The 72,089-nt window shown below is 37.2% G+C and overlaps 1 protein-coding gene across 4 annotated transcripts; it reads right to left on the minus strand.

The window, feature by feature from the left end:
- Positions 1-17,315: 17,315 nt before the first annotated feature.
- Positions 17,316-54,427, minus strand: LOC135630984 (alpha-N-acetylglucosaminidase-like). Of its 4 annotated transcripts, XM_065138332.1 has the most exons (14): positions 54,117-54,427; positions 53,642-54,029; positions 53,360-53,472; positions 51,646-51,722; positions 50,315-50,741; positions 43,356-43,441; positions 43,099-43,193; positions 22,877-22,924; positions 21,909-22,064; positions 21,026-21,124; positions 19,208-19,452; positions 18,010-18,247; positions 17,833-17,911; positions 17,316-17,734 (listed from the first exon to the last, which is right to left on the minus strand). In XM_065138332.1, exons 10-14 carry the CDS (start codon positions 21,110-21,112, stop codon positions 17,427-17,429), a joined length of 957 nt encoding a protein of 318 aa, XP_064994404.1. In that variant the 5' UTR covers positions 21,113-21,124; positions 21,909-22,064; positions 22,877-22,924; positions 43,099-43,193; positions 43,356-43,441; positions 50,315-50,741; positions 51,646-51,722; positions 53,360-53,472; positions 53,642-54,029; positions 54,117-54,427; the 3' UTR covers positions 17,316-17,426. The 4 variants fall into 4 exon arrangements, with proteins under 4 accessions (XP_064994404.1, XP_064994403.1, XP_064994405.1 ...); XM_065138331.1 differs by lacking the exon at positions 53,642-54,029; XM_065138333.1 differs by lacking the exons at positions 53,360-53,472; positions 53,642-54,029.
- Positions 54,428-72,089: the final 17,662 nt, after the last annotated feature.

Below are 72,089 nucleotides of genomic sequence, written 5' to 3' on the forward strand. Positions count from 1 at the left end.
ATGATCAATTTTTTGAATTTTCGAAAAGGTGTATAGAACACCAATCCAACATCGACTTATGATTATAAGTTTGTTTCTAAAACCAAACTTATACAACAAATTTCCTTTGGACTAATATATTGGGAATGGTTATTATTTTGAATTTTCAAGATGGTGCGCAAAAACTGTTCGAACCTCGACTTTGCGCAAACTTTATGACCGTTTCTTTTTTTGCAAAAACTGGCTTATATAACTTCTATAGGTCTAATATCTTGGGCATGATCAATGTTTTGAATTTTTGAGATAGTGCTCAAAAAACCGACCAAACCTCGACTTTGCGTAAATTTTATAATCGTCATGTTATTTTGTGAAACCAAGCTCACACAACTTCCATAATGCTAAGATGTAGGGATTGGTCAAAATTTTGAATGTTTAAGATGGTGCTCAGAAATCCAAATGAACCTTGACTTTGTGCAAATATTATGACTGACATAATTTTTTCTGAAACCATGCACAAACGACTTCGCCAGGGCAAATAAGTTGATAATGATCAATTTTTTAAATTTTCAAGAATGCGCAAACAACTGATCAAACCCCGACGTTGCATAAACTTTATGATGGCCATGTTTTCGTGTGAAACTAAGCTTATATAACTTTCCGAAAGTTAATATTTGGGAAATTGTCAAAATTGTAAATTTTTGAGAAGGTCCACAAAAGACAATCGAATCCCAGCTTTGGGGAACCTTTACGATCGTTATTTCTTTTTGTGAACCTAAGCTTATACAACTTCCCTTGGGCAATAGTAAATTTTTTAAATTTTCGAGATAGTGCAAAAAAAGTCAATCGAGCCTCGACTTTGCAGAAGCTTTATGACCATTATATATTTTTCCTGAATCCATGCATATACAATTTCCCTACGGCTAAAAACCTAGAGATTGATAGTTCTCTACCAGAGAAAAGGTAGGGAGGCGCCCCTTGCGATAGGAGGCGAGAAGAGACTGAGGGCAAGGGCACCTCACGGGCAGCACACACTCCCGTGCCTTTAATGGCGAGTGCGAGGGTGACTTAGGGCAGGGACAACGGTTGCTTCTCCCTAGGGCTACCTATATGGCTTGTACAAATTTTCTTGAGATAATATGTTGGGAATGGTCAACATTATGCCTAAATTTTCTTGGGCTAATATGTTAGGAATGGTTAATAAAATTTTGAGACGATGCATAATAAACCAATTGAACCTCGACTTTGCGCAATCTTTATGACCGTCAAGTTTTTTTGTGAAACCATTCTCATAGGACTTCGCTAGGGCAAATATTTTGGGAATGATCAATTTTTTGAATTTTTTAGATGGTGCAAAAAGAACCTATCAAACCTTGACTTTGTGCAAAATTTATGACCGCCACGTTTTTTAATGAAGCCTAGCAAATACGAATTCCCGAAGTCAAATTTATTGGTAATTATCAATATTTTAAATTTTTTATAGGGAGCACAAAAAACCGATCAAACCTTAACTCTTTACAAACTTGATGATCGTCTTTTAGCAAAACCTAGCTTAAACAACTTCTCTAGAGCTAATATGTTTGGAATGGTCAATATTTCAAATATTTGAGACGGTGCACAAAAAACTGATCAAACCTCAACTTTGCATAAACTTTACAACCGTCATATTTTTAAAAAAAATTAAGCTTAAACAAATTTCATGGAGCTAATATGTTGGGAATAGTCAATATTTTGAATTTACGAGATGGTGTGCAAAAAACCAATTGATCTTCGATTTTTCGTAAAGTTTATTACTGTCACATCTTTTTTCGAAACTATGTTTATATTGACTACCCTAGGGCAAACTTCCTTTGGGCTAATATGTTTATCACTACAAGTTTGTTTCTGAAACCAAGCTTATAAAACAAACTTCCTTTTGGCTAATATGTTGAGAATGGTTCTTATTTTGAATTTTCAAGATGGTACGCAAAAACTGTTCGAACCTCAACTTTGCGCAAACTTTATGACCGTTTCTTTTTTTGCGAAAACTGGCTTATACAAATTCCATAGGTCTAATATGTTGGGCATGATCAATGTTTTGAATTTTTGAGATAGTGCTAAAAAAACTGACCAAACCTCGACTTTGCGTAAATTTTATGAGCGCCATTTTTCTTGCGAAACCTAGCTCACACAACTTCCATAATACTAAGATACAGGGAATGGTCAAAATTTTGAATGTTAAAGATGGTGCTAAGAAAACCAATTTAACCTTAACTTTGTGCAAAAATTATGATTGAGATAATTTTTTTGTGAAACCATGCACAAACGACTTCGCTAGGGAAAATAAGTTAATAATGATCAATTTTTTTAATTTTCAAGAATGTGCAAACAACTGATCAAACCCTGACGTTGCACAAACTTTATGACGGCCATGTTTTCGTGCGAAACTAAGTTTATACAACTTTTCGTAAGCTAATATTTCAGAAATTGTCCATATTGTAAATTTTTTAGAGGGTCAACAAAAAACAATCGAATCTCAACTTTGGGCAATCTTAATGATCGTCATTTTTTTTTTTTGAACTTAAGCTTATACAACTTCCCATGTGCAAAAGTGTTGAGAATAGTAAATATTTTAAATTTTCGAGATAGTGCACAAAAAACCAATCGAGCCTCGACTTTGCAGAAGCTTTATGACCATCATATTTTTTTCCAGAATCCAGAAATATACAATTTCCCTAAGGCTAAAATCCCAGTGATGGATAGTTCTCTACCTGAGAAGAGGTAGGGAGGCGACCCTTGCAATAGGAGGCGAGAAGAGACTGAGGGCAAGGGCACCTCGCGGGCATCACACACTTCCGTGCCTTTAATGGTGTGTGTGATGGTGATTTAAGGCAGGGGCGACGGTTGCTTCTCCCTCGAGCTACCTACTCGGCTTGTACAAATTTTCTTGGGCTAATATGTTGGGAATAGTCAACATTATGCCCAAATTTTCTTGGGCTAATATGTTAAGAATAGTCAATAAAATTTCGAGACAATGCATAAAAAACCGATTGAATCTCGACTTTGCGCAATCTTTATGACCGTCAAGTTTTTCTATGAAACCAGTCTCATAGGACATCACTACGGAAATATTTTGGGAATGATCAAATTTTTAAATTTTTGAGATGGTGCAAAAAGAACCTATCAAACCTTGACTTTATGCAAAATTTATGACCGCCACGTTTTTTGACGAAGTTAAGCATACACGACTTCCCAAAGGCAAATTTATTAGTAATTGTCAATATTTTAAATTTTTGAGAGGGGGCACAAAAAATCGATCGAACCTTAACTCTTTGCAACCTTGATGACCGTCATGTCTTTTGGCAAAACCCAGCTTAAACAACTTCCCTAGAGCTAATATGTTTGGAATGGTCAATATTTTGAATATTTGAAACGGTACATAAAAAACTGATCGAAACTCGATTTTGCGTAAACTTTATAACCGTCATATTTTTTTGAAAAACTAAGCTTAAACAACTTCTATGGAGCTAATATGTTGGGAATGGTTAATATTTTGAATTTTTGATAATGGTGTGCAAAAAACTAATTTAACTTCGATTTTTCTCAAAGTTTATGACTGTCACGTCTTTTTCCGAAACTATGCTTATATTGACTACCCTAGGGCAAATATGTTGGGAGTGATCAATTTTTTAAATTTTTGAGATGGTGCGTAAAACATCGATCGAACCTTGACATTGCAAACCAATCCAACATCGACTTTATGAAAAATTTATGATTGTAAGTTTGTTTCTGAAACCAAGCTTATACAACAAACTTCCTTTAGGCTAATATGTTGGGAATGGTTATTATTTTGAATTTTCAAGATGGTGCGCAAAAACTGTTCGAACCTCGACTTTGCGCAAACTTTATGACCGTTTCTTTTTTTGCGAAAACTGGCTTATACAACTTCCATAGGTCTAATATGTTAGGCATGATCAATGTTTTAAATTTTTGAGATAGTGCTAAAAAAACCGACCAAACCTCGACTTTACGCAAATTTCATGATCGTCATGTTTTTTTGTGAAACCAGGCTCACACAACTTCCATAATGCTAAGATGTAGGGAATGGTCAAAATTTTGAATGTTTAAGATGGTGCTCAGAAAACCAATTAAACCTTGACTTTGTGTAAATATTATGACTTACATAATTTTTTGTGAAACCATGCACAAACGGCTTCGCCAGGGCAAATGAGTTGATAATGATCAATTTTTTGAATTTTCAAGAATGCGCAAACATCTGATCAAACCCCGACGTTGCACAAATTTTATGACGATCATGTTTTCGTGCGAAACTAAGCTTATGCAACTTTCCGAAAGCTAATATTTGGGAAATTGTTAAAATTATAAATTTTTGAGAGGGTCCACAAAACACAATCGAATCTCGACCTTAGGGAACCTTTATGATCGTCATTTTTTTTGTGACCCTAAGCTTATACAACTTCCCTTGGGCAATAGTAAATATTTTAAATTTTTGAGATAGTGCACAAAAACCCAATCGAGCCTCGACTTTACAGAAGCTTTATGACCATCAGATGTTTTTCCAAAATCCATGCATATACAATTTTCCTACGGCTAAAATCCCAGAGATTGATAGTTCTCTACCAGAGAAGAGGTAAGGAAGCGACCCTTGCGATAGGAGGCGAGAAGAGACTGAGGGCAAGGGCACCTCACGGGCAGCACACACTCCCGTGCCTTTAATGGCGAGTGCGTGGGTGACTTAGGGCAAGGGCGACGGTTGCTTCTCCCTAGGGCTACCTACTTGGCTTGTACAAATTTTCTTGAGATAATATGTTGGGAATGGTCAACATTATGTCCGAATTTTCTTGGGCTAATATGTTAGGAATGGTCAATAAAATTTTGAGACGGTTCATAATAAACCGATTGAACCTCGACTTTGCGCAATCTTTATGACTGTCAAGTTTTTCTGTGAAGCCATTCTCATAGGACTTTACTAGGGCAAATATTTTGGGAATGATCAATTTTTTGAATTTTTTAGATGGTCCAAAAAGAACCTATCAAACCTTGACTTTGTGCAAAATTTATGACCACCACGTTTTTTAACAAAGCCCAGCATATACGACTTCCTGAAGGCAAATTTTTTGGGAATTGTCAATATTTTAAATTTTTGAAATGGTGCACAAAAAACCGATCAAACCTTAACTCTTTGCAAACTTGATGACCGTCACGTCTTTTGGCAAAACCTAGCTTAAACAACTTCTCTAGAGCTAATATGTTTGGAATGGTCAATATTTTGAATATTTGAGACGGTGCGTAAAGAACTGATCAAACCTCGACTTTGCGTAATCTTTATAACCGTCACATTTTTTTGAAAAACTAAGCTTAAACAACTTCCATGGAGCTACTATGTTGGCAATAGTCAATATTTTGAATTTTCGAGATGGTGCGTAAAAAACCAATTAAACTTCGATTTTTCGCAAAGTTTATGACTGTCACATCTTTTTCCGAAACTATGCTTATATTGACTACCCTAGGGCAAATATGTTGTAAGTGATCAATTTTTTGAATTTTTGAGATGGTACGTAAAAAATCAATCGTACCTCGACATTGCAAAAACATTTAACTATCACGTTTTTTTTCTAAAACTATGCTCGTACGACATCTCATGGACAAATATGTTTGGAATGATCAATTTTTTGAATTTTCGAGATGGTGCGTAGAAAACCAATCCAACTTCGACTTTATGCAAAATTTATGGCTATAAGTTTGTTTCTGAAACTAAGCTTATACAACTAACTTCCTTTGGGCTAATATGTTGGGAATAGTTATTATTTTGAATTTTCAAGATGGTACGCAAAAACTGTTCGAACCTCGACTTTGCACAAACTTTATGATTGTTTCTTCTTTGCGAAAACTGGCTTATACAACTTCCACAGGTATAATATGTTGGGCATGATCAATGTTTTGAATTTTTGAGATAATGCTCAAAAAATCGATCAAACCTCGACTTTGCGCAAATATTATAATCGTTTAACGAAACCAGGCTCACACAACTTCCATAATGCTAAGATGCTGGGAAAGATCAAAATTTTGAATGTTTGAGAAGGTGCGCAGAAAACCGATTGAACCTAGACTTTGTGCAAATATTATAACTGACATAATATTTTGTGAAACCATGCACAAACCACTTCGCCCGGGCAAATAAGTTGATAATGATCAATTTTTTGAATATTCAAGAATGCGCAAACAACTTATCAAACCCCGACGTTGCACAAACTTTATGACGGCCATGTTTTCGTGCGAAACTAAGCTTATACAACTTTCTGAAAGCTAATATTTGATAAATTATCAATATTGTAATTTTTGAGAGGGTGAACAAAAAATAATCGAATCTCGGCTTTGGGCAATCTTAATGATCGTCATTTTTTTTTTGTGAACCTAAGCTTATACAACTTCCTTTGTGGAAAAGTGTTGGGAAAGGTAAATATTTAAATTTTCGAGATAGTGCACAAAAAACCAATCGAGCCTCAGACTTTGCAGAAGCTTTATGACAATCATATTTTCTTCCAGAATCCAGGCATATACAATTTCCCTAGGGCTAAAATCCTAATGATTGATAGTTCTGTACCAGAGAAGAGGTAGGGAGGCAACCCTTGCGATAGGAGGCGAGAAGAGACTGAGGGCAAGGGCACCTCACGGGCAACACACACTCTCGTGCCTTTAATGGCGAGTGCGAGGGTGACTTAGGGCAGGGGCGACGGTGTCTTCTCCCTAGAGCTACCTACTTAGCTTGTACAAATTTTTTTGAGCTAATATGTTGGGAATGGTCAACATTATGTCCAAATATTCTTGGGCTAATATGTTAGGAATGGTCAATAAAATTTTGAGACGGTGCATAAAAAACTGATTGAATCTCGACTTTGCGCAATCTTTATGACCGTCAAGTTTTTCTGTGAAACCATTCTCATAGGACTTCACTGGGGCAAATATTTTAGGAATGATCAATTTTTTAAATTTTTGAGATGGTCCAAAAAGAACCTATCAAACCTTGACTTTGTGTAAAATTTATGACTACCAAGTTTTTTAACGAAGCCCAGCATATACGACTTCCCGAAGACAAATTTATTGGGAATTATCAATATTTTAAATTTTTTAAAGGGAGCACAAAAAACCGATCGAACCTTAACTCTTTGCAAACTTGATGACCGTCATGTCTTTTGACAAAACCCAGCTTAAACAACTTCTCTAGAGCTAATATGTTTGGAATGGTCAATATTTCGAATATTTGAGACGGTGCGCAAAAAACTGATCGAACCTCGATTTTGCGTAAACTTTATAACCGTCATATTTTTTTGAAAAACTAAGCTTAAACAACTTCCATGGAGCTAATATGTTAGGAATGGTTAATATTTTGAGTTTTCGAGATAGTGTGCAAAAAACCAATTGAACTTCGATTTTTCTCAAAGTTTATGAATGTCACGTCTTTTTTCAAAACTATGCTTATATCGACTACCCTAGGGCAAATATGTTGGGAGTGATCAATTTTTTATATTTTTGAGATGGTGCGCAAAAAATCGATCGAACCTCGACATTGGAAAAACTTTTAACTATCACGTTTTTTTTCTAAAACTATACTCATACGACATCTCATGGACAAATATGTTTGGAATGATCAATTTTTTGAATTTTCGAGACGGTGCGTAGAAAACCAATCCAACATCGACTTTATGCAAAATTTATGAATGTAAGTTTGTTTCTTAAACCAAGCTTATACAACAAACTTCCTTTGGGCTAATATGTTGGGAATGGTTATTATTTTGAATTTTCAAGATGGTGCACAAAAACTGTTCGAACCTCGACTTTGCGCAAACTTTATGACCGTTTCTTTTTTTGCGAAAACTGGCTTATACAACTTCCATAGGTCTAATATGTTAGGCATGATTAATGTTTTGAATTTTTGAGATAGTGCTCAGAAAACCGACCAAACCTCGATTTTATTCAAAATTTATGACTGTAAGTTTGTTTCTGAAACCAAGCTTATACAACTTCTTTAGTGCTAATATGTTGGGAATGGTTAATATTTTGAATTTTCAAGATTGTGTGCAAAATCTGTTTGAACCTCAACTTTGCGCACACTTTATGACCGTTACTTTTTTTTGCGAAAACTTGCTTATACAACTTCCATAAGTCTAATATGTTGGGCATGAAAAACATATTAGACTTATGGAAGTTTAATGGCTTTGACTTCATGTTCTCCCCCACTTGACCTCGTAATGCATTCAATAAATGCATTGCTCCCATTCGAGGACCTTGCGACTCCTCATCGTCGCTACTAGATTCTGAATTACTTGAACTGAGGGTGACAGCTTTGCCCTTTTCCGATTTGGGGGGGATGGATGAAAGCTATTAAAGCATTGAGTGCATGTTTCTGTAAGCACTCCCTCACCATATGCGGCCCTCCACACAAGAAGCATCCGCCAATCTTCGGGGCCTTGCCTTTTGAGCTTAGCCCTTTGTAGGAACTCTTCTTTCTTTGTTCGCCTTTGGGCTCCTTCCATGAGAATATTTTAAAGGGCAATTTCCTGAAGATTGTTTCCTTTTTCCCAGGTCCTCAAAGGTAACAAAGTTGGTGAGCCTTTCTGCGACAGCAATTGCCCCGATCACATCGGTGACATTCCTTCAATGCAGTTCTTGTTGACCATAAGGCTTTAAACCATCAAGGAAGCTGAACAGCCCATCCTTTTCGGATATGTCCTGTATATTCAGCATTAGTGCAGAAAATTGCTTCACGTAGTCTCGATTGGAAGTAATTTGGCAAAGTTGTCTTAGTTTCCTCCTTGCGACGAACTCTGTGTTTTTAAGTAGAAACTGAGTTCTCAACTCCCGCTTTAAGTCCTCCCATGTGTCCACCCGACACCGACCTTGTTAGATCTCCTCCCAACGGATTTTCCACCAAAGTTTTGCATCCCCGTTCAAATACATGGTTGTTATTGAAACTTTGGTATCTTCAGAATCAGGCCTTGTAGCTCGAAAGTACTGTTCATGTCAAACAAGAAATTCTCGAGCTCTTTTGCATCCATAGTACCTCCATATCAATGAGGCTCAAGTGCCCTCAGATTTTGTGGCGGTGCAACACGGGTGTTGCTCCCTCCCGCATTTAGTGCCCTAGTGAGTGCTGTCACTTTAGAAGTGAGTTCCGCCACGACTTCGTGCAAATATTGCACGGAGTCTTTAGTATCATCCGTTAGTCGATCGACTATAGCCTCAACCTTGTCGATTCGGGATTCAGCTTCTTCTTGCGAGCTCTCTACCCCAAGAAGCCTTCGCTGGCCTTGGTAGAGTTCCTCCAAACTCAATTCAAGAACATCCAAGCGGGTTTCCACCATTGTGAGTCTCTCCTTATGGCTCTTCTTCCCGGTTGGCGCTCCAGATTGTGCCTCATCCGCTCGCGGAGAGTAGCCAATTTCTCACTAATCATGTTCGCTGCCACGATCCTCCAAAGTGGCTCCAACAGCATGAGAGAGAGTATGCACTTGTAGCCCACCTGCGGCTGCTTGGGGCAAGGGTCCGGCTTGCCCCGTCTTGCTTGATTCACCACGATGCTTTGCCATGGAGAAATTGTGAAGTTCCTTCGCTGCTTGCTCGAATTGCTTGCCAGCTCTGATACCACAATGTCACAGACTTAGCTGGAATTGCCTAAGTCATGAGGCACCCTTGCGACCAAGTCGCGAACTTAGCTTGAGTTACCTAAGTCGCGACACACCCTTGTGCCAACTTCTCGAACTTAGCTGGGATTGCCTAAGCCATGAGGCGCCCTCACGACATATGCGTCCGCAAAGGTTCAGCCTAGTTGCAACCTCATACAGGTCCCGAAGGACCTATAAAATAGAAAATTGATTAGATTGAAAATGAACGACGGACAAGTCCCAACGCCTCGCGAAGAGGGAAGCTTTACAAGCAATTCAGCAAGCACCTTGAGTGCAAGAAAGATAAGAGTGGAAGGAGAAAACAAGGACTTTAGAAGGTAGAACGAACAATTGCAAGTCCACAAACAACTGTTCATCGAGTGCCGGGCACGAAAGCAAGTTCCCGTCAAGTTAACGTGCGAACTTGTGAAGATTTTTTAATGCCCAAAAATATACCGAATCCCCATCCAACCCTATGCCACCCGAGGGGTTCCAAGGTGCTAAGACGGCTGACGTTTTTTAGCACTACAGCGGGCTGCAGAAAACAGCCCACGACACACGAAAACAGAGCCATTTTGGGGCTTTTTGGCCTGGCGTGGTGAGCGGTCGCACTATAGCGCTGCAACCTATTCGAACATGTATTTTTTTACAAGAAAAACACACAAAACCAAGGCAAAATAGGCTGTCATGTCTCTGTACAAGCATGCAAAAGCGACGAACGGTTCGTTAAATGAAGTTGTTGCGAGTGCACGATGATCATTCGTGACACAACGGTCGAACTAACTATTGGAACTGATTTGACCCAAATGTTGATTGGTACCATTGAAATCCAACTGTTACCAACCCGCATTGATCAGTAATGGTGATCATATTAGGTGATACATGAGGCATACCATCAGGTACACCCACCTTATAGTGTACCATCCAAAAATGGTTGGTCAGTGTATCAATCAACAAGCAAACCAATACATACCACTCATCTTGTACCCTTTCAACTGGTATGTCAAACCATCTCACCAGTGCTCATCTTGTACCATCCGAAAATGGTTGGTCCACGTACCAATCAGCAGTATATACCGCTCATCTAGTACACTTTTAGGCAGTATATCAAACCATGCTCACCAATGCTTTACTGTTAGGTAAAAGGATAAAGAAGGAATGGTAGAAAGAAAAAAGTTTTACAACTTAAATCAAGATGGTATCCAAACATAAAGGCTTGTTTGGCCTTTATTTTCATATAAATGTGTAATAGTACTAGCCAAAATTCTTGAGGTTGCTTCAGCCCATCACTAGCACATAAGAGGATTTCTAAAAGCTGAATCAAATAGTGATCAAATGCAACTTTACCTGATATTTCAAATGAAAAAGATTGTCCAAAGCATAAATTATTTTATTGAAAGTTATCGACACACTGACTTGTTTTCTTCATGAGCTCAGACCAAGAGGCTCTGTTGAGACATCCTAATGGTTAGTACGTTATAGCACAATTGATAGATCTCTGATTTGACATCCTAATGGTTAGTGCATTGTTGCACAATTGATGGATCTCCGGTTCGACTCTACGTATACGCATCTTGAAAGTCATTTAATATAATGTAAATTTTAAATTTCTTCCTAATTTTTTTATAAAAAATAACAAAATTAAGATAAGACAAATCAATAAACTCTATATCATAAACAACTTACTTATTAAACAAATATTAGAATTTATTCACTAACTATTCTGTTAAAATAGTCAATAGTGGCAATATCATCATTGAACCATTGAATCATTAATATATTCGTATAATTTAAATATCCATTCACCAAGGCACATCTCAACACCATCAATATAGTCACGATTTTATTATATCCATCATTACTAGTTATTTCCAATTTCCAATAACCAATCCTTAGTTAGTAAAAAAACCAATTTAAGGATTGTTCCTATTGCACTTTGTGTTAGTCAAATAGAGAGTTTGAATTATGTCCTCTTCCCTCGTCTTATTGTTGTTCATTCCCAGGTGTCAACATTACACCATTGATGACTCCGATAATCAACTTATGTTGCCAATCCCACTAGCATGTAAGAAGGCATAAGTAATATGAACAAGTGAAAACAATGTTATATTTGTTGTGGCAATTCTCAAAATATACCTTTAAATCTATTTCCCTTGTCCTTATGTAATTTTGTAAATTTGTGGGATACCCCAAGGAAACTTGTGGGTATTATTTCTATCATCTCGAGGACCAACAGATCTTTGTAACTAAGAGAGCAGTGTTCCTTGAGAAGGAACATATTCTTGGCGGAGATAGTGGGAGAATGATAGAGTTAAGCGAGGTTGGAGAACCAAGCTCAAGCATCACTCTACAGCCCGAGTCTGTTCAGGTACATAATATACAAGTTTCAACTTTATGCAGGTCTGATAGAGTATCTCATCCTCCTGAGAGATATGTGGGACATATTAGAGGAGAGGATGTTGAGGATATTGATCCTCAGACCTACGAGGAGGCTATTATGAGTATAGACTCCGGGAAGTGGCAAGAAGTCATGAATTCTAAGATGGATTCTATGTACTCCAATAAGGTTTGGAACCTAGTTGATGCGCCCGAAGGTATTGTGCCCATCGGTTGCAAGTGGATCTTTAAGAAAAAGATCGGAGTAGATGGAAAGGTAGAGACCTATAAAGCAAGGCTAGTGGCTAAGGGGTATCGTCAAAGGCAATGTGTTGACTACGATGAAACCTTCTCACCCATAGCAATGCTAAAATCCATCAGAATTCTATTGGCTATTGCAGCACACTATGATTATGAGATCTGGCAGATGGATGTGAAAACCACATTCCTCAATGGGAACCTCGAGGAGGAGGTGTATATGATGCAACATGAGGGATTCGTGTCCAAGAACTGCCCAGATAAGGTGTGTAGGTTGCTTATATCAATTTTATAGACTAAAGCAAGCTTCCCGAAGTTGGAACATAAGATTTGATGAGGCAATCAGATCTTATGACTTCGTTGAGAACGAAGATGAGCCTTGTGTGTACAGGAAGGTAAGTGGGAACGCTATCACCTTTTTGGTGTTCTATGTGGATGACATCCTGATCATTGGGAATGCCGTAGGAATGCTATCCATAGTAAAGACTTGGTTATCTAGACACTTCTCCATGAAGGACTTAGGGGAAGCATCCTATACCTTGGGGATTAGAATCTATAGAGATAGATCCAAGAGGATGCTTGGCTTGTCCTAGTCCAGGTACATAGAAACTATTGTCAAATGGTTTGGCATGAAAAATTTCAAGAGTGGTCTCATACCGATAAGACATGGGATATCGCTTTCTACGAGTATGTCCCTAAAGACTCCAGAAGAAAGGGCGAACATGGATATGACACCTTATGCCTTAGCAATAGGGTCTATTATGTATGTCATGCTATGTACTAGGCCTGATATAGCACATGCTCTGAGTGTCATGAGCAGATATCAAGCGGATCCAGGCTTGGAGCACTATAAAGCAATAAAGTGGATCCTTAAGTACTTGAGAATAACTAAGGATCTTTTACTAGTATATAGAGGTAATAGCCTTAAGGTTGAAGGCTACACGGACTCAAGTTTTCAATCTAATGTCGATGATAGCAAGTCGAATTCAGGGTATGTTTACACCTTGAATGGAGGAGCAGTGTGCTGGGAGAGTTCCAAGCAAGATACCACTACTGACTTGACCACAGAGGCGGAGTACATTGCTGCATCAAATGCAGCAAAGGAGGGAGTCTGGGTGAAGAAGTTCATCACATATTTGGGAGTCATGCCGAGTAGCGAGAAGTCGATCTCTTTATATTGTGACAACAACGGGGCGATTACTCAAATAAGGGAACCCGGGTCTCATCAGAAGTGTTATGAGGAGGTTCCAACTTATCAGAGAGATCGTAACCCGAGGAGATGTAGCAGTGGAAAGAGTTCCATCCGAAGACAACATTGCAGATCCACTAACAAAGTCGTTGTCTCAGATTGTCTTTGAGCGTCATAGGGGTCTGATGGGGATCAGACACATAGGTGATTGGCTTTAGGTCAAGTGGGAGATTGCTAGTCATAGGTGATTAGCAAGCCAATCACGTGAGTGATGACACGTGTGACTTGATACAGAACCTTTTTGCTTATTATATTTTGACGTATATCACTTTATAACTATTGTATATATGCATATATATATTGTGATGTCCTTGGATTTGTGTAATGGGAATAGGATCGTGATGAGATCACGATAATGAGATCGATTTACCTTTAAACACATATCCTAAATAATCCCGGTCATAGGTTACTCGAGAGGGACATCGTGATAACCGGACAGACTGGTGTGCTGTATACCCGTCAATATGATGGATGCAACTGGTCTCATAGCTGCTCATGTAGGGACACTAGGGATACAGTACAGGTGCTCATTGGAGAATGAGTTCACTAATTGATCCGCTTACGGAATGCTAGATGGTTGATGATGCCTTATTGTCAAATAGTGATTCCGTAGTCCTAGTGGTGTATCTGGTCCTTAGACTTGAGATACCAAGGATGTCCTGTATGAGTGTTTCACTCTTTGATACCAGACTTATAGATTTGGATGTCCCAGATCTAGTACAACTGATCATTGGGAGTGGTAATCGACCTTACGAGGGCTATTTAGTGTCGATAGAGGATCATCCACTCTCGGCGTCATGAGAGGAATATCCCATGTGTTCTTGCTCAGACAAATCCCTAGCTAGAGTCATTCGGGTTGAGAGAGAAAGAGTTCTCCGGGAGAATCCGATTAGAGCGAGACTCGAGTAGAAACCATATGGGTCTGACAGCACCATGCTCGATATACTGTCTCTGGGATATTAGATGGATGAGGGACTATAGGTACACGGTAATTGAGGACAGACAAGTCCAATGGATTGGATTCCCCTGTATCGTTTGGGGACTACGGCGTAGAGTGGCCTAGTATGTCCGTAGTCGATGAGTCAAGTGAATTATTACAGAGATAATAATTCACTGAGTTAGAAGGAGTTCTGACAGGTATGACTCACGGTCAACTCGATATTGGGCCTAGAGGATCACACACATATGGTAGGCATTGTGATGAGTAGAGGTTCGGATATGAGATATCCGACGGAGCCCTAGTCTTATTGGATGCAGATCCAATACCCACTAGGGGAGGACCCATTAGGGTTTGACAGGAGACCTCTATAAATAGGAGGGATTCAGAGCCTCATACGCTAGAGCCTTTGCTTGTCTTTCCTATTCTCCTCCCCCTCTCCACCTCAGAGTAGGCCTAGAGTTTTGAGGAGCGTCGTCGCAGCCCTGCTGTGTGGATCACCGCTAGAGAGGAGGACGCTCGACCTCCTTCACCCTCTCCTAAAGATCTGCAAGGAAACAAGGATAACCAGCTTTAAGTTTTTTCTTATAAAAAACAATTTGGTTTCATAAAACCAGGAATACGATCTCCTAGGAAAACCAATTTGGTTTATATCCAAATTGAAACCAAATTGTCCTTTGTGAGACGTCTACTCTGGTTTACGATCGCAGCCCTACTTTCCTTCGTCAAACAAGGAATACGATCTCCCTAGGTAACACAATCTACTCTATACGCAGTTTTAAGTTTCACGGATTTTGTGCACTAATCTTCGCACGATGACGAATATCTCTTTGGGAATCAGGGATTTTGTTTTCTTGTTCTTCCGATGTGCATGTGATGTCGCCCCCAAGATTTCTCAACATGAATCAAGATTATTTTATATTTAAAAGGAGATTTATTGAAATGATTCATGGACTTTTGGGTTCATGACTTGATTTCTCGTTTATGTGATGGTTAAAATATTTGTACCTTTGAATTCTTCTCTTCTTTCATTTTTTTCTTTAATGACAAAATGGGGGAGAAAAATTGCTAGCTTGTACATTTCAAAGAGAAAAACTTGCTAGGAAGCAAAATTGCTATCTTGTACATCTCATGAGAGGCAATACTCATGATGCATGAATATCTCAAAAAGTTGCTAGCTTGCATGTTGTAAAATGATGTAAAATTTTACCGGCTTACACTTTGCAAAGGAAGTAAAAAATTACACTTATGATTCTGTTGGTTCGATAATTTACCCTTCAATGGTTCGAGTTTATGATCGAAGTATTTTCTACGTTACTTATCTTAAAAGTATATTAGTTTATAAACTCATCAATTGATTTTATCATCAAAATCTGTAATTCAATAAGGAAGACCGAACTACTATAAATCAATTTTCATTTCTTCTCTTGCTTGTGACTTTTGTTTATGATTGCTTACTTATTATTATTCACTTTACTTACAAACCTTACTTGCAATCAATATTTGGTTAGTTATGTTTTCGATACAGATTTTACGATCAAGCCTTAAAATCGGTTAAAAATTTCTATAGCACTAATTCACCACTCCCCCCACAAGTGCCATTGAGATCCTAACACCTATTTCACTGTCAACTACTGGAAGGCCTAAAAATCTTCCTACCCCTCTATCGTAGCCTCAAGAGGAGGTCTTGATAATGAAGATCCCAGCAAAGTAGTACCCAGGCCAGCAATAATCGATTCTATCAAGAGATTACTTTATTTAGTAGTACTTTATCTTCATCTCCAACATCCAAAGACACAAAAGCAACTTTGATGTCCAAAGACGCAAAAGCAACCTTGATAGAGGACATTCCTTTTGTAGCCCCTATTAAAGATGATGTTGGATTGTTGAGAGGAAAGAAAAGAAGAACAGATAGCAAACTTTCTGTTATGATCTATCTACATATGTCGAACGAGAACTTTCGAGTGATTATCGCTTGAAAACTCTTTGCTTTAGTTTTTTTTTTATTTTAGGTGTTTTTAAGTTCATAGCAAGAGTGGATTAATTTTTCATTCTAAGTTATTTTTATTGCAAAATAAGTTTAACTTCTCTATCTAAAATTTTCATTCAAGAGATGGTATGAATCATCAAACCTAAACTTCATATGAATTAAGGAAGATAACTTAAGCTTTTCCCTGTTACTGCTACCTGTTTGTGTTAATTAGGGCTGCTTAGTCCATCTATGATCGTTAATTATGACAAGATAGTGAGAGGAAACTAAGAAGCTAACATGATTCAGGGCATGTTTCATGTAATATTATAGAAACCATCGTGACCTACTTTTCTAGTCTCTAGGGGTTCCTTATCACCACTCTTCATCTAACAATATATTGAACATATTATATTTTAATTTCTTTTTGGCTCGAAAGATTAAGTTTGAGGTGCTACAAAACTACAATCACTAGCTAAATAAGTTCATCAAGATTTCTGCCAGGAACTAGACGATGCTTAAATAAATTTCAAGCTTGAGAAGGCACTACCTTGGAAGCCGATTTGAACTTAAAAGCTTCTAAGCACTTTTGAGTGAATCAAGCAAAGCGATTTTTACGTGTAAATCGTAATATTTATGCCCAGAAGTCACAAGCATGCTTTAAAAACTGAATTAAAAGTACTGTAGCTTGATAGTGCCCATGACAATTCTGGTAAGTTTGGTCTATGTCGGTTCAGGTGTCAGGAAACTCAAAAGAAATTAAAATTATTGCAGTAGTTAACAATAGCATTTATCATAAAAAATGATGAACTTCTTGTTTGGTACTAAAAGTTCCCATTAACATATTTTGAAATGTCCATAGTCCATAAACAGTGAGAACACCAAACATATTAAGTGCTCATAAGTACTAAGTTGACTCTAGTGTTACAGAGTAATAAGAAACTCAAATTGTGGCATCAGGAGATTGTGTGTCAAAAATAATCATCAGGAGATTGTGTGTCAAAAATAAAAGATCACAAAATTAGCAGCTTCTTCATAGTTTGAACCCATATAAAGTGATTGCAAGTTATCAGTACAAAAATACTTGTCATATAGCCATCGAGATATATTTAGAGCATCACCAAAAGCTTTCACTGGAAACAAATTTCTACTGTTTTGCCACTTGTTGGTAAGGCCTATCCAGTCCCTCCTCCAGTCTTCTAATGGGAAACTCTCCCCCTTCACCAAGCTGTCTATCATGTACTCGAAATATATAGATGCTCTTGGCCCATAGTAGTCTAGTAGAAGACCACTCCAGTACTTGTTTCCTGCACAAATGAGATTGTCGCAAGAGTATTACATTAAAACAGACTGATGACACCAAAGTAAAGGGGATAAAGAAAATTGTTTCTGCATTTGTATGTACCATAATGACGAAGCAAACTAGCTTCAGTCTCAATGTTATCAAACCACATGGTTACTTGAGTCCTTGCATTCCATTCAAACTGCACCATAGAAGCATGACAATGGTAGAATCCTACAAAAATAGGCATACAAGTATTCAAATTTGAGGAGGGCAAACAGGTGACAACAAGAATCTTACCTGTTGCTCCTGTTCTGGGTATCTTGAAAGGCGCTTGGCACTTTCCAACCAGGGTCCAAGTAGAAATCCATCATGGCATGACAAAAGCATGTCCAAATCTTTCACAAGGTCAAGAAAGTGCTGACTATATATGTTCACTTGTTTTAAATTACTGAGTTGGTACCCTTCTATAATCTTCAAGAATACTTTGTTTGCATACTTTGCTAATGCCTGACGGGTGAGATCCACGAGATCATACCTGGAATAATAGGAAACTAAAATTCATATAAGATCCATTATCAAAATATAGTTGTATGTTAAAAGCTCCTAATATTGACATGATTTACAAAAAATTATTATTGATGGGAATAAATATTTGAACTGTATAATATTGTTTGTAGCTGACTTTATGATAATATTAAACTGTATAATATTTTTATGTGGAAGAAAGGGAGAAAAAATGGATAAGGATGCAGATAATTTACAATATTTATCATTTTATATAATTATCCGTTAAGTTTATCACATCAGAACAACAAGAATTGATAGAAAGAGTCATACCCATTGAAGCAACAAAAATTTACATGTATCATAACAAACACAAGCCAATTCTAGCAACATGCAAAACCTCATTCTCTAGCAACATGTACAAGATCTTGTTTTAGAAACAAAGACATCTTAGTCACTTAGTAATTGGAAAAATAGAAAAAATAAGAGATAAAAAGACAAAAAGAGGGGGAATAAGAAGGAAAGGAAAATATACAGACTTCATCCAAAAGTTTCACTGAGCAATTGACTCATCATAATTTTGCAGTTACAGAACCACAACCGTCTACCAATGTACATTGCTTAAACCTGTCAAATCAGAACTCTACTTGGATTTTGCCACTACCATCAGTCAAATTTCAACTGCTTTTGAAACTAATATTAAGATGCAAATATGCTGATTTAGATGGAAGAGATGAATACCAACAATATGCAAGTCTAACATATAAGCAAATAACTAACACAGTGTGTTTGAATTCCTTGATCTAGTCATGGCAAGCTTTATGCAAGTCTAGCATATAAATACCAGTAATATGTCAGAGATGTGGATGGAAGAGATAGATACCAGCATTATGCAAGTCTGACATATAAGCAGATAACTATCAGAGTGTGTTTCAATTCCTTGCTCTAGTCATGGCAAGCTTTACACAAAAACAAATGAATCGCAAATCACCTGAAAGTCTGGCTATCTGATACGTCATACCCATTTTCTAGGAAAAGAACTAATGCGCGTGTGACATCAGCAGTTGAATACCATAAATATGGTTGATCATAAGAATTAGCTGTTTCCTTCAGTGGCTCTCGTTCTGATAATTGTCGACTAAAATGCACAAGCTTTCTCTCTTCAAATATCTCTGGTATCAATATGACAGACGGATCAACATCTGGAAATGCAACAATTACATCTCGATTTTTGTCCTGTTGTTGAGCGGTTAAGACATATAGATACATCAAAAAGCATTAGAACTAATAACTGGTAAGTAAATGCATGAAAGCACCAAAAGTGATGCACTTAATTATTGATAATAATCTCAAAGAGGTAAAACTGTAATTTCATGTGGTAATTTAAACCAATTCAAGCAATGGTTTACCCATTAGAATCTGGAAGAAAGCTTAGCTTGAACCACTTCAATTTGGACTATGGTCTAGTTGCGCAATCCAATCACAAGCAAACTTTAAGTTTCTAATGCCCTTGATCATGAAATTCTCTCTCTTTGGTCTTTTAGCTCTCAGCACCTCTTTCTTTGCCTCTGCTTATCAAACTATTTTAATTTGGGACTTAATTCATAGTCTTGAAGCCATAAAAGCGGCAAAAGATTTCTAATGCTCTGCTGGGACATTAACCATCATGACCGATAGTAAAGATGAAGGTCGTAACAAAGAAGATAAGGAAGAAAAGTAAAATGATAATAAAAAGAATAAGAAAACAGATGAAAAGATGTAGAAGCAAATGACGTGTTTCACTTAGACTGATACAAAACAGGCAGTACGAACTGGTTCAGACATCAACTGGTATGTGGTATGCAGATCGCCCCTGTTTAGGGCGATTCAGTTCATCCATATATAAGGAAAGTAACCTAATTGTTTCTCACGCACAGCGCAACCTTTGCTTCTCAATGTGACCTCCACTTCTCAGGCACACCAAGGCCTCACTGCACACCACCACCAAACACCACCTTTGGCCTAATTGCTTCTCATAGGAATGCCCATTTTCCTCTTCCTCTTCCTCCTCTTCACCATCTCCTCTTCTTCTTTCCTCCTACCTCCTTCCTCCTCCCTCCTCTTCCTCTACCACCCCTTCTTCTCCTTTTTCTTCTTCTCCAGAACACCGATACACATAGTATACCAGTATTGATTGATATGTACTAGTCTGAGCAGATTACCAAAATGGGTCCAATACCCAAAACGGTGATCCCTGAGTATAAGTAATTCAAAGATTATCAAATGAGACAACTATGATTAGGAAAATAGGATTTTATGTTTCTTTTATTTTGTTCTTCAATAAGAAAATTCTAGAGTACTAGGTTTTGTACAAATCAAGAAATAATTTTGTAAATGAAAGCTACCATTGGCTCAAAAACTAAATAACCTTCGCATAATTATATAAAACATCCAAAAGCTGGTTCTTTTTTTTTCATGCCTTTGATATTTGCTTTCCAAATGAAAATAGTTTTCGTTATAATTTCCTTATCAACCTTTATCTAGAAAGTAATTAATCTAAAGCTAGGTTTGTAAGTACCATTATAGATTACTAGACTTAATCTGCCATTGAAGCAGGAACTACTTAACTGCTGAACCGAAAAAAGAATCTTAAATTATATATGTACCTGTTTGGGAAAACTATTTGAACTTATTCTATGTAACTAACCTATAGGATATCTTCAATTTATACATTACACCATATAGGAGGCGAGAAAGGAAAATTATAGCTTAAAACATGTGGGTGGTATTCAATAAGGTAAAGAGACGGGTACACAAAAGTAAATATTACCTTGACATCTACTGGTTTATGATGAAATGCCATTTCAGACATCAGATCATAAACAACAGGATTTTGCTCAATGCCTTCCATAGACATTCCAACGCCAACCTTTAGACCAACGAAATATTAGACAAACATAAAACATACCAATGATATTCCTCAAGGATATATATGGATTAAGAGATGATATTAATATATAGCTCCTTCTAAATTCCATAACTTATAACAGAAATCACAACAAATTTTGCTACAACTTTTACTTATTGAAAGCGACAGGGAATATTTTTTTAGCTAAAAATAAAAATTTTAAATCTGCAAAAACAAACTTTATTTTATCCAAGTAGTCAAACTCATATCCTTTGATGCTCACAAAAAGGCTTCAGCACCGAAAAATATATTTTTTGACTAATAAAGATATGTTTGAGAAAAAGATTGACACTACTAGTTTATAAGAGTTCCTTTAACAGATAGCACAGATTTTGTTCGTGCTTCACCAATCATTTTCATAGTGAAAACATGAGATGTGATTCACTACAGATTTTACAAAATTAAAATTGTGAACACTGTCATAAAATGGTGTTTATATATTCAAACATTTCCCAGTAATTTTCTAGAGATGCAAGAAATAATATAACAAACTATATAAATAAATTATGGCTACCACACCTAGATTAAGGAATAATTTTAACTCACTAGTGAACTAAAATAACAAATTCCAACAATCCTATATCATTGGTCAGAAGCACAACACTAACCACTGTAATGGCATGTTTTAAGCTGTTGAACCTTGATGACATTTGGCACAACTAGCAAATTCACAATGTGGAACTAGCCCAAATAATGGTTCAAAAGGAAAAAAAAAATGTAGGTAACGGTCGAAATCAACTGTTACCGTGCTATGTCGAGCAGTAACTGTGTCGGGCGATAACGATCGAAATTTCAATTGTTACCGTTCGATATGCCCCTGTTTCATCTGATACGGGACGATATTGAGTGTTCCGCCCGATAGCGAGCGGTCCATGTACCGGCATGCTGAATGCAAGAGAGCCTAACAATAAAAGAAAAGTTAAATTGCAGGTTCTGAACCAAATTATGGCAACAATTTATAAGTTTAACATCTTATGATGGTATAAGCCTAACAATGATAACAACTTAGAAGTAACTAGTTCTGATGATAGCATAAGTTTAACATCACTTCTACTGTCAAAACGTGGTGTAGATAACTATAAAAAATTGTGCCAATATCAAGAAAAAAAAGTTTTGATGCACCAGAAACAATAGCGTTGATGTAGTTCAAGAAAACTCTATATAGTCAAGTGACAAGAAATGATCGACAAATTCAATCCCAAAAAGTTATTCAATATTACATTGTGTGATGCAGTTTTGCAGTTGATAGGACCATATGCTTCTTTTCTTGTTTGCCTTCAATTAAATCAATCCAGAGATACTTGATAAGCATTCTTCAATGCCGATCTCTCACTTCTCGAGAACATCTTATTTACAATCTCATCCTAGTTATAAACCTATAAATCAGTTCAAAAGATGGCCTACTAAAATTTATACAAATGATCATCATAAAACAAATTCTCAAATCATATGCCATTTTATTCGTTGTCATAGTATATTAAATAAGCACACATGATATTTCTAAATTGATCCCATGATTTTGCCAACCTCCATATACAAGAACATTTGCAACATAATTGCAAATCAAGGAAAACTTTATTATAAGGATTAACATAGGTATCAAACATATTTGGTATAAAATGGACATGAACAAAGAATTTCAAGTAAATAAAAAGATAATGACAGAGATAAGTATTAATAAAATCTAAACTAGCAGGTCAACAAAAACACTACCTTCATCTGAGGTGGTTTCCAGAACGGGCCATATTAAAATAACCAACCCTGTAGAAGTTTAGAACCCAAAAAGATTATTTGATGTTACTGTGAAACCAAGAGCATCACGCTTGACCATGAAAGAAGCCTAAAATCTATTAATTCATGAAAAAAAAAAATTTAAGGAACTGGCACATTGTACATGTTGGCTAATGCAAAGTAGTATGTATCACCCCAACAAGGTGCCCACACATGATAATGAGGGTATCATGCCTCATAAAATGTTGATATCTATTTATTATAAAACCACATGAAACTCAAATAATCACTAGGCATCATCTAACTGAAATAGGAAAAGCTTCCTACTCCAGGATTTAATGCTTAATATTCATTGGCAACAAATATGGTACAATAGAATGCATCTTAAGCAATAACCTTGAAATTCTTTCTAATGACAAAATATCTATTACATGATACATAAATTCTTAGTGTTCAAATTGGATCAATAGAAACAGGGATAAAAATTAACAAAACTATCTATTTGTTCTGAAACCCTATCAAACCTTGACTTTATGCAAAATTTATGACCGCCACGTTTTTTTACGAAGCCCAGCATATACGACTTCCCGAAGGCAAATTTATTGGGAATTGTCAATATTTTAAATTTTTGAGAGGGAGCACGAAAAACCGATCGAACCTTAACTCTTTGCAAACTTGATGACCGTCACGTCTTTTGGCAAAACCCAGCTTAAACAACTTCTCTAGAGCTAATATATTTGGAATGGTCAATATTTCGAATATTTGAGACGGTGCACAAAAAACTGATCGAACCTCGACTTTGCGTAAACATTATAACTGTCATATTTTTTAAAAAAACTAAGCTTAAACAACTTCCATGAAGCTAATATGTTGGGAATGGTCAACAATTTGAATTTTCGAGATGGTGCGCAGAAAACCAATTGAACTTCGATTTTTCGTAAAATTTATGACTGTCACATCTTTTTCCGAAACTATTCTTATATTGACTACTCTAGGGCAAATATGTTGGAAGTGATCAATTTTTTGAATTTTTGATATGGTGCGCAAAAAAACGATCGAACCTCAACATTGCGAAAACTTTTAACTATCACGTTTTTTTTCTACAACTATGATCGTACGACATCTCATGGATAAATATGTTTGGAATGATCAATTTTTTGAATTTTCGAGACGGTGCGTATAAAACCAATCCAACTTCGACTTTATGCAAAATTTATGGCTATAAGTTTGTTTCTGAAACCAAGCTTATACAACTAACTTCCTTTGGGCTAATATGTTGGGAATGGTTATTATTTTGAATTTTCAAAATGGTGCGCAAAAACTATTCAAACCTCGACTTTGCGCAAACTTTATGATCGTTTCGTTTTTGCGAAAACTGGCTTATACAAATTCCATAGGTCTAATATAATGGGCATGATCTATGTTTTGAATTTTTGAGATAGTGCTAAAAAAACCAACCAAACCTCGACTTTGCACAAATTTTATGATCGTCATGGTTTTTTGCGAAACTAGGCTCACGCAACTTCCATAATGCTAAGATGCAGGGAATGGTCAAAATTTTGAATGTTTGAGATGGTGCGCAGAAAACCGATTGAACCTAGACTTTGTGCAAATATTATGACTGACATAATTTTTTATGAAAAAATGCACAAACGACTTCGCCCGGGCAAATAAGTTGATAATGATCAATTTTTTGAATTTTCAAGAATGCGCAAACAACAAATTAAACCCCGACGTTGCACAAACTTTATGACGGCCATGTTTTGGTGCAAAACTAAGCTTATACAACTTTCCGAAAGTTAATATTTGGGAAATTATCAAAATTGTAAATTTTTTATAGGGTCCACAAAAAACAATCGAATCTCGGCTTTGGGGAACCTTTATGATCCTTATTTTTTTTTTGTGAACCTAAGCTTATACAACTTCCCTTGGGAAATAGTAAATATTTTAAATTTTCGAGATAGTGCACAAAAAACCAATCGAGCCTCGACTTTGCAGAAGCTTTATGACCATCATATGTTTTTCCTGAATCCATGCATATACAATTTCCCTAGGGCTAAAATCCCAGTGATTGATAGTTCTCTACCAGAGAAAAAGTAGGGAGGTGACCCTTGCGATAGGAGGCGAGAAGAGACTGAGGGCAAGCGCACCTCGCGGATAGCACACACTCCCGTGCCTTTAATGGCAAGTGCGAGGGTGACTTAGGGCAGGGGCGACGGTTGCTTCTCCTAAGGGCTATCTACTTGGCTTGTACAAATTTTCTTGAGATAATATGTTGGGAATGGTCAACATTATGCCCAAATTTTCTTGGGCTAATATGTTAGGAATGATAAATAAAATTTCGAGACGGTGCATAATAAACCAATTGAACCTCGACTTTGCGCAATCTTTATGACCGTCAAGTTTTTCTGTGAAACCATTATCATAGGACTTCACTAGGGCAAATATTTTGGGAATGATTAATTTTTTGAATTTTTGAGATGGTCCAAAAAGATCCTATCAAACCTTGACATTGTGCAAAATTTATGACCGCCACGTTTTTTAACGAAGCCCGGCATATACGACTTCTCGAAGGCAAATTTATTGGGAATTGTCAATATTTTAAATTTTTGAGAGGGAACACAAAAAACCGTTCGAACCTTAACTCTTTGCAAACTTGATGACCATCACATCTTTTGGCAAAACCCAGCTTAAACAACTTCTCTAGATCTAATATGTTTGGAATGGTCAATATTTTGAATATTTGAGATGGTGCACAAAAAACTGATCGAACCTCGACTTTGCGTAAACTTTATAACCCTCATATTTTTTTGAAAAACTAAGATTAAACAACTGCCATGGAGCTAGTATGTTGGGAATAGTCAATATTTTGAATTTTCGAGATGGTGCGCAAAAAACCAATTGAACTTCGATTTTTCACAAAGTTTATGACTGTCACGTCTTTTTCTGAAACTATGCTTATATTGACTACCCTGGAGCAAATATGTTGGGAGTGATGAATTTTTTGAATTTTTGAGATGGTGCGCGAAAAATCGATCAAACCTCGACATTACAAAAACTTTTAACTATCAGGTTTTTTTTCAAAAACTATGCTCGTACAACATCTCATGGACAAATATGTTTGGAATGATCAATTTTTTGAATTTTCGAGACGGTGCGTACAAAACCAATCTAACTTCGACTTTATGCAAAATTTATTACTATAAGTTTGTTTCTGAAACCAAGCTTATACAACAAACTTCCTTTGGGCTAATATGTTAGGAATGGTTATTATTTTGAATTTTCAAGATGGTGCACAAAAACTGTTCGAACCTCGACTTTGCACAAACTTTATGACCGTTTCTTTTTTTGCGAAAACTGGCTTATACAACTTCCATAGGTCTAATATGTTGGGCATGATCAATGTTTTGAATTTTGGAGATAATGCTCCAAAAAACCGACCAAACCTCGACTTTACGCAAGTTTTATGATCGTCATGTTTTTTTGCGAAACCAGGCTCACACAACTTTTATAATGCTAAAATGTACAGAATGGTCAAAATTTTGAATGTTTGAGATGGTGCGTAGAAAACTGATTTAACCTAGACTTTGTGCAAATATTATGACTGAAATAATATTTTGTTAAACCATGCTCAAACGTCTTCGCCCGAGCAAATAAGTTGATAATGATCAATTTTTTAAATTTTCAAGAATGCACAAACAACTGATCAAACCCCGACGTTGCACAAACTTTACGACGGCCATGTTTTCGTGCGAAACTAAACTTATACAATTTTCTGAAAGCTAATATTTGGGAAATTATCAATGTTGTAAATTTTTGAGAGGGTGAACAAAAAACAATCGAATCTCGGCTTTGGGCAATCTTAATGATTATCATTTTTCTTGTTTTAACCTAAGCTTATACAACTTCCCTTGAGCAAAAGTGTTGGGAATGGTAAATATTTTAAATTTTCGAGATAGTGCATAAAAAACCAATCGAGCTTCGACTTTACAGAAGATTTATGACTATCATATTTTATTCCAGAATCCAGGCATATATAATTTCCCTAGGGCTAAAATCCCAATGATTAATAGTTCTCAACCAGAGAAGAGGTAGGGAGGCGACCCTTGCGATAGGAGACGAGAAGAGACAGAGGGCAAGGGCACCTCGCGGGCAACACACACTTCCGTGCCTTTAATGGTGTGTGCGATGGTGATTTAGGGCAGGGGCGACAGATGCTTATCCCTAGGGCTACCTACTCGGCTTGTACAAATTTTCGTGGGCTAATATGTTGGGAATTGTCAACAATATGCCAAAATTTTCTTGGGCTAATATGTTAGGAATGATCAATAAAATTTCGAGACAGTGCATACAAAACCGATTGAACCTCGACTTTGCGCAATCTTTATGACCGTCAAGTTTTTCTGTGAAACCATTCTCATAGGACTTCACTAGGGCAAATATTTTGGGAATGATAAATATTTTGAATTTTTGAGATGGTCTAAAAAGAACCTATCAAACCTTGACTTTATGCAAAATTTATGACCGCCAAGTTTTTTAACGAAGCCCAGAATATACGACTTCCCGAATGCAACTTTATTGGGAATTGTCAATATTTTAAATTTTTGAGAGGGAGCACAAAAAACCGATCGAACATTAACTCTTTGCAAACTTAATGACCACCACATCTTTTGGCAAAAATCGATCGAACCACGACATTGCAAAAACTTTTAACTATCACGTTTTTTTTCTAAAACTATGCTCGTACGACATCTCATGGACAAATATATTTGGAATGATTAATTTTTTAAATTTTTGAGACAGTGCATAAAAAACCAATCCAACATCGACTTATGACTGTAAGTTTGTTTCTACAACCAAGCTTATACAACAAACTTCCTTTGGACTAATATGTTGGGAATGGTTATTATTTTGAATTTTCAAGATTGTGTGCAAAAACTGTTCGAACCTCAACTTTGAGCAAACTTTATGACCGTTTCTTTTTTTGCGAAAACTGGCTTATACAACTTCCATAGGTCTAATATGTTGGGCATGATCAATGTTTTGAATTTTTGAGATAGTGCTCAAAAAACCGACCAAACCTCGACTTTGCACAAATTTTATGATCGTCATGTTATTTTGCGAAACCAGGCTCACACAACTTCCATAATGCTAAGATGTAGAGAAGGGTCAAAATTTTGCATATTTAAGATGGTGCTCAAAAAAACTAATTGAACCTAGACTTTGTGCAAATATTATGACAGATATAATTTTTTCTGAAACCATGCACAAACGACTTCGTCAGGGCAAATAAGTTGATAATGATCAATTTTTTGAATTTTCTAGAATACGCAAACAACTGATCAAACCCCAACGTTGCACAAACTTTATGACGGCCATGTTTTCGTATGAAACTAAGCTTATACAACTTTCCGAAAGTTAATATTTGGGAAATTATCAATATTGTACATTTTTTAGAGGGTCCACAAAAAACAATCGAATCTCAGCTTTGGGGAACCTTTATGATCGTTATTTTTTTTGTGAACCTAAGCTTATACAACATCCCTTGGGCAATAGTAAATATTTTAAATTTTCGAGATAGTGCATAAAAAACCAATCGAGCCTCGACTTTGCAGAAGCTTTATGACCATCATATGTTTTTCCTGAATCCATGCATATACAATTTCCCTAGGGCTAAAATCCCAGTGATTGATAGTTCTCTACCAAAGAAAAAGTAGGGAGGCGACCCTTGCGATAGGACGCGAGAAGAGACTGAGGGCAAGGGCACCTCGCGGACAGCACACACTCCCGTACTTTTAATGGCGAGTGCGAGGGTGACTTAGGGCAGGGGCGACGGTTGCTTCTCCCTAGGGCTATCTACTTGGCTTGTACAAATTTTCTTGAGATAATATGTTGGGAATGGTCAACATTATGCCCAAATTTTCTTGGGCTAATATGTTAGGAATGGTAAATAAAATTTCGAGACGGTGCATAATAAACCAATTGAACCTCGACTTTGCGCAATCTTTATGACCGTCAAGTTTTTCTGTGAAACCATTATCATAGGACTTCAATAGGGCAAATATTTTGGGAATGATCAATTTTTTGAATTTTTGAGATGGTCCAAAAAGAACCTATCAAACCTTGACATTGTGCAAAATTTATGACCGCCACGTTTTTTAACGAAGCCCAGCATATACGACTTCTCGAAGGCAAATTTATTGGGAATTGTCAATATTTTAAATTTTTGAGAGGGAACACAAAAAACCGATCGAACCTTAACTCTTTGCAAACTTAATGACCATCACATCTTTTGGCAAAACCCAGCTTAAACAACTTCTCTAGATCTAATATGTTTGGAATGATCAATATTTCGAATATTTGAGATGGTGCACAAAAAACTGATCGAACCTCGACTTTGCGTAAACTTTATAACCGTCATATTTTTTTGAAAAATTAAGCTTAAACAACTTTCATGGAGCAAATATGTTGGGAATAGTCAATATTTTGAATTTTCGAGATGGTGTGCAAAAAACCAATTGAACTTCGATTTTTCGCAAAGTTTATGACTGTCACGTCTTTTTCCGAAACTATGCTTATATTGACTGCCCTAGGGCAAATATGTTGGGAGTAATCAATTTTTTAAATTTTTGAGATGGTGCACAAAAAGTCGATCGAACCTCAACATTGCAAAAACTTTTAACTATCACGTTTTTTTTCTAAAACTATGCTCGTACGACATCTCATGGACAAATATGTTTGGAATGATTAATTTTTTGAATTTTCGAGACGGTGCGTAGAAAACCAATCCAGCATCGACTTTATGCAAAATTTATGATTGTAAGTTTGTTTCTGAAACCAAGCTTATACAACAAACTTCCTTTGGGCTAATATGTTGGGAATGGTTATTATTTTGAATTTTCAAGATGGTGTACAAAAACTGTTCGAACCTCAACTTTGCGCAAATTTTATGACCGTTTCTTTTTTTGCGAAAACTGGCTTATACAACTTCCATAGGTCTAATATGTTGGGCATGATCAATGTTTTGAATTTTTGAGATAGTGCTCAAAAAATCGATCAAACCTCGACTTTGCGTAAATTTTATGAGCGTCATGTTTTCTTTCGAAACCAGGCTCACACAACTTCCATAATACTAAGATGTAGGGAATGGTCAAAATTTTGAATTTTAAAGACGATGCTAATAAAACCAATTTAACCTTAACTTTTTGTAAATATTATGATTGAGATAATTTTTTGTGAAACCATGCACAAACGACTTCGCCAGGGCAAATAAGTTGATAATGATCAATTTTTTTAATTTTCAAGAATGCGCAAACAACTGATCAAACCCCGACGTTGTACAAACTTTATGACGGCAATGTTTTCAAGCAAAACTAAGTTTATACAACTTTCCGAAAGCTAATATTTCGGAAATTGTCAATAATGTAAATTTTTAAGAGGTTCAACAAAAAACAATCGAATCTTGGCTTTGGGCAATCTTAATGATCGTCATTTTTTTTTTTGTGAACCAAAGCTTATACAACTTCCCTTCTGCAAAAGTGTTGGGGATGGTAAATATTTTAAATTTTCGAGATAGTGCACAAAAAACCAATCGAGCCTCGACTTTGTAGAAGCTTTATGACCATCATACTTTTTTCCAGAATCCAGGCATATATAATTTCCCTAGGGCTAAAATCCCAGTGATGGATAGTTCTCTACCAGAGAAGAGGTAGGGACGCGACCCTTGCGATAGGAGGCGAGAAGAGACTGAGGGCAAGGGCACCTCGCGGGCATCACACACTTCCGTGCCTTTAATGGCGTGTGCGATGGTGATTCAAGGCAGGGGCAACGGTTGCTTCTCCCTATGGCTACCTACTCGGCTTGTACAAATTTTCTTGGGCTAATATGTTGGGATTAGTCAACATTATGCCCAAATTTTCTTCGGCTAATATGTTAAGAATGGTCAATAAAATTTCGAGACGGTGCATAAAAAACCGATTGAACCTTGACTTAACGCAATTTTTATGACCGTCAAGTTTTTTTGTGAAACCATTCTCATAGGACATCACTAGGGAAATATTTTGTGAATAATCAATTTTTTGAATTTTTGAGATGGTGCAAAAAGAACCTATCAAACCTTGATTTTGTACTAAATTTATGACCGCCACCTTTTTTTACGAAGCCAAGCATATACGACTTCCCAAAGGCAAATTTAAAGTAATTGTCAATATTTTAAATTTTTGAGAGGGGGCACAAAAATCCGATCGAACCTTAACTCTTTGCAACCTTGATGACCGTCACTTCTTTTGGCAAAACCCAGCTTAAACAACTTCCCTAGAGCTAATATGTTTGGAATGGTCAATATTTCGAATATTTAAAATGGTACATAAAAAACTGATCGAACCTCGATTTTGCGTAGACTTTATAACCGTCATATTTTTTTGAAAAACTAAGATTAAACAACATCCATGGAGCTAATATGTTGGGAATGGTTAATATTTTAAATTTTTGATAATGGTGTGCAAAAAACTAATTGAACTTCGATTTTTCTCAAAGTTTATGACTTTCACGTCTTTTTCCGAAACTATGCTTATATTGACTACCCTAGGGCAAATATGTTGGGAGTGATCAATTTTTTAAATTTTTTAGATGATGCGCAAAACATCGATCGAACCTCGACATTGCAAAAACTTTTAACTATCAGGTTTTTTTTCTAAAACTATGCTTTTATGACATCTCATAGACAAATATGTTTGGAATGATCAATTTTTTGAATTTTCGAGACGGTGCGTAGAAAACCAATCCAACATCGACTTTATTCAAAATTTATGATCGTAAGTTTGTTTCTAAAACCAAGCTTATACATCAAACTTCCTTTGGGCTAATATCTTGGGAATGATTATTATTTTAAATTTTCAAGATGGTGCGTAAAAACTGTTCGAACCTCGACTTTACGCAAACTTTATGACTGTTTCTTTATTTGCGAAAACTGGCTTATACAACTTCCATAGGTCTAATATGTTGGGCATGATCAATATTTTAAATTTTTGAGATAGTGCTAAAAAAACCGACCAAACCTCGACTTTGCGCAAATTTTATGATCATCATGTTTTTTTGCGAAACCATCTCACACAACTTCCATAATGCTAAGATGTAGGGAATGGTCAAAATTTTGAATGTTTAAGATGGTGCTCAGAAAACCAATTAAACCTTGACTTTGTGTAAATATTATGACTTACATAATTTTTTGTGAAACCATGCACAAACGACTTCGCTAGGGCAAATGAGTTGATAATTATCAATTTTTTGAATTTTCAAGAATGCGCAAACAACAGATCAAACCCCGACGTTGCACAAACTTTATGACGATCATGTTTTCGTGGGAAACTAAGCTTATACCACTTTCCGAAAGCTAATATTTGGGAAATTCTTAAAATTATAAATTTTTGAGAGGGTCCACAAAAAACAATCGAATCTCGGCTTTAGGGAACCTTTATGATCGTCATTTTTTTTTGTGACCCTAAGCTTATACAACTTCCCTTGGGCAATAGTAAATATTTTAAATTTTCAAGATAATGCCCAAAAAACCAATCGAGCCTCGACTTTACAGAAGCTTTATGACCATCAGATGTTTTTCCAGAATCCATACATATACAATTTCCCTACGGCTAAAATCCCAGAGATTGATAGTTCTCTACCAAAGAAGAGGTAAGAAGGCAACCCTTGCGATAGGAGGCGAGAAGAGACTGAGGGCAAGGGCACCTCGCGGGCATCACACACTCCCGTGCCTTTAATGGCAAGTGCGAGGGTGACTTAGGGCAGGGGCGACGGTTGCTTCTCCCTAGGGCTACCTACTTGGCTTGTATAAATTTTCTTGAGATAATATGTTGGGAATGATCAACATTATGCCCAAATTTTCTTGGGCTAATATGTTAGGAATGGTCAATAAAATTTTGAGACGGTTCATAATAAATCGATTGAACCTCGACTTTGCGTAATCTTTATAGCCGTCAAGTTTTTCTGTGAAGCCATTCTCATAGGACTTCACTAGGGCAAATATTTTGGGAATGATCAATTTTTTGAATTTTTGAGATGGTCCAGAAAAGAACCTATCAAACCTTGACTTTGTGCAAAATTTATGACCGCCAAGTTTTTTAACGAAGCCCAGAATATACGACTTCCCGAATGCAACTTTATTGGGAATTGTCAATATTTTAAATTTTTGAGAGGAAGCACAAAAAAGCGATCGAACCTTAACTCTATGCAAACTTGATGACCGTCACTTCTTTTGGCAAAACCCAACTTAAACAACTTCTCTAGAGCTACTTTGTTTGGAATGATCAATATTTCGAATATTTGAGACGGTGCACAAAAAACTGATCGTACCTCGACTTTACGTAATCTTTATAACCGTCATATTTTTTTTGAAAAACTAAGCTTAAACAACTTCCATGGAGCTAATATGTTGGGAATAGTCAATATTTTGAATTTTCGATATGGTGTGCAAAAAACCAATTGAACTTCGATTTTTCGTAAAGTTTATAACTGTCACGTCTTTTTCCGAAGCTATGCTTATATTGACTAACATAGGACAAATATGTTGGGAGTGATCAATTTTTTAAATTTTTGAGATGGTGCGCAAAAATCGATCGAACCTCGACATTGCAAAAACTTTTAACTATCACGTTTTTTTTCTAAAACTATGCTCGTATGACATCTCATGGACAAATATGTTTGGAATGATCAATTTTTTGAATTTTCGAGACGGTGCATAGAAAACCATTCCAACATCGACTTATGACTGTAAGTTTGTTTCTAAAACCAAGCTTATACAACAAACTTCCTTTGGGCTAATATGTTGGGAATGGTTATTATTTTGAATTTTCAAGATCATGCTAAAAAACTGTTCGAACCTCAACTTTGCGCAAACTTTATGACCGTTTCTTTTTTTGCGAAAACTGGCTTATACAACTTCTATAGGTCTAATATGTTGGGCATGATCAATGTTTTGAATTTTTGAGATAGTGCACAAAAAACCGACCAAACCTAGACTTTGCACAAATTTTATGATCGTCATGTTATTTTGCGAAACTAGGCTCACACAACTTCCATAATGCTAAGATGTAGGGAATGGTCAAATTTTTGAATGTTTAAGATGGTGCTCAAAAAACCAATTGAACCTTGCCTTTGTGCAAATATTATGACTGACATAATTTTTTCTGAAACCATGCACAAACGAATTCGTCAGGGCAAATAAGTTGATAATGATCAATTTTTTGAATTTTCAAGAATACACAAACAACTGATCAAACCCCAACGTTGCACAAACTTTATGACGGCCATGTTTTCGTATGAAACTAAGCTTATACAACTTTCCGAAAGTTAATATTTGGGGAATTATCAAAATTGTAAATTTCTAAGAGGGTCCACAAAAAAAAATCGAATCTCAGCTTTAGGGAACCTTTATGATCGTTATTTCTTTTTGTGAACCTAAGCTTATACAACTTCCCTTGGGCAATAGTAAATATTTTAAATTTTCGAGATAGTGCACAAAAAACCAATCGAGCCTCGACTTTGCAGAAGCTTTATGACCATCATATGTTTTTCCTGAATCCACGCATATACAATTTCCCTACGGCTAAAAACCCAGAGATTGATAGTTCTCTACCAGAGAAGAGGTAGGGAGGCGACCCTTGCGATAGGAGGCGAGAAGAGACTGAGGGCAAGGGCACCTCGCGGGCAGCACACACTCTCGTGCCTTTAATGGCGAGTGCGAGGGTGACTTAGGGCAGGGGCGACGGTTGCTTCTCCCTAGGGCTACCTACTTGGCTTGTACAAATTTTCTTGAGATAATATGTTGCGAATGGTCAACATTATGCCCAAATTTTCTTGGGCTAATATGTTAGGAATGGTTAATAAAATTTTGAGACGGTGCATAATAAACCGATTAAACCTCGACTTTGCGCAATCTTTATGACCGTCAAGTTTTTCTGTGAAACCATTCTCATAGGACTTCGCTAGGGCAAATATTTTGGGAATGATCAATTTTTTGAATTTTTTAGATGGTCCAAAAAAAACCTATCAAACCTTGACTTTGTGCAAAATTTATGACCGTCACGTTTTTTAATAAAGCCTAGCATATACGAATTCCCGAAGTCAAATTTATTGGGAATTGTCAATATTTTAAATTTTTTAGAGGGAGCATAAAACACCGATCGAACCTTAACTCTTTGCAAACTTGATAACCGTCACGTCTTTTGGCAAAACCCAGCTTAAACAACTTCTCTAGAGCTAATATATTTTGAATGATCAATATTTCGAATATTTGAGACGGTGCAAAAAAAACTGATCGAACCTCGACTTTGCGTAAACTTTATAACCGTCATATTTTTTTGAAAAATTAAGCTTAAACAACTTTCATGGAGCTAATTTGTTGGGAATAGTCAATATTTTGAATTTTCGAGATGGTGTGCAAAAAAACCAATTGAACTTCGATTTTTCGCAAAGTTTATGACTGTCACATCTTTTTCCGAAACTATGCTTATATTGACTACCCTAGGGCAAATATGTTAGGAGTGATCAATTTTTAGAATTTTTTAGATGTTGCGCAAAAAATCGATCGAACCTCGACATTGCAAAAACTTTTAACTATCACGTTTTTTTTCTAAAACTATGCTCATACGACATCTAATGGACAAATATATTTGGAATGATTAATTTTTTGAATTTTCGAGACGGTGCGTACAAAACCAATTCAACTTCGACTTTATGTAAAATTTATGGCTATAAGTTTGTTTCTAAAACCAAGCTTATACAACTAACTTCCTTCGGGTTAATATGTTGGGAATGGTTATTATTTTGAATTTTCAAGATGGTGCACAAAAACTGTTCGAACCTCGATTTTGCGCAAACTTTATTATTGTTTCTTTTTTGCGAAAACTGGCTTATACAACTTCCATAGGTCTAATATGTTGGGCATGATCAATGTTTTGAAATTTTGAGATAATGCTAAAAAAACCGACCAAAACTCGACTTTGCACAAATTTTATGATCGTCATATTTTTTTGCGAAACCAAGCTCACACAACTTCCATAATGCTAAGATACTGGGAATGGTTAAAATTTTGAATGTTTGAGATGGTGCGTAGAAAACCGATTGAACCTAGACTTTGCACAAACTTTATTATGGCCATGTTTTCGTGCGAAACTAAGCTTATACAACTTTCCGAAAGCTAATATTTCGAAAATTGTCAATAATGTAAATTTTTGAGAGGTGAACAAAAAACAATCGAATCTCAGCTTTGGGCAATCTTAATGATCGTCATTTTTTTTTTGTGAACCTAAGCTTATACAACTTCCCTTTTGCAAAAGTGTTGGGAATGGTAAATATTTAAAATTTTCGAGATAGTGCAAAAAAACCAATTGAGCCTCGACTTTGCAAAAGCTATATGACCATCATAATTTTTTCCAGAATCCAGGCATATACAATTTCCCTAGGCCTAAAATCCCAGTGATTGATAGTTCTCTACCAGAGAAGAGGTAGGGAGGCAACCCTTACGATAGGAGGCGAGAAGAGACTGAGGGCAAGGGCACCTCGCGGGCAACACACACTCCCGTGCGTTTAATGGCGAGTGCGAGGGTGACTTAGGGCAGGGGCGACGGTGGCTTCTCCCTGGGCATACCTACTTGGCTTGTACTAATTTTCTTGGGTTAATATGTTGGGAATGATCAACATTATGCCCAAATATTCTTGGGCTAATATGTTAGGAATGGTTAATAATATTTCGAGACGGTGCATAAAAAACCGATTGAACCTCGACTTTGTGTAATTTTTATGACCGTCAAGTTTTTCTGTGAAACCATTCTCATAGGACTTCACTTGGGCAAATATTTTGGGAATGATCAATTTTTTGAATTTTTGAGATGGTCCAAAAAGAACCTATCAAACCTTGACTTTGTGCAAAATTTATGACCGCCATGTTTTTTATCGAAGCCCAGCATATACGACTTCCCGAAGGTAAATTTATTGGGAATTGTAAATATTTTAAATTTTTTAGAGGGAGCACAAAAAACCGATCGAACCTTAACTCTTTGCAACCATGATGGGCGTCACGTCTTTTGGCAAAACCCAGCTTAAACAACTTCCCTAGAGCTAATATGTTTGGAATTGTCAATATTTCGAATATTTGAAACGGTGCAAAAAAACTGATCGAACCTCAACTTTACGTAAACTTTATAACCATCATATTTTTTTGAAAAACTAAACTTAAACAACTTTCATGGAGCTAATATGTTGGGAATGGTTAATATTTTAAATTTTTGAAATAGTATGCAAAAAACCAATTGAACTTTGTTTTTCGTAAAGTTTATGACTGTCACGTCTTTATCCGAAATTATGCTTATATTGACTACCCTAGGGCAAATATGTTGGGAGTAATCAATTTTTTAAATTTTTGAGATGGTGCGCAAAAAATCGATCGAACCTCAACATTGCAAAAACTTTTAACTATCACGTTTTTTTTCTAAAACTATGCTCGTACGACATCTCATGGACAAATATGTTTGGAATGATCAATTTTTTGAATTTTCGAGACGATGCGTAGAAAACCAATCCAGCATCGACTTTATGCAAAATTTATGATTGTAAGTTTGTTTCTGAAACCAAGCTTATACAACAAACTTCCTTGCGGCTAATATGTTGGGAATGGTTATTATTTTGAATTTTCAAGATGGTGTGCAAAAACTGTTCGAACCTCGACTTTGCGCAAACTTTATGACCGTTTCTTTTTTTGCGAAAACTAGCTTATACGACTTCCATAGGTCTAATATGTTGGGCATGATCAATGTTTTGAATTTTTGAGATAGTGCTCAAAAAATCGGCCAAACCTCGACTTTGCGTAAATTTTATGAGCGTCGTGTTTTCTTGCGAAACCAGGCTCACACAACTTCCATAATACTAAGATGCAGGGAATGGTTAAAATTTTGAATGTTAAAGATGGTGCTAATAAAACCAATTTAACCTTAACTTTTTGCAAATATTATGATTGAGATAATTTTTTGTGAAACCATACACAAACGACTTCGCCAGGGCAAATAAGTTGATAATGATCAATTTTTTTAATTTTCAAGAATGCGCAAACAACTAATCAAACCCCGACGTTGTACAAACTTTATGACGGCAATGTTTTCGTGCGAAACTAAGTTTATACAACTTTCCGAAAGCTAATATTTCGGAAATTGTCAATATTGTAAATTTTTAAGAGGGTCAACAAAAAACAATCGAATCTCGGCTTTGGGCAATCTTAAGGATCGTCATTTTTTTTTTTTGAACCTAAGCTTATACAACTTCCCTTCTGCAAAAGTGTTGGGAATGGTAAATATTTTAAATTTTCGAGATAGTGCACAAAAAACCAATCGAGCCTCGACTTTGTAGAAGCTTTATGACCATCATACTTTTTTCCAGAATCCATGCATATACAATTTCCCTAGGGCTAAAATCCCAGTGATGGATAGTTCTCTACCAGAGAAGAGGTAGGGAGGCGACCCTTGCGATAGGAGGCGAGAAGAGACTAAGGGCAAGGGCACCTCGCGGGCATCACACACTTCCGTGCCTTTAATGGCGTGTGCGATGGTGATTTAAGGCAGGGGCAACGGTTGCTTCTCCCTCGGGCTACCTACTTGGCTTGTACAAATTTTCTTGAGAAAATATGTTGGGAATGGTCAACATTATGCCTAAATTTTCTTGGGCTAATATGTTAGGAATGGTCAATAAAATTTTGAGACGGTTCATAATAAACCGATTAAATTTTGAGATGGTCCAAAAAGAACCTATCAAACCTTGACTTTGTGCAAAATTTATGACCGTCAAATTTTTTAACGAAGCCCAGAATATACGACTTCTCGAATGCAAATTTATTGGAAATTGTCAATATTTTAAATTTTTGAGAGGGAGCACAAAAAACCGATCGAACCTTAACTCTATTCAAACTTGATGACAGTCACGTCTTTTGGCAAAACCCAACTTAAACAACTTCTCTAGAGCTACTTTGTTTGGAATGGTGAATATTTTGAATATTTGAGACGGTGCGCAAAAAACTGATCGAACCTCGATTTTACGTAAACTTTATAACCGTCATATTTTTTTGAAAAACTAAGCTTAAACAACTTCCATGGAGCTAATATGTTGGCAATAATCAATATTTTGAATTTTCGAGATGGTGCGCAAAAAACCAATTAAACTTCGATTTTTCGCAAAGTTTATCACTGTCACGTCTTTTTCCGAAACTATGCTTATATTGACTACCCTAGGGCAAATATATTGTAAGTGTTCAATTTTTTGAATTTTTTAGATGGTATGTAAAAAATCGATCGAACCTCGACATTGCAAAAACTTTTAACTATCACATTTTTTTTCTAAAACTATGCTCGTACGACATCTCATGGACAAATATGTTTGGAATGATCAATTTTTTGAATTTTCGAGACGGTGCGTAGAAAACCAATCCAACTTCGACTTTATGCAAAATTTATGGCTATAAGTTTGTTTCTGAAACCAAGCTTATACAACTAACTTCCTTTGGGCTAATATGTTGGGAATGGTTATTATTTTGAATTTTCAAGATGGTGGGCAAAAACTATTCGAACCTCAACTTTGCGCAAACTTTATGATCGTTTTTTCTTTGCAAAAACTGGCTTATACAACTTCCACGGGTATAATATGTTGGGCATGATCAATGTTTTGAATTTTTGAGATAATGCTCAAAAAATCGACCAAACCTCGACTTTGCGCAAATATTATAATCGTTATGCGAAACCAAGTTCACACAACTTCCATAATGCTAAAATGCTGGGAATGATCAAAATTTTGAATGTTTGAGATGGTGCGCAGAAAACCGATTTAACCTAGACTTTGTGCAAATATTATGACTGACATAATTTTTTGTGAAACCATGCACAAGCCACTTCGCCCGGGCAAATAAGTTGATAATGATTAATTTTTTGAATTTTCAAGAATGCGCAAACAACTGATCAAACCCCGACGTTGCACAAACTTTATGATGACCATGTTTTCGTGCGAAACTAAGCTTATACAACTTTCTGAAAGCTAATATTTGAGAAATTATCAATATTATAAATTTTTGAAAGGGTGAACAAAAAACAATCGAATCTCGACTTTGGGCAATCTTAATTATCGTCATTTTTTATTTTTTTGAACCTAAGCTTATACAACTTTCCTTGTGGAAAAGTGTTGGGAAAGGTAAATATTTTAAATTTTCGAGATAGTACACAAAAAATCAATTGAGCCTCGACTTTGTAGAAGCTTTATGACCATCATATTTTTTTCCAGAATCCAGGCATATACAATTTCTCTAGGGCTAAAATCACAATGATTGATAGTTCTGTACCAGAGAAGAGGCAGGGAGGCGACCCTTGCGATAGGAGGCAAGAAGAGACTAAGGGCAAGGGCACCTCACGGGCAACACACACTCCCGTGCCTTTAATGGCGAGTGCAAGGGTGACTTAGGGCGGGGGCGACGATGGCTTCTCCCTAGGGCTACCTACTTGGCTTGTACAAATTTTCTTGAGCTAATATGTTGGGAATGATCAACATTATGCCCAAATATTCTTGGGCTAATATTTTAGGAATGGTCAATAAAATTTCAAAACGGTGCATAAAAAACCAATTGAACCTCGACTTTGCGCAATCTTTATGACCATCAAGTTTTTCTGTGAAACCATTCTCATAGGACTTCACTAAGGCAAATATTTTGGGAATGATCAATTTTTTGAATTTTTGAGATGGTCCAAAAAGAACCTATCAAACCTTGACTTTATGCAAAATTTATGACCGCCAAGTTTTTTAACGAAGCCTAGCATATACGACTTCCCGAATTGCACTGTAGCGCAGCAACCTGTTCGAACATGTATTTTTTTACAAGAAAAACATAAAACCAAGGCAAAACAGGCTGTCATGTCTCTGTACAAGCATGCAAAAGCGACGAACGGTTCGTTGAACGAAGTTGTTGCGAGTGCACGACGATCATTCGTGACACAACGGTTGAACTAACTATTGGAACTGATTTGACCCAAATGTTGATTGGTACCATTGAAATCCAACTGTTACCAACCCGCATTGATCAGTAATGGTGACCATATCAGGTGATACATGAGGCATACCATCCGGTACACCAACCTTATAGTGTACCATCCAAAAATGGTTGTCAGTGTATCAATCAACAGGCGAACCAATACATACCGCTCATCTTGTACCCTTTCAATTGGTATGTCAAACCATCTCACCAATGCTCATCTTGTACCATCCGAAAATGGTTGGTCCACGTACCAATCAGCAATATGTACCGCTCATCTTGTACACTTTTAGGCAGTACATCAAACCATGCTCACCAATGCTTTACTATTAGGTAAAAGGATAAAGAAGGAATGGTAGAAAGAAAAAAGTTATATAGCTTAAATCAAGATGGTATCCAAACATGAAGGCTTGTTTGGCCTTCATTTTCATATAAATGTGTAATAGTACTAGCCAAAATTCTTGAGGTTGCTTCAGCCCATCACTAGCACATAAGAGGATTTCTAAAAGCTGAATCAAATAGTGATCAAATGCAACTTTACCTGATATTTCAAATGAAAAAGATTGTCCAAAGCATAAATTATTTTATTGAAAGTTATTGACACACTAACTTGTTTTCTTCATGAGCTCAAACCAAGAGGCTCTGTTGAGACATCCTAATGGTTAGTGCGTTATAGCACAATTGATAGATCTCTGATTGGACATCCTAATGGTTAGTGCGTTGTTGCACAATTGATGGATCTCCGGTTCGACTCTACGTGTAAGCATTTTGAAAGTCATTTAATATAATGTAAATTTTAAATTTCTTCCTAATTTTCTTATAAAAATTAATAAAATTAAGATAAGACAAATCAATAAACTCTATATCATAAACAACTTACTTATTAAACAAATATTAGAATTTAGTCACTAACTATTCTATTAAAATAGTCAATAGTGGCAATATCATCATTGAACCATTGAATCATTAATATATTCGTATAATTTAAATATCCATTCACCAAGGCACATCTCAACACCATCAAGATAGTCACGATTTTATTATATCCATCATTACTAGTTATTTTCAATTTCCAATAACCAATCCTTAGTTAGTAAAAAACCAATTTAAGGATTGTTCCTATTGCATTTTGTGTTAGTCAAATAGAGAGTTTGAATTATGTCCTCTTCCCTTGTCTTATTGTTGTTCATTCCCGGGTGTCAACATTACACCATTGATGACTCCGGTAATCAACTTATGTTGCCAATCCCACTAGCATGTAAGAAAGCATAAGTAATATGAACAAGTGAAAGCAATGTTATATTTGTTGTGACAATTCTCAAAATATACCTTCAAATCTATTCCCCTTGTCCTTATGTAATTTTGCAATTGGTACATTCCGTAGCAAATTACTGTGCTAATTATGTTGTTTATAATACCATTTCAATCTTCAATAGACTTAGTAAAATTAACTGAGACAGGATACAATAGAATTTATGCCATACAATAGTACTTTGTTTAGTTCATATGATTGGTTTTGAACTCAAATTAAGTGTTATCCTCAAATATTTTGAGACAATAAATGAAAAAAATAATTTTTTTATTTGTTTCCCTGTTTGTATAAAATTATATGGCTCAATGTCATTGGAATAAAGCACATTAACCTGTCCAATACAGGTTGGCTTTGTGAGTAAAGTTGCAGCAGGGCATGGCATTAATCCCATTTATTCCATTGTTAAGAGTTATTGAACAGTCATGAGAAACAGCCTCGTGTATATGAGAGAAGGGCATATACTCAGTTTCCAAACCTCAACTAATGCAGTCTGTCACATGCATCACGCGATATGTTATAAAACCTTAGCGATTTACAAGCATCAACCATAAAGTAATCTAAACATATAAACTTCACATTACATTGAAAAATAATCAAAGATGTGATGCAAACCATTTTTTCTAATAAATAGATATATAACTTTTTAGAGTCAAAATGTATCCGTTAATTGTGCAAGATTGTGATCTTAAGGACGTTACCAACCTAAAATATTATATTAAGAGAACTTACTAAGATTCAAAATGTATCTATTTATCATGCAAGATTGTGATCTTAAGGATGCCTACAAATATAGAGGATTGAGTTTAAATATTCTTCTAAAATTACCCGGAGTCATTCCAAACGAGTACATCCTAGGAAGAATTTTCTTCTGAAGAACAAGTTGATCATCAAGCCAACTTTGAGGCAGGGGTCCACCCCATCTAGTATCAAGCACAGAAAAAGAATACAAAATAAAGGAATTTAAATTAGTATGTGGTCAAGCTTATAAATTTTGCACAACATTTGATTACCAATCAAAACCATGTATATAATCCATTTCTACCATGTACTAAAACTAAAATTAAACAAAATAGTAAACTCACCCATGCAAGTTTCCCATACGTGACCATGAAAGAAATGCAGGCCCCCCGAAAAAATCATCCAGATCTCTACGGCTAATATTATACCTCTAAAAAAGAGTAGGAAGATTGTTTAAAAATTAATAATAATTCCAATAACCTGCTAGAGCAATGTGACAAATCTTGATAATCACTATGCAGACAAACAACATAGAACTCATACAAAACTTAAGTAGGTAATATCATCTAATGGAATTCATGGTAACATAAATTGTAAATGTATCCTCTTCTGGTTAAATGATTAGAGATGATCACATGTCATCAATAACCAAGTAGCAAAATAACATAAAATAAAAAGCACATGAAGAGATTAAAGAATAAATGATATCATCCTATCCATGTCAAGCTGAATATCACAAGGAAAATTATTTGCAATGAAGTTTTTATTTTTGTTTTAAGTATTATACCATATGAAGCTTGACAAATTATAAGGGAGTTGCCTATATACCATGTAGTAAGATCACCAAGCATATAATTATTAAAACAACAAGAGGTTCACATTCAGGGATTTTCTGTTCACTATTTCGTCAAAACTGCTCCCTATGTAAACTTCTAGACTCCAATATATGGAGTTTCAGCTTCTTGCTCAGTGATCGCACAAGAAAAGAATTGCTAAATGATAATCAGTGTGATAATTACTTTTTAATGCTAACTAGCTTATTAGGTTTTAGGGAAAATCTCTTTCCTAGAAGTATTATAGGTAGAATGGGAAAACTAACTCCAGAGCAAGGTTCTCAATTTCGATATGTACTACCCGGTATAGGCGGTATGTGCCGGTCCGAGAGGATATCGGTACGCGGACCACCCTCTACTGGCAGTACCAATGTTTTGATCGGTACCGAGGCATACCGACCTGTCACGGACTTAGCTGGTTTTGCCTAAGTCGTGCGGCACCGTTGCGTGTCCGTCCGCAAAGGTCAGTCTCCCTGAAACCTCCCATGCTCCCTTAGGACCTACAAAAGAGAAAACGGGTTAGAGAAAGCGCCTCACTCGGGATCCACAAGCAAACATTTCGGAAAACACTTCATAGCCAATGCAAATTACAAACAGACTTTACAAGCTCTAAACGGTCCCACAATAAAGGATCCAAAATGATCCACTACAGACCAAATATCTCTCACAAGTGTCCACATGACACAACCTTTATTTACAAGCATAAAACGACTACCAAACCCAACTAAAATAGGGTTGTTAAGCCTTCGACTGTCCCTCTACATACTGTGCAACATATGAACAAACCAAAAGACACGGACATAGATAAGCATTACGTTAAAAGCCCTGTTTACAGTTTTGTCCGTGACATTCTCCCCCACTTATTCCTTCAACGTCCTCGTCGAAGCCTTTGCCGACATTGCAACTCCATGCCTTTGCTGAGTCTTCAATCTTCTGCTCCAACTGCAATGCGTCTCTTGGCTCCCAACTGCTCTCCGCTGCTGTTGTTGAGTAGTCGAACTTTTGATCTACCATGCTGCTTCAACTCGCCAATGACTTTGACTCTAGTGTGTGGTTGGCTGAGTTGTGTCGATCCCTGTTGGTCCCTGCGGATCCTTCATATGAAAGAAAAGACCATCCTTACCATGCTTCAGTCTCTCAAATGCCTCATGCTGGTTAAACTGGGTGGATGCTTGTTGGAGATTTAATGAGCATCACCTCGTAAACTTTTGAAGCTTTCGGGTCCTTCCTCCACAAATTTTGCCTATCGACTCTTCTTTCACTTAGTTGTCACTTCCAAGTAGGTTCGCATCACTTCCGCTTTCGATTGGCATTCTCTTGGGAAATGAAGCAGATAATCTACTCTCAGTAGCACTGATCACCATTGGTGAGGATTTGACAAATATTATTTTCCATTTTGTTTCTTCGAAGGGGCTTTGAACATATGCAGAGCTCCTCTACTGGATAGCTAAGAGAATTAGGGTACTCGGTTTCAGCCATTCTCTTAAGAGTTAAGAAGGCAAAGGTTATTTGACTTCGCCCGCCTCCTCGAAGGTTGTACTCCATGCATCGAGTTGGTTACTCAATACAGTCCCCGCTGCGCCCCTCAAGGCCTAGCAACATACTGAACTGGCTGCACACTTCAGCCTCCTACAGACGTATCCTTCTCATGCTAAAGAGAAAGTTTCAATGCTCTATTGCGTTGAGTTTCGGTCGCATTAGGATAGCCACGAACACTCCATCGTTCGCATACAAGCCTTTACATGAGTACCGAATTCTTCGAGTTAGCAATTCCCCTCACCTCTGTGAGCTTTGCACAACTCTTTCGGTCACTGAACAACTCATTCTACCTTACATAGTCTCATCCTTTACCAAGTGCCTCGCTTGCCTTAAGCACCATCAAGTATGGTTGTCAACGTTAAGTCGTAGCTCAAACTCAACCATCTCAACCTTTGTGCGCTACGCATTCTTCCCAACTTGCTTATCCTCGTGGTGCCTCTTGCACGAAGGGTTGGTCATTCCTCTGAATGCCAATCTCAGATGCCCGCTCCTCTGAGCGACTCCTTTTCCCTACCTCTCCATGCTCGCTTTCCCCTAAACGATCGCGCGTGCGGGCTACCCTCAATGCAACCCCGCTAAGTCCCCCACGTTTACATGTCAAGTGTTTCTATGAGTGCTTGTCCCGCTCTGATACCATCTGTCATTGACTTAGTTGGTTTTGCCTAAGTCGTGCAACACCGTTGCGTGTCCATCCGCAAAGGTCAGCCTCTCTATGTTAGAGAAAGAGAAAAGCGCCTCACTCGGGATCCACAAGCAAACATTTCGAAAAACACTTCATAGCCAATACAAATTACAAACAAACTTTATAAGCTCTGAACAGTCGCACAACAAAGGATCCAAAATGGTCCACTATAAACCAAATATCTCTCACAAGTGTCCACATGACACAACCTTTATTTACAAGCCTAAAACGGCCACCAAACTCAACCAAAATGGGGTTGTTAAGCATTCGACTGTCCCTCTACATGTTGTGCAATGCATGAAAAAACCAAAATACACAGACATACATAAGCATTACATTAAAAGCCATATTTACAGTTTTGTCCGTAATAGACCGATACCGAGGCGTACTGACCAATACCGCCCTAGATTTCAACCATTGTTGAGGCATTGTAAGTGGAGGTATTTTTAAGTTTTTGGATGCAGTGATTGCAAAAGGCGCTCGGGCGCTCGCCTAGGCGCTCGGGCGAGGCGAGGCGAGGCCCGAGCGCCTCGCTAATATCCCAGGCGGCGCGCTTCAATCAGGCGCCGCCTAGGCACTTGCCCGAGCCCAGGCGCTGGGCGCTTCGGGCGAGCGCCTGGGTAAACCGAACCAGAATTTTAGGTCTGGTTCGGTCCTGGTTCGGTTGTTAGTTGGTTCAATCGAACCAACTAAACCGATATAACCCCAACCCTAACCCTAACCCACCACTAACCTGCTGCCGCTGCCGATCCCGATCCCGATCTCGTCGCTCGTTGTCGCTGCTCCCGCTGCCGCTGTCGCTGCTCGCGCCTCCCGCGAGCCCTCACGCGAGCCTTCCCGCTGCTCGCGCCTCCCGCGAGCCCTCTCGCTGCTCGCGCCTCCTGCGAGCCCTCCTACTGCTCGCGCCTCCCGCGAGCCCTCTCGCTGCTCGCGTCTCCTGCGAGCCCTCCCACTGCCCGCGCCTCCCTCGAGCCCTCCCGCTGCTCACGCCTCCCGCGAGCCCTCCCGCTGCTCGCGCCTCCCGCGAGCCCTCTCGCCTCCTGCGAGCCCTCCCGCGAGCCTTCCCGCTGCTCGCGCCTCCCTCGAGGCCTCCCGCTGCTCGCGCCTTCCGCTCCCTTTCCCTTTCCCGCTGCTGCTGCCGCCGCTCGCCGCTGCTGCCGCCGCTCGCCGCCGCTGCTGCCGCCACTACTGCCGCCGCTCGCCGTCGCTCGCCGCTGCTTCCTCGTTTCTCCGTCAGCAAGTTTATACTGTTAATGTGATTATATTTATTAATTATATTATATATTTTTATATTTTTATTTAAAATTTTAAATAATTATATTTATTAATTATATTTTATATTTTTATATTTTAGCGCCTCGCTTCGCTCGGGCGAGCGCCTGGGCGAGCGCCTAGCGTCTCGGGCGTTTTTGGACCTTGGCGCCTTTTGGTGCCTAGCGCTTTTTAAATCACTGTTTGGATGTACCATCTGTATACCTTGGCATACCGACGGTACATACCGATACGTGTCGTACCGAGTGGAGCTCAATACGTCGGTACGGATCGGCATTTAAAACCTTGCTCCAGGGTATTGACATTAGATTGACAGCCAGTATCAAATACTGTCAAATCACTAAAGGAACTCCTCATTGTGAGTTGTACTCCATAGTTGACCTATTGTTAGTAGAGTCTTAAATCGTCAATGGACTGATGAGAGAGCTAAAAATAATGGTACAGGGATGAGAAGCAAAATATTGTCTTGTACAAAAAAACAGCACGCAAAGTTACATCCGTAAGGAACTAACATCTCAAACTATATAAAAAGGATTGTCATCTAGTGCATACTGGATGCATATCATTCCCTAGCCAGACCTGTACCGGTCAGTACCAGTACACTGGTATGTACGAGTGAAGATGAAGGAGAAGGCGAAGGCACAGTAAAGGAAGGAAGAAAAGGAGGCAATGGAGGAAGAGGAGAATAGGTGTATGCGCTAGGTGGTGCAGAGCAACAATGTACAAGGTCATGACGTGCACGATTAGGGCAAGGGTGCAAACATATTTTTTACATTTTATATGGGCAGGTTGAACTGTCCAAAACGGGGGCAGTCCACATACTGGTTCACACACCAGGACTGTTATGTACATACCAGTCCAGGCAAAACATCATTTGTTGCTCTATGTTTGATAGAAAAGGTACATATATTGAGGTATTATACCTTGACAAACTAATAGCAAAGGACACTGATAAAAGAAAAAGAAAAGTATTGTGCCTCAAAAACTTTCTGCCAAATGGCTTCTTGCCCATTGAAAGCAAGTGGTAAGTTGACCCCTTGGAGAACCATCCAATCAATTTCCTTCTCCCATCTTTCCCAACTCCACCATGCATATGAATCTTAACACAATAAAAAAACAAAGTTCACAACACAGAAGAAACAAATATAAATAGCATACAACTGGGGTGTCATCCCCTAGAATGCCACCCGAGGCAGTTCCAAGGGCTGGCATTTCACATCATAAACTATGCATCAATATCTTAGCCAATTTATCCAAACACCGTAAAGGTTCTAGCAAAATCAAGGGTCGCAAGTACAAGCAACACAAACTCACACTAGAATGTTACCATCATGGACAAATATTAGCACAAGGGCACGCCAACATTATGTAAAACGAGTACAAGGGCAGCGCAAAGTAGTAAAAAGCTCACGCAATGTGTCAGTTAAAATGCACTCAATGCACCAAGGAAATGCTGGAGAAGTGAAAGCATTTACAAAATATAACCATAAACTAATTGAACTTGTTGTTATATGACAGAATTCAGTGTTTAAAGTAAATTGAACCATTTGCATTAAAAAAGTTAACTGACAATTTAAATGGATTGACAACACTGATCTAACAACGTGTTGATGGCCGAACAGTTATGGATAGTTATTTGTTGATGACCGACAACTTGGTAGCTAGTTGCTGGAGGGGTCAATAACCAGGTAGTCAGCAGTCAAGAGGTCACCAGCAATGGAACTAAATGGCAACAAACATATGTCATGGTAACTGACTATATATTTTAGATGAGTTTAAGCATACAACAGATGATGACTCTCCATGGTCCAAAGACACTGAAATGACTATAAATCAAATGGCTCAAACTTGCCATTCTTGGAAAATGTCACTTCCTGCTGCCCAACTAATAGTGGAGAGAAATCTATTCATAAAATTAATGATTTATTAAGCATATCCTCATTTCTTTTGCGAAACAATTTTTTACTAGATGCATAATGAAGAAACATTCTAGATAATGTAATCACTGAAAATAGCTAATTGACCTAGATGGACTTAAGGACTACGACATTCTAACAGATTGACTATCTCTTAGCACATGTTTCAGTAGGTTTAACTTTTATGATTGTAAAATGTTAGTTAGAACTTGGAGGCAACCACCATGATTGTACATGTAACATCTGCACCTATGTTGCTGCTGAATCCACATACAGTACAAACATTTTCTGGCCCATCCAAATTTCAGTTAGAAACATATAGAAAGCACAAATATCCTGAGGCCAGATTATAACAAATTATGGAGTCTGATATGCTTATAGATGGTGACAAGCAACCATGTATAAAGCAGAAAGTGGAGCAAATTAGCACTCAGTTCAGCAAATTTAATCCAAAAAAATCAAACAAAAAAATCTATTTCATTTTTAAATGTGAAACTCCATTATATGCTCTGAAGTGAATGGTATAAAGAATGGAACTTCATGGAGGTTATAATCACGTTACTTTTACCTCTTTGTTCCAGCTTTCGTATTTTATTTTAACTAATAGCTATGTTGTTCAAATAACAATCAGGCAGCTGTGCCATTGCTGCACTGTAGTTTGAGTTGGTGTCTAAGCAATGTTAAGAACCATTTTCTTAATTATTATCATAGTAAAAACAGTGAAACTATCCATTTATTTATCTTCTTTTGAGGATAAATAATGTACCGAAGTACATAAGATGCTCAAATAATTTGTAGTAGTATTGACTAAAATTTACGAAACTAAACGAAAAAATGTCCACATGCCCAAAGTTGGTTTCTTGGATTTTCAGACTAGATTAAACTCGTTTCAACTTTATGAGTAGCTTTTAAGTAATATAAAAACTAGAAAGTGAATTTCAAATAATAGCTATCAAGATGAAAATAGATACTTCTGTCTCACATTAATGGACTTCTAGACCAAACTAAGGGGGCTATTGAGCGCCAAATTAACTTAAAAAACAAATAATAAAGTAACTTACAACTGGATGTAACAGCATTCTGGTAGTAACTCAACGGAACAGGTCTTTGTACCAAAATACCAGCCGAAGGAACATGCGGAAGGGAGCCCACTTTTGGTAGAGATGACAACTGTAGACCACCGGTCTTTTCCCAAGATATGTGTATCAGACACCGATGTTTTAAGCAGTGTCTGTCGTACCGAATCGTACCGCCCGATACGTACCGATCCGACAGGCCAGCGGTACGCGAATCGCCCGGTACCGGTCCGACTGTAGCAGCACAGTGCACCGTTGCAGTGCACTGTTGCAGTGCTACAGTGCTCGGTACACCGTACTATACCGATACCGAGCCCAGGTCGAAATACCGGTACGGTACGATATTGCGAACCTTGGTTTTAAGTACCAATGGAGACCAGCAGAAAGTTCAACACCACTTGTTCCTTGGATTCTGTTAAAACATTGAGAGAGTATTTCAACTGGGAGGCACAATTACAGGATAAGCATCTGAAGTATTTTTTAAATACTTTCATATTTCACTAACAAAAAAAAAATGAAAAACCATATACAAAAACTTATAGTAGCATAATTCTGTACCAAAATTCCGATATCCATAAATCTTGATGGAAAGGAGTTCCATAAATTAGAAACAAATTTATTGGCCAAGACATCCAGATGTTGTCCCACACAATATCTTGATGGACACAGTCTAACAAACAGAACCATTAGAAGGAAGAAAGAAAGCCAACTAGATGGATTTTCAGCATCGACCAAGGAAAGCAGTAAGTAAAACCAATCAGATATAGAAGAATCAAGCTCCCTTTCATCTTTACCCAATGAATAAAAAATGTCAACAAAGTACAAAAGAATACCTCTGCATACTGTATCCAACACAACAAATGACAGAACATACAGAAAACACAACCAAGCTACATTTAAGTAATTTGACTCCCAACTTATTCACCCTGGTTGATGACTTGGTGCCAAATTAGCATTCAACAAGACCTCCCACATCTTATGAGGAAAAACAAAATAATAATGTAGTAAAAATTAGCATCCATCAAAAATAAGGAGGTTGCCATCATACATCTTATGAGGAAGACCAAAACAATAATGTAGTAACCAATTAACAATATTACCAATCTAGCCTTGTTTTACTAATCTTATACTTTAGCAATTTCATTGAGGACCATATTCTTCATGGATTTTCTATATTTTGTCAGTGAAGTTCAATCTGATAAAAGAACAAAGCAAATAAGCATTTTAATCTTCAATTTACAAAATCACCAACTTATACCATCAATGAACAAAAGAATGAATCAATATAAATATGAAAAACAATTAATGGTACTTACAGTATTTCTGGGAATCCTTTTGTACTTAATGATGGATGGTTGCTAATACTGAAGCATGCTACTCCACCACATGTTTCCTTAAAAATAAGTCCAGTGAAGTGTTATCCATTTAGCAGAGAATACAGTGATGAAAAAATTGAACATTTAAATGATCTGGATGTTGACAATTACTACAATCATATAGATACAAAAGATATCTTGATTAATATAAAACTTTCAAAGAGGATTGACACAATACTCCAATCAACAAATAGACGCAACTAAACGATCTAAAATTTCAAGTATTCATCTGCCACGTATCTCTATTGGATATTATATTCGCCTTCATCTAGCAAAAGTTTTTATACTTGTTTGAACCTATTACTGAATAGAATATATTAAACATGAATTAACTACTTGAACTTGTTACACATGTTAAGTTCCCTTACCCATGTCCCAATTTTCTTTCTAAAGATAAATGAGTTTGCAGAACACTTAAAAGGCATAATCATTGAGTATTAGCAAGATTCAATTGTCCATGACACATCAGAAAATGTTAGATCTTTTAATATAGTCTAATCACGAAGGAGTTAGTAAAATACACTAATGAAGAGTGCAGATCCAATTTAATTATCAGCCAAAAGCCAGTCCTTTGTATCTTGCTGAAAAACCTCCTATAAATTAATTCCCTTATGGATATTGAACAATTGTCTTTTTTGCTTTTCCCCACAAAATATTTACTAACTTGTAGACTCCTTTAATTAAGTTAACAGTAGCACTTTAACATCAACAAGATTGTTTTTCGATATGACCATTTGCTACTAATTTTCCATTTCTTCCAATTGCATCAACGAGGTCATGGTAGCTACATCCACTTGAAATAACAAAGTTCCTCATCAATTACTAAAAGAATATTTGAGGACCTAAGCACCAAAATAACCCAACCATATACAACAGTTACTTAAATCTCTATCCTTCTAATTTTTGTCTTTATGACCTTGATGCTAGAGTCGATTTAACCTTCGAACTGAGTCCTGAATTTTTCACGTTATCTGCACACACTCTGTCCTAGATTTTGCATTCTCAGATGTTTCGATGAGACAATGGCTTGTTTTGTTCTTCATGCATCTATACCATTTGCTGCTTCATTGATCAGTCTATCTTGTCGCTAGTCCAAATTTTCAATTTAACACAATATAGTGTTGGTTGATTTTAGATGTATTACTTAGTTCATCATAAGAACGACTCTGCACTTACCAAAAATGGTTCCTGAGAGTTCTTGGAAACAATCCAGCAGCTTCAGTTATGTTCTTTGCAATTATTTTCTGTTAATTGCAATTAGTTCTTGGAAAATGTTAATGCATCCTAATGTTAATCACGAAAACTAAAATGATCAACAGTCATCAGGTTCTAAACTGATGCATAGAATTTTCCTTGTAGACACAAACAATTGTGCTACATGACCTACATCATTCTTGCTTCCACGTAATCTAACTATCAACTGAATCCACTGTAATATTCAGAAGTGTCACTGTTAGATACTATGTAGCCACTAGTTACTATTCTTACACAGGAGATCAACCGTTGATACAAATTCCTGCCTGTAATCCACCCTTAACAAGAAGTGGCAAATAAGCAAGGTGGTCAAACATTTGTAATAATTTTCTGTACATGTTTGAATGTGGAAGATGTTGCCAAAGTGCATGGAAATGCAAGAATTTCTTGAATAACATACCATGATCCTCTATACAATGACGCCAATACTTCCACTTGTCAATTTTTTCCTCCTTTGAAGATTCAGGTAATTCAACTCTCCCAAAGTAATCCAAGAACCAACGGTCTAGCACACTAGAGCACATCAAGAATCAAATCCATAAAAGCCCAATTCAGCAGAAACCTTTCAAGAAATGCAGAACCACGTAGTCCTATAACAAGTTTGGGCAATAAATTCTACGGAATCATATTATTTGATCGTCTATCTAAGGTAAGAGAAATTAGCAATAAAGACGTCGGCGACCTTGGAAACCATCTCAAACTCGAAGTTGGAAACGTGATAAAGGAGGAGGCGGGCGAGGAGGTCAGGGGCGGCGGCCACCTGGATGACGGCGGCGAGGGCCTCCGTTCTTGGATGTCGGCAAGACTCTATATAGATTGGAGGACTCCAGCGGAGAAGAGCCATTCGTCCATGCGACGAGGCCTAGGAGAAAGACAAGAGAGAGAGGAAGGAACCCAAGACTCGGGGAAATGGACGAAGAAGGAAACCAATTCAGCAGAAACCAGATAATTTAACCCTCCTAAAGAAATCCAAGAACCAACGATCTAGCACATACAGAGCACATCAAGAATCAAACCCATAAAGCCTCGATTCAACACAAACCTTTCAAGAAATGCAGAAACGCTTAGTCCTGCAACAAGTTTAGGAAATAAATTCTACGTATTCACATTATTTGATCGTCTGTCTTAGGAAGAGACATTATCAAGAACTTGCCGACCTTGGAAACGATCTCGAATTCGAAGCTGGAAACGTGGAATAGGGCGGGCGAGAAGGCCACGGGCGGCGGCCACCTGGATGGCGGGCGGTAAGCGCTCCCGTTCTTGGATGTGGAGGACTCGATATAGGTGGGATGACTCCAGCGGAGAAGAGCCGGCCGTCCATGGGAGGAGGAAAACGAGAAAGAGAAGAGAGAGGAAGAGAGCGAAGAGGGGACGGACTCGGGGTAGCGGGCGAGGAGAAGCCATGGGAATGGCCGGCCGATCGGAGCATTTTTAAGTGGGTGAGTGGGGAAGGGGTGTGTCACCTGTGTCCGGTCCCATTCACCGCGCACGAAAGAATGCGCTACCAGAAAGGTCCTCATAACTCTCTTTGTTGGACCCACACAAAACAACCAATCGGATGGTGTCTTTGGGTATCCCGGCTCACACTGGATACGGATGTAGGATGACGCGGTGGTTCCATAAGCCAGGAGAAGAGAACGGCGCAGGCCAGCAAGGGTTTTCGGGATTTTTGTATCATCCTCTACATTTAAGTATAATTTAATATCCATAATTCTTATTTATTCATGTTAACCTAAGCATCAGAAAATGAGATTTGATCTATCAAGACTTTATCCAATCTATATGATCTACCAAGATTTTATCCAATCTAATCAATACATTTCAAAAATTACACTAATATCCATCCTGTTAGCCCAAATTGTTTCGTATATTCATGAAACCCTAAAATTATAGAATTCACTCATTCACCTGTTCGGAGGGATGGTAAACATATATATTAAATTAAAATTTTATAAGAGCAAATATTTAATTATAAAACTTTGAATATGTATAATGGATTTGTTAGAATACTATTGATATCAAGTTTTTTACCCTTAATTGATGGTAGCAAGTTAATTTTTACAATAGAATAATTTGAGATTCGAGTATAATTAGATTATTACATTATCAGGATATTGACAACAAGGATTATAAAAGAGACAACATTGCACATATTAGGATAAAATTCTTGATAATAATGAATACCTACATGCATGGCATGTAAACACATTCAAAGGAGATGAGGTATTAAAATTCTGACATGCCTCGTGTGACTTAAGGAAGCTTAGGATGTTTGCAATGCTCAACAACATTCATGACGAGTCCATTAAGTCCTCACGAAGATAATGTAAACAATTTCTTGTTGTAATTTTTTTTTTTGAAAAAGTAAATATTTATTTATTAATTAAACTAATTACATCATAAATAAGGGAGAATAAAAATCTGACTTCTAAAAGAAAATTTTCTGACGAACTCCCCGGAGGCCAATTAGCGGTTGGGAACAAGTGTTAAAGGGTTCTACTTATATAAGAAAATATATTGATAATGATTTCATGTACAATAGGCACCCTAGCGCATATAATTTATCATATAATTGTTAGGAAAGGGGTCGGCATTAAGAGGAGGGGTGAATTAGTGTAGCGGTAAAAATTACGTCTTCAAAAACTTCATTGCGATCAAACCGATTTCGTAAAGATGTTAACTTGAAATTATACGGAACGTAGTGAAGGAGGAATTCAGTTTGCAGTAAGGTAAATAGCAAGAAGTAAACGCAAACCAGATTTTAGAGTGGTTCGGTCGTTGTGACCTACATCCACTTCGTCGATTCCTCTTCCGTCGAGGCCACCGGCATCTACTATCGATCTTCCTTTAATAGGCGAAGATCAACCTCCTTCTTATACCCCTCTTCTCCTTTTCACAGGTTTAGAAGATATCCTTTACAAGTACTTATTCCTCTCTCAAACTTTTCTAACACTCAGAACTTGAGGAGGATTCTCACAAGAGATTTCTATAATGTTTTTCCCTTTTTGAACTCTCTGTGCTTGTGTGGGTTAACCAGGCATGGGCAGTACCACCGCCTACGTTGGGCAATACCACCGCTAGTGTCAATCTGACACTAACACTACACTGGGCGATACCACCACCTGGGATACTGTGCTGGGCAGTACCATAACCCAGATAGGCGGTACCACCGCTTGGCCACCTGTCAGGGGCAGTACAACCGCCCAGACTAGCGATACCACCGCCTGACACAATCTCGAAGACTATGCCACGATGGTGTCACCTCGTGGGACATTGTTTGGGCCTCTCATTGGGCCCAACACAGTCCTTACATGGGCCTAGTTGGCCCCTAATTGGGTTGGCCCAAATCTAAACCTAATTACGTGCTAACTACGATTCCTAAGACATTTGCTAAGCTAAACAAGTCCTTATGCCTTGGTTTCTTCCGGCGAGCTTCTGACGATCTTTCGGCGAACTCTCGACGATCTCTCGGCAATGTTCCGACGGACTCCCGACAAGCTCCTGGACTTCATGATGATCTTCTTAGCGAGTTCCGACGAGCTTCTCTAGTAAGCTCCGAGAGTTCTCAGTTGGTTCCGCTAGAACTTTCGACGAACGTCCGGAATTCCGACGAACGTCCGAACTTCCGATGAACTCTCAAACTCCTAACGAAATCGCGTCCTTGACTCCGGGACTTCATTTTGCTTCATATCTTGCTATCGTAGTTAATCCTGCATATGTAAAAATATACTTCGATCTAAACAATTAATACTAAGCATTAATCATGTTGTCCGGCATGTCATTGGTCCCCTAACGCATCATCCTCTCTTGCGGCCTCTTGCCCAATCGACCAGTTGACTCGCTACTCTGATATCCTTGGCGTAATATATGCTCTTCTTGGCCCGAAGCCTTCTATCGATACGTCAACCGATCCTCCGGCTCGATGTCCAATCTTCTGACATGTTTTCCCCCGACACAACATGATTCTTCCTACTTTAATTGTCTCATCTTAATCGAAGCATCCAGCGTCACTCAAAACACAGATTAAAACATAAACACTTATCAATTGGTTTCATCATCAAAATCTGAGATTCAATAATAATCTCTTTTAGTTGCTTTTAATTATGATATTTTTTTACTTTATATTATATAATAAATAGATTGTGATGTCTATGAATGAGAATTAGATTATGATGAGATACCAATTCACCTTTAAATATAAATTCTAAATATTTATGGTCATAGGTTACTTCAAAAGAACATCTAATCAGATAGATTGATATACTATATACTCATCCATATGATGGAAGCTATTGGTCTTATAGTTGTTTAACTAGGGATATAGTGTAGGTGCTGAGTTCATTGAATAATTCGCTTACAGAATACTGGATGGTTAATGATACATTATTGTCAGACAATGATTATGTAGTCTCAATTATGTATATGATCCTTAGACTTGAGGTATCAATGATGCCTTGTTTAAGTACTTCATTCTTTGATACCAGACTTATAGGTTTAGAAGTTCCGGATATAGTACAAAAGGTTATTGGGAATAGCAACCAACTTTAAAAGGCAATTAGGTATTAATAAAGGATCATCCACTCTCGGTATCATGAGAGGAATATCTCCTATATTTTCACTTAAGCAAATCCCTAGCTAGGGCCACTCGGATTGAGAGAGAATGAGTTCTCTGGGAGAATTCGATAAGAGACTTGGATAGATCCCGTATGGGCTTGACAACACCATGCCCAGTATACAATCTATAGGATATTAGATGGATGAGAGACTTTAAATACATGGTAACTAAGGATAGATAGGTCCAATGGATTAGATCCTCATGTACTGCCTATAGATTATGGCATAGTGGCTTAGTACATCCATAGTCTATGAGTTGAGTGAATTTTTATGGAGATAATAATTCATTGAGTCAGAAGAAGTTTTGAGTCAAAAGGGGTTCTGACGGGTGCAACTTATGGCCAGCTCAGTATTAGGCCTGGAGGATCACACACATATGGTGGATGACTCGACGAATAGGGGATTAGATATGAGATATCCAATAAGCCTCTTTTACTCTTATTTTAATGGATTCATTATGTGAGACCTAATAGAGCATGGAGCTTAAAGGGGTTATTGGATGAGGATTCAATACCCATTAAGCCAGTAGTTATTGGATAGGGATCCAATACCCATTAAGAAGGATCCATTAGGGTTTTCATGAAGGAGCTCTCTATAAATAGAACTAGTGCTCAAAGGATCATAGGCTAGACCCCTAAAGTCGTCGGCCTCCTCGTCTCTTCCTCCCATCTCTCCCATGCTGTGAGCCCCCTATTAGAATCAAAAGCGCACTAAGAGAAGGGGGGGGGGGGGGGGGGGGGTTTGGGGGGTGGGGGGGGGGGGGAGGGTGAATTAGTGTAGTGGTAAAATATCGTCTCGATTAAAACTTTCGTACGATAAAAAATTATTTCCGACGAAAGACCGATTCAAAAACTTAACTTGAAAATCGAACTCGGAAGATAACTTGAAATCTCGTTCTAGTCCAAATATAAAGTGAAAGTAGTAGGCAAGTAATGATTCAGTTTGCAGTATGTAAATAACAGGAAGTAAATGCAAACCAGAGAGCACGACAATTTTAAAGTGGTTCGACATCCACTAGAGGCCTTCCTTCAATAGGCGAAGGCCAACCACCCTTTTATAGCGTTTCTCCTTTTTACGGGCTTAGGAGACAACCCTTACAAGTTTCACTCCTCTCTTGAATGATCTCAATACTTAGAAGAAAGAAGGAGTAGAACTCTAGCTTTTACAACACTTTTAAGCCCTCAAATACTCAATATTAAAGTAAGATTTCGGTGCCCTTTCATGCAGGAAAGGGTGGGGGTTTATATACGCCCCAATGAGTTTGAAAATAGAGCTTAAAAATATCCATTCTCAGATTTTCGGGGTCCTAGCAGTACCACCACCATTACTGGGTGGTACTATTGTCTATCATCTGTCACTGAGTGGTACCACCGCTCAGTCTGGGCAGTACTACCGCCTGACAGTGCTCGAAGACCGAGCTCAGGCTGTACCATCGCTGGCAGTAATAACTATCGGCGGTACCACTGCCTGATAGGGGCAATACTACCGCCCAGAACCCTTGGGAGACCGAGTTGCCTGGGCGGTGCCACCGCCGACCAGGAATTCTGGGTCCGAATAGGCTATTCCATTCGGCCCAATTTGGGTCTGTTAAGGGCCCAGTTGGCCCCTAATTGAGTTAGTGAGATCACCTTCCAATCCTAACTTAATCTACATACTAACTACGATAATTAAGACATCATTACTGTAATTTGTGTTCTGGTGCGTCAATCGCTTCTTCCGGTGAGCTTCCGGCGAACATCCGACGACCCCTCTGCGATGCTCTAGCAGACTCCCAGTAGGCTCTTGGACTTTGCGACGATCTCCTCGGCGAGTTTTGACGAGCTTCTATGGCAAGCTCCTAGACTTCTCAGATGGTTCCCGTAGAACTTTCGACGAACGTCCAGACTTTCGTCAAACTCTCGAACTCCCAACATGATCTTGGTCTTGACTCCGACTCAACACCTACTGCATGTCTTACTGCCATCATAGTTAATCCTGCACACTTATCTCAACATATAGATTAGACAAACAAATGACAATTGATTTCATCATCAAAATCTAAGATTCAACAATCTCCCCCTTTTTGATTTAACTCCCACTATCTATATGTCATACTTGAGATAAGTCATTCTTGAATTCAAAGCCTTTGAATTCAAGAGACATATTGATAAGTTAATTTCATTTAAACTTATCAATACCCCCATCATGATTCCTATCATGATGTAGCAATTCTGAAAATGATGTCGAGGCATGACATCCATTTTCAAGTCTTATATTTCAAATGTGAAGGATAGCAATCATAGCAATTTATCATATGGTAAGATATCAATTTGTAAAATTACAAATTAAGCTCTAGATATCTTATCATTAATGCAAACATTTCAAGTGTTTAGCGATTCATTCTATCATCAATGTCGGTTTTGGAATTAGTGCAGTGGATAAAAATGTCGGTTTCGGAAAATCTTTTCGTACGTTGAAAACTAAACTCAGAAATGCTTAACTTTGAAGGTGAAGTAAGATCGTAAAGATAGCTTAAAGGCAGTAAACAATTATAGAGGTTTGCAGTAAAGAATAATGCTCAAAGTAAATGCAAATCGAGATTTTAGAGTGGTTCGATCAATCATGACCTACATCCACTTTCGGCTTCCTCCTCCGACGAAGTCGTCGGCGTCCACTAAAGGCCTTCTTTCAATAGGCGAAAGCCAACCACCCTTTTACAGCTTTTCTCTTTTTGATGGGCTTAGGAGACAACCCTTACAAATTTCACTCCTCATTTGAATGATCTTAACACTTAGAAGAAAGAAGTAGGAGAACTCTAGCTTTTACAATATTTTTAAGCCCTCAAATACTCAAGATTAAAGAAAGATTTCAGTGCCCTTTCATGCAGAAAAGGATGGGGTTTATATAAGCCCCAATGAGTTTAAAAATGGAGCTTAAAAGTGTCCATTCTCGGATTTCTAGGGTCCTGACGGTACCACCACCATAATTGGGCAATACTACTGCCTGTCATCTATCACTGAGCAGTACCACTGCTCAGTCTAGGTGGTACTACCGCTTGACAACGCTCAAAGACCGAGTTCAAGCGGTACCATCGCTTGACAGGGGCGGTACCACCGCTGGCAGTAATAACTGTCGGCGATACCACCGCTTGACAGGGGCGGTACTACCGCCCAGAACTCCTGGGAGACCGAGTCTCCTTGGTGGTACCGTTGTTATGAGGAGAGAACCCATAGTGAGGAAGAGGTGCATTTCCATTGTCGTCCACTATATGGATCACCGTTAGAGACGAGTTCGATAGAACTTCTTTATTCGTTGGATCAGGATCTGTATTTTAGGGGATATACGAGCTCCCTTAGGTGAGAACATCTCACCCTCTTAGTGTGGTTTTGTAGCAAAAAGAGCGAGTAAGGGTTGCGAGTAAGTAAATCAGTATGCAGTAATGAATTAATGCAAGAGAAGGAATGTAAACAGGTTTATAGTGGTTCGGTCATCCCGACCTATGTCCACTCTCAATTCCTCTTTTCTTAAGGTCATCGGCTTTCACTATTGATCTTCTTCCAATGGGTGAAGATCAACTATCCTTATTATAACACTTCTCCTTTTAACAAGTTCAGGAGAGCACCTCCATACTCATTCTTTTATAAGAGACCTCACACCTCATACATTTGAGAATCACTTTTAAACTCAAGGAGGAGGAAGAGACTCGACCAATGCTCAAAGAGAGTGACAACCCTTACAAACTTCACAACTTATTTCTTGCACCAACCAAGCTTTGGTCGGGGGTATTTATAGCCCAAATGGCTACAAGATGGAGCCAAAAAATTCAAATCATCAAAAATTTCGAGATTTAAATTATCTTGTAGCTGTAACTTTTAACACCATAATTTTGGACTTATTAGGAACAAGTCAGCACTAAGAGGGGAGGGGGGTGAATTAGTATAGTGGACAAAATTACGTCGGTTCAAAATTTCATTCCGATTAAACCCGTTTTGGAAGATATTAACTTGAAAACATATGGAAGAGTGTAGTGGATGTAAAGCAAGTAAGATAATTTACAGTTAAGATAAATAGCAAAACAGAAATGCAAACCGAATTATAGTGATTCGGTTGTTGTGACCTGCATCCACTCCATCGATTTCCCTTCCATCGAGGCCACCAGCATCTACTAACGATCTTCCTTCAATGGGAGAAGATCAACCACCCTTACAACTTGATTCTCCTTTTGACAGGTTCAAGAGAGAACCTTTACAAGATTACACTATTGGCTTTTTATTTGACTATTTGAATTTGAATGAATAATTTAATTTAACCGTAAATTGCCTTCTTATTACTTTCACTATGATCCCCTATGCTTCCAAGTTAATATCTTTCCGATCAACTTTCAACGTACGAAAGATTTTTAGAACCGACGTAATTTTTATCCGCTGCACTAATTCATCCCCCCCCCCACCCTCTTAGTGCCGACTCGTTCCTAACAGTTAGTATCAGAGCCATGTTATTTCTCATTTGGTTTAACACCCAAGAGAAATGGCTCTTTTCGGCTTTTAAGAAGGTCACTCTCTTATTTATCCTCCCATGTTCAATGGGACGGACTACACATATTAGAAAACTCGAATGAGAGTTTTCTTTCTTTCTTTGGATTTGAATTTATGGAATATAGTTGAAAGCGGTTTTCAAATGTCTTCTCTTCCAATGAACCATTAAAATGATTTAGAAAAGAAGACTTTTTTTTTAAATGCTAGAGCTATGAATGCTCTATTTTGTGCCTTAGATAAAAATGAATTCAATCGGGTTTCTACTTGCGAAACGACTTTTGATATTTGGCACACTCTTGAAATCACACACGAAGGCACAAGTAGGGTTAAAGATTCTAAAGTCAATATTTTGATGCATTATTTTAAATTATTTTGTATGAAACCAAGCTAAACCATTGGAGACATGTACACCCGTTTTACGGATGTCATCAATGGTTTAAAAGCACTTGGTAAATTTTTTTCAAATCTTGAACTTGTTAATAAAGTTTTACAATCTTTTTCTATAAATTGGGATTCGAAAGTAACTGTAATACAAGAGATAAAGGATTTAAATAATTTTTTACTTTAAGAACTTATCGGGTCTTTGATGACCTATGAAATGACTTATGTGGCAATTGAACTTAAAAATAACCTTTCAAAGAACAGAAAGGATTTGACACTTAGAACAAATGAAGACCACTTGAGTGAAAACTCAAGTGATGAGGACTTTGAACTCTTAACTATAAAGCTTAAAAATTTTTAAAACAAGAATAAAAGAAGAAAAATGAACCTAAAAAGAAGAAGCTACAAAAGAAGAAGAAAACACTCAAGGTGGCCTAGGACAAATCGAGTTCATCCGAAGATGAAGAAAAAAACCAACAAAGGCGAGGTGGCAAAATATGCCTTATCTGCTTTCGATGATGAGATAATCAAAATCCCCTTAGTTTATTTTGAAATAACTTGATGTTTTTTCATGAGTTATTTTTTAAATTAGTTAGTAAAAAATTAAAAAAATTATAAAAATATATCATTTTTTTTGTTAATTTTGAAAATGATAATAAAAATTGTATGTTTTATGATAAAGGAACAAAATGTTAGATTTAATGCTTGTACACATAATAAGATTAATCTTATGTATGTTTTTAAGAAGTAATAATGTATATCTTAATGATTTCCATATTGCTTTTCGATTTTGATTAAAAATATTTTATGTTTAATGAAATCACACTTGATGATTTAATGATGCATAATGATTTAAAATCCTATGTTTTTGGAATTATGTGTTATACTTTTGATCTTATATCTTTCATGACATGATTCCTTTGTATTTATGATTTGTATATCTCATGATATGATTGAATCATTGATGTAAAGAAGGCAAATGCATTACCACAACAGACAAAATAATTTTAATTAAAAATATTTTATGAAATTCTGCTTGATGAAATAATGTAATGATGATTTGAAGTCATACTTAATAAGTTTATATTTCAAAATTATGCTCGATGAGTTATGGCTTATTAATATTTGTCGTAATGAAAGTTGCTTTTTTAGTTTTAAACATTGATGCATGTTTTTATTTGGCATAAAATTTGGGCATGCATATATAAAATCAATCATGTGATATTGAAACATGTAAATCACATAAATTAAAACACGTGAAGAGAGGAAAGCTTTCTCCTTGAAAAATTTCTTTTTCTCTATCTTATCGATTTTTTAAAAAGAGATTAATGAATCTATTTGTGTTATTTTATGAATCTTTTGAACTATTAAAGTGATTTTGATGACTTAGATTTGAATGAGTTATTAATCCAAATCAATATATTGAAATATCGATATTTGATATTTGAAATCTTTCTATGAATTGAGATCTTTTTCTCCTGGTTTCTTTTTATGTTTTACTAAAAAGAATATCTTTTTCAGAATTCATGACTTAAAATTTCTTTTGAAGAGTAATCTCCTAAGATTTCTTTTTGTTATTTACTAGAAAAGGAGATTTGTTAAGATGAATCATTTAGAAATTGATCTTTCTTGATCTTTCATCTTTCATGTCATGATTTTCATATGATTACCTTTGTATTTATGTAATGCTTAGTGCATTGATGTAAGAAGGAAATGAATTGCACCATTAAAAAATTTTCCTCTTCTTCTTTCTTATTTACAATGACAAAGGGGAGAAAGGAAATTGAATGGGTTGAAAATAATGAAGAATGTTTTGAAAATAAATGTTTGTATTATGTTTGATGATTTTACATTTTAAAATTATGCATGATGAGTTGAAGTGATGATGGTTTAAAAATATTTATTCAAATGCATGAATTGATAATATTTTTGTCAAATGAATCATGATTTTTCTTGTATGATATTATTTTTACTATGCATAATTTCTTGTATTCATGAAGTATATCTCATCACTAAATTTTTCTTGTTATCTTTGACATGATGTGAAAATTGATGTAAAGGAAAAAAAATTATAATATTGTATTCTTCTCTTCTTTTTTACAATGATAAAGGGAGAGCAAAACTTGCTAGCTTGCTTATATCAAAAGAGAAAAAAGAAGTGCTATCTTGCAAATCTCAAAAGAAGCAATGTTTGCTAAGTTACACATTTTAAGAAAATGCAAAAATGATGCTATCTTGTACATTTTAAATTTGCTAGCTTTATGTTGTAAAACTTGTATATCTCTAAAAATTGTTAGTTATACTTCTCCTTTCTGTTGATGGCAAAAGGGGAGAAGTTATGATGATAATCATGGATGCAATGATGCACTTGAATATTTTGATTATGCATGATTTTATGTTGTATGCAATGATATAATTAATTGGTTATATTCATGATGTATGCAATATTAAAGTACCTTGATTATATGATGTATTGCATTTGATATGGATCATGATTGCTTTGAGTTGAATTCAAGGTTCTATCAATGACATATTGATAGGGGGAGTTTAGTTTAAACTCCATCATCAATTGGTTGTCATCATAAAAAAGGGGAAGATTATTGAATCTCAGATTTTGATGATGAAATCAATTAATGTGTTTGATCTTATCTGTGTTTTAAGTGATGCAGGACTAGCTTCGATCAGAACAAGCAAAACGACTAAAGTAGGAGGAATCAAATGTTGGACCGGAGCAAATATGTTAGTAGATTGGACGTTGGGCTGGAGGATCGGTAGAAGGCTTTGTGTCATGAATTTGGGCATTAGGGCTAGAAGAGCAGACATTACGCCAAGGAGATCGGAGTTACGGAGTCAACATGCTGATTGGGCAAAAGGCTGCAAAAGTGGACGATGTGCCGAAATATCGAACGAAGCGCCGGATGAATTAATAACATGACGGACTATTGAATCTTGTATTTTGATGATGAAATCAATTGTAAATTATTTGATCTAATATATATGTTGAGAAAAGTGTGCAGGATTAACTACGATAGCAGTAAGACATCAAACATGTGTTGCGCCGGAGTCAAGATCGAGATTTCGTTGGAAGTTCAAGAGTTCGTTGGAAGTCTAGACGTTCGATAGAAGTTTTACCGAAACCAACCGAGAAGTCCAGGAGCTTGCTAAAGAAGCTTATCAGAACTCACTAAGAATATCGTCATAAAGACCGGGAGCTTGCTGGGAGTCCACTAGAACATTGCCGAGAATTCGTCGGAAGATCGCCGGAAGCTCGCTGGAAGAGCAATTGATGTACCGAAACAAGAATACTTTGATTATGTCTTAGTTATTATAGTTAGATAATAGATTGAGTTAGAATTGGGAGGTAATCCCACTAACTTAATTAGGGGCCAACTGGGCCCTTAACAGGGCTGAATTGGGTTGGATTGAACAGCCCATTCAGCCCTTGAAAACATGGCCGATGGTGGCACCGCCTGGTGACCCAATTCCCCAAGTGGTATAGGCGATGGTATCGCCTAGACTGGGAAGTGGTATCGCTAGTAGTTAATGTTGCTAGTGGTGGTACCGCCCCTATTAGGCGATGATACCACTCAGTGTTAGACTACAGGCGGTCGTACCGCCCAATAATGGCGATGGTATTGCCAGTACCCCAAAATCCATGGACGTGGCACTTTTTGGCTCCAATTTTAAAGCCATTGGGATATATAAAAACTCTACCCTTTTCTACATGAAAGGGCACGAAAGTGTTTAACATATTCTTGAATCTCTAGGGTGTTAAGTGTTGTAAAAGTGAGAAAGAGTCCTCCCCTCCCTCTCTTAGCTTTGTAAACATCCAAGAAAAAGGAGTGAGGCTTGTAAAGGTTATCTCCTAAACCTGACAAAAGGAGAAAGAGCTGTAAAAGGTGGTTGGTCTTTGCCTATTGAAGGAAGGCCTTTAGTGGACGTCGATGACCTCGACGGAGGAAGAATCCGAAGTTGATGTAGGTCACATCAACAAACTACTCTAAATTCTGGTTTACTTTTCTTTTTGTGCAATTTTCATCACTTCAAACCTCTTTAAGCTTCTCTTTACATTTTTACAAAAGCTCTCAAGTTCAACATCCTTCCGAAACGATTTGAATCGAAATGAATATTTTACAAAATCGACGATTTTTCACTACACTAATTCACCCCCCCCCCCTCCTCTTAGTGCTGCTCTTGATCCTAACACGAACAATATGGGATTTGCTTGTAATCGTTTATGCTTAGATCAAATTAGTTTAGGTCTAATTGAATCGGTATTGGGATAAAACAATGTCAACTCAATTAGGGATTAATTGGGCCTAAATTGGGAGTGATTTGGGCTCATTGTGAGGCCCATTCAATGACCCAAATGTTGGGCCAAGCGGTGGCACTGCCTGTGAGTTGGAAAACTCGAAAAACTTAGTCTTTGAGGCTATCAGGTTATGGTACTGCCAGACTGGGTGGTGGTACCACCTAGTGACAGTGTGTTAGGCGATGGTACCGCCATACTGGGCTGTGGTACCACCTAGTGTCAAGCTGAAGGCGGTGGTACCGCCCATACCCAAAAGACCTGAAAGTTTAAATTTTTGGCTCCATCTTTGAAACCATTTAGGGCTTATAAATACCCCACTTGGCTAGCAAGAAAGGAGCAAGAATTCTAGAGAAAAAAACTGAGTAAACTCTGCTAAAACATTGAGTTCCCTTCTCCTAGTGCTTAGAGTTAGTCCTAAGGGAGGTGTGTGAGGGAATACTTATAAAAGAGTGACTTATAAATGTTATCTCCTAAACCTATGAAAAGGAGAAAGTGTTATAAGAGGATAATTGGTCTTCACCCATTAAAGAAAGACTGATAGTAGATGCCGGTACCCTCGACGGAGGAGGAATCGGGAGTGGATGTAGGTCACGATGACCGAACCAATATAAAATCTGGTTTACATTTCTTTTAAGGCCTTTACTTACATTGCAAACTACTTTACTTATTATGCTTATGTACACTTTCAATTTCAAGCTATCTTTCCGAAATCAGCTTTAATCGAACGAAAGATTTTCAAAACCGACGATTTTATCCGCTACACTAATTCACCCCCTCTTAGTGCCGACTCATTCCTAATAGTTATTCTGTAGGCGATCATCATCAAAATTATAAACACTATCATATACTATTAGGAACGAGTTGGCACTAAGAGGGGGGTGAATTAGTGCAGCGGTAAAAATTATATCGGTTCTGAAAATCTTTCGTACGTTAAAAGCTAATCGGAAAGATATTAACTTGGAAGCGTAGGGGAGTGTAGTGAAAGCAATAAGAAGGCAGTTTGCAGTTAAAGTAAATTGCTCAAAAGAAATGCAAACCAGATTTTATAGTAGTTCGGTCGTCGTGACCTACATCCACTCCCGATTCCTCTTCCGTCGAGGCCACTGGCATCCACTAACGGTCTTCCTTCAATGGGCGAAGATCAACTACCCTTTTGCACCCTTCTTCTCTTTTTCACAAGTTTTGGAGACAACCTTTTGCAACCCCCTTATTCCTCTCTCAAACGACACTAACACTTAGAGATTTGAGAGGAGTTTCTCACAAGATTATAACATCGTTTTTTTTTCTATTTTGCTCTCAATTCTTGTATATGTTAACTAGGGATGAGAGGGGTATTTATAGGCCTCAAGTGGATTCAAACTTGGAGCCTAGAAAGACCTCATCCCGAGTTTCTTGGGTCCTGCTGGTACTACTGCCTACAAGCTTCTTTAGCAAGCTCCTAGACTTCTCGGTCAATTCCGGCAAAACTTCTCACGAACGTCCGGACTTCCGATAAACTCTCGAACTCCTAATGAAATCACGTTCTTGACTCTAAGACTTTATTTTGCTTTATGCTTTGCTATTGTAGTTAATCCTGCACACTTAAAATCCACTTCGATCTAGATAATTATTATTAAGCTAATTAAATATTATCCGGCATGTCTTTGGTTCATCGATGCTTCGTCTGATTCTTTGGCGCATCATCCTCTCTTGCGGCCTATTGCCCAATCGGCCAGTTGACCTCCACAACTTCGATTTCTTTGGTGCAATATCCACTCTTCTTTGCTCGATACCCGAACTCATGGCCCGAAGCCTTCTGTCGATACGTCGACTGATCCTTCGGCTCGACGTCCAATCTTCTGACATGTTTTTCTCCGGCCCAACATGATTCTTCCTGCTTTAATTGTTTCTCCCTGATCAAAGCATCCTACATCACTCAAAACATAGATTAAATCGTAAACACTATCAATTGGTTTTAACATCAAAATCCAAGATTCAACAATCTCCCCTTTTTTTTATGATGACGGAGTTAACCTTAACTCCCCCTATCAATATGTCACATTGATAGAACCTTAAATTCTAGCTGAATTCAAGTCAAAGCAAATTTCATCATAAATATTTGCAACACTTCATCATAAAATCATGCATATCATGATTATACTTCTCCCCCTTTGTCATCAACAAAAAACAGGAGAAGTGCATTTAACAAGTTTCAAATCATTGCATTATAAATCTCAAGTTTTATCATCATGCAAGCTACTAATAATTTAAGTTTTCCAAGTTTGTAAATTTTGCTAGATGTGCAAGTTAACATATTTTGCTTCTTGAGATAGGCAAGATAGTACTTTTGCTTCTCTTGAGATTGCAGGCTAGCAATTCTTGGTGATGTTCAAGATAGCAAGTTCTACATCATGCAAGCTAGCAAATTTATATCATTTAAAAAAATATAAGCTAGCAATATTTGTGATGTTCAAGAAGGCAACTTTTGCATATTGAAATATGCAAGTTAGTAATCTTTGCTTCTCTTTTGAGATGAGCAAGTTAGCATATTTTTGTATTTTCTTGAATTGTGTAAGCTAGCAAATATTTTTCTTTTGAGATGTGCACACTAGCAATTCTTTCTCCTCCTTTGTCATTGGCAAAAAGAGAGGAATAATAAAACAATGGTATAATTTATTTCCTTTTATATCAATTTTTAAATTATGACAAAGATAATGTGTCATTCTTTATTACAATATGATATCATTTCAGAAAATGATAATTGTTGACTTTCACATCATTTAAAAAAATCATAGTATTGCATGCATCATTCCAAATCATAAGTATTTCAAATCATGATGGTATAAAAATGTCAAATTATATTGAACATCCTACCATGCATGTGTTAGGATCAAGAGCCGCACTAAGAGGGGGGGGGGGGGGGGAATTAGTGCAGCGAAATACTTTCCTGATTAAACCTAATTCTAGAAAATATTCATTTTGATTCAATCCATTTCGGAGAGAAATTGAACTTGAAAGCTTTCGTAAAAGTGCAAAGAGAAGATTAAGGAAGTTTACAGTAATGTAAATTGCACGAATGAAAAGCAAACCAGAATTTAGAGTGGTTCGGTCGTTATGACCTACATCCACTTTCGGATTCCTGCTCTGTTGAGGTCACCAATCACCTCTTTATAGCGCTTTCTCTTTTTCACGGGTTTAGGAGAGAACCCTTACAAATCTCACACCTTTCTTGAATGATCTCAACACTTAGAAAGGGAGGAGGAGAACTCTAGCATTTTTACAACTCTTTAACACTTCAAAGACTCAAGATTATGCCAAATACTTTCGTGCCCTTTCATGAAGAAATGGGTGGGATTTTTATAGGCCCCAATGGTTTCAAAATTAGAGCCTAAAAGTGTCACATCCCCGGATTTTGGGGTACTGGCGGTACCACCACCATTACTAGGGGGTACCACTGCCTAACACATGACATTGGGTGGTACCACTACCTGACAAAGCTCGGAGACTGAGCTCTAGTGGTACCACTGCTTGATAAGGGCGGTATCATCGTTGGCAGCATTAACTGCTAGCGATACCACCACCCAGACCACTTAGGAGACTAGGTCTTCCAAGCGTTGCCACCGCCGGCCATGATTTTAGGTGCTGAATGAGCTATTCAATCCAGCCCAATTTAGCCCTATTAAGGGTCCAATTGGCCCCTAATTAAGTTAGTGGGATTACCTCTCAATTCTAACTTAATCTAATGTCTAACTACAATAACTAAGACATAATCAAAGCACTCTTGTTCCTGACGAGATTCAATAATCTCCCCCCTTTTTTATGATGACAATCAATTGATGATGGAGTTAACCTTAACTCCCCCTATCTATATGCCATACTTGAGAAAATATATTCTTGAATTCAAGGCCTTTGAATTCAAGCATCAAACTGATAAGTTAAGTTCATTTAAACTTATCATTATACACATCATGATACTTATCATGAATTACCAATTCTAAATACAATACCACGTATTTGTCAAAATGATGTCAAGGCATGATATTCATTTTTAAATCCAATGATAATCATCATTGATACGAATTTCGAATATGAAATTTAGCAAGATAGCAAGTCATCATTCTATGACAAGATGGCAAGTTATTAAATTGTAAAATAGCAAGTTAAGCTCATAATATCTTGTAATGGAACATTTCAAGCATTTATGATAAGTATATAATCATATAAGCATTTTAAACATTTCAAGCTTATGTGATGTTTTACACTCTTTGTTTTGATATGTTTCAAATGATAAGCACATAAGCATTTACGATAAGATACATTGCATACATTGTCCTCAATTTACCACATTTTGATATTATTTCTCCCCCTTTGTCATAAAAAAAAGGAGAACAATTCAACAATGTAAGTGTGGTAAAAATTCATGCCACATTTCAATTTGTATTTGACGATACTAATCATATTTCAAGCATTCATGACATGGTATCATTCAAAAGTTCTCAACATTAAAAGTTATAAACGTTAAAGAGATAGCTAATACCAACTTCTCCCCCTTTGTCATCAAAACTTTGCATGAAGAAGGAAAGCAAGGAGAAAATCCATTAAAAACCAACTTTGTGAAATGATTTGAATCAAGTTAAAAACAATAAAAGAGTTTCATTAAATCATGCTTCAATTTTAATAAACAGAAGGGATTTATGAAAAGGATCAAGATATACATGTGAAATCAAATCCTCATTCTTGCAAGTGATTATCACGTACTAAAATTTATCTTTCAAGGATCAAGATATCCATTAGAATTTATAAAATTCATCTTTCATGAGAGGAGCATCATATGAAAAAGAAATTCATAAGTCATATTAGGTAATCAAATTATAGAAACCCCTCTCTCGATAATATTAAGTCGGTAAACATGAGATAATTAGATTAACCCACATGGCCTTTTATTGTTATAGGTAGAGACCGATTCCTAGTGTAGGTTGAGTTAGTTGAGTCCCTCGAGTCCCTCGAGGCTCACGTATATCGCGATTCGCTATCTTGCCTACGACATAGAGATGTCACCGGTGACCTAAGGACATGGTATCCTTTGTTTAATCCCTCAAGGGTATATCATCGAATCATACTCATCTTATAACGATGGTGTTGACTTAATCGAACATCATGATTGGTCGAGTCCCTCGAGACCATGGTGATTCGGAGGCCGAACAGGACGGGAATCACAAGAAGTTATGATCGACAAGAGTTGCCTACCTTTTGGGCTTAGTGTGATTGGTCGAGTCCCTCGAGGTTACACTAAGACGTTGATTGGATCCTGATCCCCACTAGAAGTTTGC

This window comes from Musa acuminata, chromosome BXJ3-2 (assembly GCF_036884655.1).
Source record: "Musa acuminata AAA Group cultivar baxijiao chromosome BXJ3-2, Cavendish_Baxijiao_AAA, whole genome shotgun sequence".
NCBI classification, from domain to species: Eukaryota; Viridiplantae; Streptophyta; class Magnoliopsida; order Zingiberales; family Musaceae; genus Musa; species Musa acuminata.

Bases quoted from the DNA above. Each gene is read 5' to 3' on its own strand.
- LOC135630984 (XM_065138334.1), bottom strand. From the start codon at position 21,112: ATGTCTATGGAAGGCATTGAGCAAAATCCTGTTGTTTATGATCTGATG. The intron at 19,453-21,025 runs GTAATATTTACT...GCTCAACAACAG, and splicing joins ATAAACCAGTAGATGTCAAG to GACAAAAATCGAGATGTAAT. The intron at 18,248-19,207 runs GTGATTTGCGAT...CTATTATTCCAG, and splicing joins TCAGATAGCCAGACTTTCAG to GTATGATCTCGTGGATCTCA.